Source organism: Diuraphis noxia, unplaced genomic scaffold, assembly GCF_037042655.1.
Source record: "Diuraphis noxia isolate RWA-SAM2 unplaced genomic scaffold, SU_Dnox_SAM2 contig0002, whole genome shotgun sequence".
Classification (NCBI taxonomy): Eukaryota; Metazoa; Arthropoda; class Insecta; order Hemiptera; family Aphididae; genus Diuraphis; species Diuraphis noxia.
In genome coordinates, this window is record NW_028301712.1 from 64,063,536 (window position 1) to 64,135,409 (window position 71,874).

Here is a 71,874-nt window from a genome sequence, read left to right on the forward strand (position 1 = left end):
AATTTTAATAGGGTGTTTTACACACTCAAATAAATTGAAAAAAATGAACTGATGAAATATTATACAGCAGATGATAACTGCAGTTGTTGAAGTTTTAGTGATGTGATAACAAAACATTTTTTTTATAAAAAAAGTGCATGCGTGATAGATTATATTTTAAGAACTATATGTGTACACATCTATGGGGGCTAAATTCATATTTTTTTGGAGGGGGGTAGACCCTTAAAATGTCACTAATGATTATAATATGCTGGTACCTATATAAATAAACATATAATTTTATTTTAAAGAATTTTTTTGTTATACGTATGCGAAATGGCCAGGTTCAACTGGAGTATTAATATCCCCTAAATTGCTTAGGCGACTGGTAAAACGACTGTCTTTTCTGAACATTTTTGGATAAGATTTGCATACTGGAGATTTGGCTTTGACCATATCAACATCCCTCACATGTATTGACTTGACTACATCAGTGTACAACGGATATTTTTGTTGAAGCTAAAAACATAATGCTCTATATTACAAAATTATCATATTAAATATTATTATACAATACGGACATTATTGCTATAGCCTATAGGTATGCAATTATAAATAATATATACAAATATACATTTGTTATATAAAATAAAATATAGGTGAATCAAGATTGAAATCTCTATCAATGCTTTCCATGAATTGTGATTTAACAAGCAGTGTTTCATTTTAAAGAAGTCATAGCAAAATTTCAAAATAAATTTTTAAACATCGAGATGATCAGAAATTCATATTAAAATAATGTTATTGTATAATTATTCAATTTATATGCAATTGAAGAAATAACCAACCGGCGTCATATGATAGTAGGTATATACGGCATATAAATATATAATACCTATACCTTAAGTTATGAAAAAAATACGTTTTAAAGGAAAGGGTATTCATTTTTATAGGTTTGATATGGACAATTCAACTTTTTTTTAAACAAAATTGAATGTATACATTCAATTTCTATACTACATTTGCTGACGAATCTTCAAAATTTTCAACGATGGCAATTTTATTATTTTTAAATCTATTTTTGTGCTATCAACAAACATTATACATTATACACATTCAAAATAGGAATTAACAAATTATTTTTATTAAATTTAAAAAAGCTTTGAAAAATTTGAGAAAAATTTGCATTTTTGAAAGAGAATTACGTAGAACTTTAAATAACTTTGTACTCACTACAAAAAATAGTAGTCTATTAAAAAGTAAAAAATGCAAAGAGTGCAGGGGTTGAACATCCAAAACCTTCCATATGTTTGCCTGCACTGTATAGGTTTATAACTTAATTAACTTGTGTATTAATAAGTTTAGCTGGTATATTTTTATCGACGGATTTCTCAAAATACATACTTCTTCGTCAATTTCGAAGCCCAGTTCTTTAACTTCAAATCCTGGAAGGACGAAGGACTCTGCGTACGTACTACAGGCATTGGCCTCGTTGGCGCGCCGCTGTTTTTCTTCGATCTGTTCCAACGCCTTCTTGGTCATCTGTTGCCACATGAACTCCTCCAACATGCGTCTCTTGCGCTCTTCAATACAAATATATGTTTTATGCACGAGAAAAAGTATATTTAAATGACAAATTCCTCCAGCCCACTTTCCCCTCCTACATCACCACACGTAAAATCCAATCGTTTTTATGACTTTGTCCCTGTCATGCAATATTAAGACTCACCTCTTTCGGTCTCGATGAGATTTCCATCCCGCTCCTTCTTTGCTTCAACAACCGCGTCGTAATGTTCCCGGGTAACTGAAGGCTTTTTGTATTCATTTTCTCCGCCGGGTGACGTAAATATCCATCGTTGACTATGCATTTTCTTTCTCAAACTATTTGTTTTGTTTGGTCACTTTTATTCCACGGTGCAATAATTTATCATGTATCGGTCAACCACAGCTATTATAATACTTATTATGTTACGAAAGTTTATTTTCTATCAGACCACCATCTTGAGTATATCAGCCAGCATATAATAAAAAGATATATAACATTTATCTCTCAAGAAAAATAAATTATATTCTATACGGTGTATATTTGAAATGCATATAACATTTTGCAGAATTTAAAGTATTTTGAAAATGGACTAGTGACGTGGCCCGTGTACATAAATATGGAGTAGGTAAATATAGGTATAATATATAAAAATATATAAATAATACAGGTAGGTATACCTACAGATTTCTAATATTAAGTGATTATTTAACACCGTTTAATTGTTAGATTTGTTCAAAGTTAATGACGCACAAAGATGTTTTGAGTGCAATGTAATTAAAAAAGTTACCCACTCACCCAACCATTTTTTTTAAATAAAAATTGCTCCAAAATAATATTTTCGTCATTCGCCATACACTGCCACGGTATAATAGTGAAGATATCTTCTCTACATCGTAATTCGTAATGGTAACAACATTTTAGCCTCCCTCCCCCCTCTTGCCCAGACTATTTTCATCAGTCCAGGCGCATTTTTCTAATTTTTTACGTACCTAACTGAAAATTTAAATTAAAGTTTAAGCTCCATAAAGAATTAAATGAAAAATAAAACTATACGTTCGTTCAGGTTCGTAGTTCGTTTCACGTGAGCATCAGTACCTACTACACTACAACAATAAGTCAATAAATAACTATTAACTATTCAGAAATCTGCAGTAGCGGATTTTCAAAATTTTCTGGGGGGGGGGGGAGGTCCTAAAAAATAATTTGTATTTCAAATGTATTATTTTAATTTTAATAAAAACAAATATTATAAATGTATATATCAGTGTCTGGGGGGTCCAGACCCCATGGCCCCCCTCGTAAATCCGCCACTGGAAATCAGGAAATCTGTAAGAGCGTAAGAACACGATGTAGAACGTATCTTATGTATTCGTAATCCTATTATCTATTATCTGGTTGTAAGTGATAAGCGCTAAATAGATAATGGTTATCGGAATCAACCGGTTCCGTCCATGGCACGATTTGAGATAGTATCAGTACTATCAATAATTAATAATTAATAATATGTACTCAGTCCCATTATGACTACCGAATACCGATACTCGATAGTCGAGTAGTCGAGTTGCTGGTAGACATTACTACATTAGACGTCTGATCGAACTCAAGAGGATACATTTTTAAATTATTCTATGATCAAGTAGACCTGAAACTCAAAACGACAGTTGCAGCTTCCAAAGGAAAGTATACAACTTTTGAGAAAAAAAAAATGGAAACAAAAATGTACCTATCTACGAGACACAAGTTACATTCAAATTTGGAATTGGTAAGCTAAAGGTTTTGCTGTTAGAAAATACTTCGATATGTTCCTGTACTTGAGCAAAAAGGTGAGTTCTATTTGTGAAAATGAATTTTATTATGATGATAATATGATTTCCGTGTTAAGATCGCCATACCAAACAACACAAAAATCAACTGTCTGGAATGGAATTCTAGTCAAGATTGCATAGCTGTGGGCGGAGACGACGGACTTTTGAAAGTATTGAAAATTGATTCTGGCACTCCAGCGGATGGAAAGCTCAGAGGACTGGCAGGCCAAGCCAACCTATCAATAAACAAAACTCTTGAGGGTCACTCTGGTAATGTGTTGACTATTGTGTGGAATGAAAAACACAACAAACTGACTTCAAGTGACGAAAATGGGCTAATTATAGTTTGGACATTGTATAAGGTAATAAATAATAGCAATATATGGTACATGTATCCTTAATTATATATTTATAGTTATAAGTTATAATAATTAATACTAATAAAATTTGTGTTTTGACCAACCCCTAGGGAACATGGCAAGAAGAAATGATTAATAATCGTAACAAATCAGTCGTTAAAGGTATGGCATGGGATGGAGATGGTGAAAAAATTTGTATTGTCTATGAAGATGGTAAATCTACTAACATGTATTTCTCAAATTAGCCATTCAATTTGTATAGTTAATAATTAATAATATATTTATATATTTTGTACAATTTCTTTTTAGGAGCTGTTATTGTTGGTTCTGTTGAAGGTAGTCGCATTTGGGGCAAAGAATTGAAAAAACTCATGTTGACAGGTGTCCAGTGGTCTCCAAATTCAAAATTTCTTCTATTTACCATAAAAACCGGTGAAGTTCATTTGTTTGACAGTGATGGAAACTTCATAGTATGTAAATTGTTTCACTGATTGGCTAAAATGATACAATTACTGGTTTTGTTTTAGTCCAAATTAGGCATGGTGTGTCTACCTGTATCTCTTAATAATGTGCCAATTACTGCCTGTCATTGGCTTAACAAAAATATAAATGACTGCCCACAATTGGCTATTGCATACAAAACAGGACATGTACAACTGATGAGAGACCAATATGATATGAGTAATTTTTTAAAAACAATTATTTATTTTCTCATTACTTATTAATGTATTGTATAATAGATCCAGTAGTTTTTGAATGCGATATGTCGATTGTGGCTATTAAGTGGAATCATAATGGCAGTGTTCTGGCTCTAGTTGGAACATTAATAGTTGACAGAGATATTAAAGAATCCAATGTCCTTCAACTTTATTCACCTTTTGGAGAAGTGAGTTTTTTATTTCATAATAGCGGTGACATTATCTATAATATTATATTTTTTTTCCAGCATTTGAGAACCCTTAGAATTCCTGGTTACATGGTGTCGTCTTGTTGTTGGGAAAGCACATCTTTGCGTATCACCTTAGCCATTGACAGTTTTGTTTACTTTGCCAATGTGCGATATGATTACCCTTGGTGTTATTTTGCTGGCACAATTGTCTATGCATACAGAAATCATGAAGAAGCTGTAACAGAGATTACATTTTGGAATATAAAAAAAAACGAAGTAGGACATTTTTCAAACATGTGATAGAAAATAACATTATTTAATACAACACAAACTATTTTCCTCATAAATTTTAGTTTTACCACACAAAATTTGATTCATTGCGATGCATGGACGCTTACAGAGATCATTGTGTTCTTGCTGTAAGAAATAATAATGATGAATCCAAACCTTATACCCTCATCATTTGCAATAATATAAACACTACAGTCGATAGTAAGATTTTAATTTTTATGAAACTTAATGTTTGAAAAAAAACCTATTCAATCTTGTGTTTTTTTTTTAGCCAAACACATAAATTTTGAACCAATATGGATTGCAATGAATGGAACCCTTGTAATTGTTTCTTCACATACAAGCTTCATGACTTGGCAATATTCTGTTCCTAAATCACATTCTGCATCCATAACCAATGGTAAGTTATTAACATAGGTGTGTCTACGAGAGAGACAGTGTGGGCACCAGCCTCCCCAGTGACTTGATTCTTGGCGTATAATTTACCGTGGTTGAAATACAGATTTCTATATAGTTAGTAGTGCTATATAATTTCCATACAAAAATATAAAGTCACAAAGATAGATTACAAAATACAGATCGTTGTAGTAAGTAAAAAATTAAAATTTTATAAATTGCCTCCAATGGAGGCCTGGACACGCCTATGGTTATTAATACGTCTTTTACTCCTCGTATATAAGTAGCATATAAATATATTGTACTGCTTAGTACATAATGTAAAACTTGTTAATTTATTATGTGGTTACAGTCAAGCGCAAAAGAGTGAAAATGTTTCACATAGATGATACTCCTTCTGGAGTTGATGAATTAACTCAAGAATCTAGAGAATTCAAAAGCTCGTCGTTTCAGAAAGTAAATCATCTGTAAAGATGTTGAAATCAAATATGAAATGTTTAAAATATGTTATTTAGGAGACCAAGGATCGCATAACATGTATAACCGCAAGTGATCAATATTTGTTGATTGGTAGAGAGAGTTGTGCTTTGCAAAAATACTCATTACCACAAGTGGCTTTGGTGGAAAGGAAAATGTTGTCCTCTAAACCTTATAAATTGGCATTAAATTCAAATTCTAAGTAAATAAATTTTTTTTAACTTATTATTTTAGTACTCTTAAAATATAAATATATATTTTTTTTTATCCAGAAGATTGGCTGTCATCGATTCAACTGGAGTTTTAACACTTGTTGATATCTCAGAAGATAATGTTGTGAAGGGATCTACTAATTCAGAAGCTTCAAATTCATTCCAAAGGCGAGATGTGTGGATTATGAAGTGGGCCTCAGACGATCCTGAGCTCTTAGCAATAATGGAGAAAACTAGAATGTATGTCATTAGAGGATTTAACCCTGAAGAACCTATTAGTACTTCAGCCTATATTGCTTCTTTTGAAGTAAGTTTATTCACTTTGACAAATAGTGATGGACTAGTCTAAGCTCTTAGAAACATATGGAATATTTAAACTTATTTGTATAAGAGGATGTTATACCTGCATTTTGCATGTGTTGTCTCCGTCTTACATGTGCATAATATAGCAAATTTTAAGTTCAACAGAACACGTTTAGCTCTGTTAGTTTAAAAATCATAGTGAATTGACCTCTTATAAAATTTAAAGGTAAAATATTATCTAGGCAACCTCATGATTTTATAATTTTATTTCAATTTTTCAGCAAGTTATATGTATTGCATAATTATAAATTGTTAGTACATCTTAATATACTTATAACTTGCTTCAAAATTAAAATATATATTAAAAATTCCAAGAGGTCATCTAAATATTAATCTTACCTTTAAATTTTATAAGAGGTCAATTCAATCTAATTTTTAAGATAACAAAGCTAAACATGATCTGCCGAGCATACAATTTATTATGTTACACACTTGTGAGATGGAGACAACACAGCATGTATAGTGTCCTCATAATAAATAGTTATTAGTTTTGATTTTGATTTCTTAATAATGACAAGAATAAATATGTGATTTAATAAATATAATTGTAATTACATCAAATCTAAGAATTAATTTTATGTCATATCTAAACTGTAAAATCAGTTTTCTATTTTAGAAAAACTCTCCTGTATAAAGTGTCGAAACTAATGGAAACAGATAACTTTATTATAATTTATTATATGATATATATTTTTAAAGAATTTAGAAATCCAAGCATTTCTATTAGATGAAATTATTCAGTCTCCAGAAAACCCTTCTCTCGATTATGTTATAACGTTAGAAACAAAATCATTGCGTGACACAAGACAACTTTTAGATAAAGTCAGCATTGAAGAAGCAATTGCATTTATTAATGATAACCCACATCCAAGGCTATCGTAAGTACTTGTAAATATTACTTAATTATTTCACATTCACTCATCACAATCAAAAAATAATACCATCTTTTTATCTACTTTTTGAGTTAAAAGAAATATTAAATTAAATTTATGTTAATATGTTACAACTAATTTATCATTATATGTGTTAATATCAATTAAATGTTAACTAAACTCTGGTTTTATTCTAAGTTCTAAAGCCAAAATGAATACAAAATATATTTTGAAATTTAAACTTAGCTAAGATATTTTTAAGGATTTGATACATGGAGCCTGCAAAATAATTCCATGATTTTTATTTATAATTTTAATTAATTTAAACTATTTTGTTTAGGAGACTATTAGCTGAAGCGTCATTGCAAGCTTTAGACCTTTCAACTAGTGAAACTGCATTTGTACAATGTAAAGACTATCATGGTATCAAATTAGTAAAACAATTAGCTAACATAAATGATATCCTTTTAAAACAAGCTGAAGTAGCTGTATATTTTGGAGATTATGTGAAAGCTGAACAACTATATATTGAATCTGATCGGAAGTATGAATTTTATAATTTTTGGTATCAAATCTTAGACCATTATTTCTAAGCTAATTTTTAATAACTGGTCATCGATTATATTCCTCCTGTATAGAGATTTGGCTGTGATTCTACATCAGAAACTAGGCAATTGGTTTAAGGTTGTTGAACTGTTGAAATCAAGTTCTTCACTTCTCGGCATTTCCGGCCTCACAATGAATTTAGCGTGGCAAGGAATTGGCGATCATTTCTTAGACAATCAGCAATGGTCTGTACTGAATAAACAAAAATACCGGCACAATATTGTAGTAATATAGTTGCTTACTAAAGTGATCAATATTATTTTACTCATAGGGATTTGGCTGTTGAATACTATAAAAAAGCCGATAACCCAGAAAAGCTGGTAGAATGTTATATAATACTCAAGGATTATGAGTCGTTAGCATCCCTTGCTAAAAGTCTGCCAGGAAACCATCCATTATTGGAAACAATTTCTGTGTTTTTTGTCAATAGTGGGATGGCTGAAGATGAGTCTATAGATCAAAATGTAAAGTTGATTATTCAATATTAATGATTTTGTGATAATGATAACAATTTAATTGTTTTAGTTTTCAAAACTGACATTGACAAGTATTGAATTTGATACGAGTAAACTAAGTGAAATAATGAAATGTATGAATGATACCAATCGTGATCAGTGGTTAGACAATGTCAAAGACATGTTGAAAATAATTTCAAAGTGCATAAATGAAGAACGATACACTGAAGCCGCCCAATTAATATTTGCTGTAATGATATGACTAAATATAGCTTTCTACCAGCGGAATGCTCGATATTATCATACATATTTTTAAATTTATTTTTAATTTTAGACTGTTTGTCAAGAAATAAAATCTGATATACAGCCAAATATTATTAAACAATTGGCTACTGCTGGTGCGCTATTAATCGAAGAGTACAAAGAAAAGAACATTCAATCCACCCTGTTGGATGGTAATTAGTTCATTTCCATTTAACTATTACCATGTTTTTAATCTATGATTTTTAATCAATATTTAGTCGAAGAAATTACAATGGAAAATTTTGGTATTATGCCGTTTAAATCTCGTGTTGAAATTATAGAAAACAGTTGGCGTATAGTAGAATCCTTACATTTTTTAATACTTGCTCAACAACAACTATATAACGGTAAATAATACTTAAATCAATTAGTTAGTAACATTGGTGTATTTATACAATTAAATTAATAAATAATAAGTAATATTCTGAAAAATGTGCACAATATTTATACTTTGACTACTTTATGCTTTTAGGAGACTTCCATTTGGCCCTTCAAACATCGTTGACACTTCGTTACTATGAAGATATTTTGAACGTAGAACAAGTATATTCAATTATAGCATTAGCAGCAATAGTCAACAGCTCGTTTAATATTGCATCTAGAGCTTTCATGAAATTAGAGACTATAGATACAGTAAGTAGTAATTTTTGTGTTTACAAGTCCCATCAAATGTGTTTTGATTGTTCAATTTTGTTTTTTAGAAGAAAAATTATCATCAATTGTCATTGGTCATATTTAGCAAGTATGCTCCCAAAGACTCAACTCCATTATTCATTCAGTGTTACAGTTGTTTGGACAAATTTCCAGCTTGGTAATTTCTTTTCACATTTCAATATACCCAATATAATATGCACACTTAAGTAGTTTTACATCTACAAGGATCTTTTTTGTATGATAATAGGTCGTTGAAATGTCCAAAATGTAAAATCAAACCAGTAGCCAGTATTGTTACGGGTCAGCCACTGACGGAAATAAAATCTCTTTGGTGTTGCAGACAATGCAAACGGAACGCAACAATCATAGATATGGGACCATTAAATTATTGTCCGTTGTGTAGGAAAGAAGTTATTCTTTCTTTTTGAATTATTTCATATTTTGTTAGGATTGCACATTACACTTTCAAGTCAAAATGTATTCATAAATTATTGTTTTGCTGTTGAAACTAATTCCGTCCATTTTACACTTTCGCATGCACTGAGATAAGACTGATCAATATAAACTAGTAATTTAGATATTAGGTATATATTTATTTAATAAGTAATGATATATTCAGACAAGTTTATAAGATTAGTGTATAATATATTTTGTATTAAAACTAAAGATTGAATACAAATACATTATTCTTTTAAATAATTTTTGTGTTTATTTGTATAATTTTCTAATCAAATAATAATAATCAAGAATTATTTTGAGTATTTACTATAATTATATCATTGGATTTATATCAAACAAAGTTATGTAGACAGTAATTAAAAAAGACAATATATTATCTAATACCTAATTAATTTTGTATGTTACAAAATTGTGGCAAATACTATACAATAATATATATATATATATATAATTAATAGTGGCATATTACATGTTTTAAAAATTATTTTAAAAAAATTTCATAGATTATAGATATAGTAATTAACTTAATTACAAAAATGTAATTTAAAACAGTAAAAAATAATAATAACTATAACAACTAACAAGTTAACCTCAAAAGCATTACTTAAAAAAAAAAATGAAAACATTTAAATGACAATGTCTCATTATTATTGAACTGATTCAACAGTTAAATTCTAAACCATAGGTGCATAAACGATAATAAATAATAGCATCTTATCAATTTCTTAACTATTCATTTGATTTTTTCACTAGGTATTATGATTTATCGATTTTAATTAATAATTATCATTTATATTGGATAAAATAATCAGTGGAAAAACCATTTTTTAATTTTTTTTTTTTTTTTTTGTATAGAACTACATGAATATTAAGTATTTTAATTGTTAAAATAATATATTTTTTTAATAATTTAATGAGCAACTTTGAATGAAAAAAATTATTTGTTATTTTATCTATTTATTAAATTGTATTTGATATTGTTATCAGTTGAAACTTTTTAATGAATATGTATATGAAATGATCATATATACATTTAATATTTAAAACATAAACTAACCTAAGTTTTATAGGACGAATAATTTTTCTAAGCCTAAACTGTTTCTACCTAAGAAACAAGTATAATTTAAATAAATAAGGTAGAATATAAAAAGGTAATGTCTGCTTCAACAAAGTGTTCCTCCAAAGTCTGCTGTTGATGCTTCTGTCTCTTCATTCTCAATATTGGTAACTTGCCCTTTCTATAAGTTTAACAATAATTGTGAATATATTAATATAATATAAATAAATTAAATTTTGTAACAATAATAATCATAGCATACAGGTTCCACTGTCCATTTTTCAGCCAAACTTTTTGCTAGTATTGCAAACTCAATGTCCATGTGCTTAATAAAAGGACTGTTTAACATTTTCTGAATTTGAGCACTGTCATGATCAGAATATGCGTTTACAATATTGTCAAGCATATAAATCTAATGACACACAAAAGTTAATGTTGAACTTTGTCACAACTATATTATTTCAATATACCTCTGCTTGTTCACAATATTGCATTCCATATTCATGCAACACTTTTTTAGCAGCTACATAATCATCTTTAGCCAATTGAAGTAAAAATAATTCAACAGTTACTCTGCCCATGTTGGACGTTGGACCTCCTTCCGAAACAAGATCAAATTGACGTTTTATTTCATTTTCAGCTTCTTCATACCTAAAAAAAAACAGTATCTTGAGTACTGTAAATCAATAATAATAATGGAATAAGAATACTACCTTTTTAATTTTACCAACAGTCGTGCTACTTTGTGTGTGTATTCCATTGCTTGTCCAGTTGAATCTTCAATCTAAAAATATTAATATCTTCAAAAACAAGTTTTTGCTACATTCTTACAGCTTAATCAAGTGTTGTGACGTGGACAAAAATGAAAGATATTTTCAACATACCCCAGAAATGTTTGAAGCTTCTTTTAAGAGCTTGATGGCTGATTCTGGATCTGATTGTTGTAACATGTCTGCAGCTTTGTTCAACAATAATGAAGCGCTACCAGAGGATCCATGTTGTTGGTAATAGTGACTAGCTTTCATAGCCAATTTAAACACGTCGCTTGTATCACCTATCTCCTTACACATAATAATCGCCTGATCCATACACCTTAACAAAAATATTAACAGTCTTGAATAACACCAACAAAAAGGAGAGGATAACTTACTTAGCAGCATGAAAAAGTCTAGTACATATAATATTAAGATAAATTTAAAAAAAAAATTTCCAATCTTTTAGTATGCGTTATACCTCAAGTCCTTAAAACACACTACATTCACATTTATATAAAACTTATATATTGTAGAATTATTCTATTAAATACCTAAATTAGAAATACCTACATCTAGATATGATTACAATGAAATATAAATACCATTAACAATATTAGTGCTTACATAATCGGAGCTATCTATTTTTTATAAATTCACCAATTGACTAAATATGATCAAAATTATTTAAAAGCCATTTAAATATTCTCATACTATCATCCCTATTATTTTCTAATATAAAATAGGTATACCACATGTGTATTAAAAAGTTGTATAAGATATTAATGATCAAGGGCGGACTGGCCAGGTGTGCTAGTGTGCCGTAGCACCTCGTAGTGTAGTATTTTGTTTGTATACACATATCATACAAAATAAGTTATAAAAATTTGGTTTTAAAATTTTTTTAAATTTAGATTGCCTTTCTAAAAAATATACTTGGCATCATGTCTGATATATCATTAGGCACAAAATAAAATACAGGCAGTTAGTAATATTCTTTGAAAATAAAATAACTATTGACTGCCTTGACAAGGTAAAGCACATGTGCTACATACAGCCATAATCCTCTGTAGGTTGCAGTACAGATCATATGACAAGATTTTTATAAGTTTCAATATCACAGTTTTAATATAAGTAATAATATCAAAGGATACGATCCATTTTGTAAATAATTTTCTGATGCTTTCATAAGACACTCTTTGCTTTCCTTATATGATTTTCCAACTCTAAAGCAAATAGCTGAAAAAAAAATATTTAACAAAATAAGTTAACTTGATTTTTTTTCAAGAACGAGTTTTAAGTAAGCAACTTAAGATATTTATCTTATTTACAGATCTTAAAACAGAAGAAAATTCAAAAAATAATTTGTTATGTAAGAACAAATTTGGTAAAGTATAATTTGAAAAATTATTATAAATTTTCATTTAAATTAGGTTTGATGGTTTAAAAATCATAAAAAAATGAATTAACAATTTATAGAAATCTAGCGATGATGGAAAAATTGAGCAACAAGAATATCCAATTATTGCAAGCTAAAATAACTTTAAGTGGAAACACTGAAATCATATTTATTTTTTCAAATAGTACTTAAGAATATTGGATAAATTGTTTATTTAAATTAGGCCAGGTACTTGTGTTAAATTATCAATTTATAGACACATAATTACTGCCTCTTGGATGATCATTATTAACTTAATAAATTGTTGATGCTAATTTCTAAACACTACATGTTTTTTTTTGAAATCCCTTCAAATACTCGTACAACATGATTATCTACCAACAGCACGATCACGTATGTAAATCACGAATAAAGTTACCTGCTTTTGAGTATTCGTCGGCTGCACTGTCGTAATCAGGAACCCATTTCAACAACGATGTCTTCAGACTAGAAACGAAATAATATATTAGGTATCAATCAATAAAGAAATTAAGAATAATTTTAAAGCAAAATAATAAAGAAAACATTTCAATTACTATTTCGCAGCTTTGTCCATACACTCCCTTCCCTCTTGGATCTTGTCTTTGGACATGATCCACTTTACCTCAAATCGCAATAAACCGTAAAAATCCTTGCTTAACCGCGCCTGTAACTTGCGCGAGCAGAAACAATTTTAATAAAATATGATATGATTATTTCAATTTATTAAGAACTTTCAGAAATTTCAGTAGGTACTATTCAATATTTACAAACGTCGTCGATTGACATAGTCGAATCAGTGATAAGAACTACCAACCATTATCACAAACTATGGTGATATCATTAACAATGATAAGTTTTTTAAATTTTTTCTACGGACCAAGATATCGTGATTTTCTCATCTAGAAAAACGAGATTTTAAACATTTAAACATTTTTATAACTAGATTTGTATTATAATTTATAAATATAAGTAAATAATAACAAAAATAAGGTTAACAGAGTTTTAAATAACCGAATTTATTGCCTTACAATTAAATTAAGTTATGTGTCTTTGGTTTAACAGGTGAAAATGAATGTTACACCTAAAAACGGTAGAACTTTAATCATGATTTATATGTATAGAAAAAAATTTGATCATTTAAAACTCTGTTGATCCTAATTTTGTTATTATTTCATGTATAATGCATACATTGTCCTAGTTTATACCTATACAGTTTTAGAAAAAAAGTTAACTTTGCCGCATTTTACATAGATACATCCAAAACTACAACCTAATATTGTGAACATTCAACATTGTGATTCAGCAATTTTTAGGATAAATTTCTATTGCCTACTATAACTAATTATGGCCCGGATTTTTTTTTCGCGCTTTCGTGTGAAGACGTACATTCCATATTTGTAGGAACCTAAAAACTTATTGAAAATATTAAAATAAATATTTGTATTTTGGAATTTAATTTTCCTTCCCATTCTACACGTCATAATGTCTGCAGAATTATTATTTATTACTACTGAAATTAAGTTAAATATTTTATTTTACAGTTTTTATTTTGAATTGTTATTAAAGATTTTAAAATTTTAAATTAGATACATAATTAACATAATAATTATTAATTAAAAATAATTAATAAGCCAATATTTATCCCCATACACAAAATATAAAAATCTATTAAGCATTTGAAATATATTTTATGCATTCTTGTCTCATTTCGTATCTGATTGCTACATTATAAAATAAATCCTATTCTGTGGTACTGACTTTACCAGCACTAGGAGACTAGACGAATAGGCAACTGCACATGTGTGTTTGAATGGCGTCGTTCAAACGGCGCTACTTAAGTCGCCGCGATTGATAAACTGACGCGACCAGTCAACTGGCGACTAGACATGTCGGTCTCCTCGCTACTTTGGTTGGTCGAGTTGCTTGGTAATTTTTATTTCATGTATAATAAAATATTATAACATGGATCAAAATTTTAATATAAAATTTGTGCAACAAATAGAAAAGTATCCCGAGCTATATAATTATACCTTAAAAAGCTACTCCAAAAGAAATATAAGGGAAAAAGCTTGGAGTGAAGTAGCCACAGAAGTTAAACTCACAGGTAAGGCCGAGAATATTCGAGTATTATCACAGTAGTAATAATAATTGGTTCTAAGTACAATAAGTACATGGCTATAAAGAATTTATTATTTATAATTATTAATTAATTATAATTTTGTTTATATATTTTTAATGAACTGTACTGTCGGGCGACACTATAGTTTAAAAAACTAGAAACAAAAATTTAGTATACTGTGTGTGAAGATGACCGGCAACTGTAGTTGTCTAGTCACCCAGTCTCCTAGTACCTAGGCGATTGCAGTTTCTTTTGAGTATCCCCGTGTGAGGAGGGCCTACAAGTAACAATAGATCAAGAGTAATTTTAAAGAGGTTTTAATAATTGTAATATTATAGCATTATTTTACTCCAGAATACCATATACCATACATCCATATATAACTAAATCATTCAAGAATCATTCATCATTTTTCTTTGATTTTCTTCTAATAGTGACATAAAAGTTTGAATTTATTTTTTGTTATAAACATTGAGTTGAACCTTAGATCACATATATATATATATATGATCTAAGAGTTGAACATAGTTAATTATTCTAATATCATTAATAGGCCAGGCAAAGAAGAAAAAATGGCGGAAAAAAATCCCAACCAAGATTTTTTTTTTTGTAAGTTTTAATAATATATGCCCTATAACATACTAAAAGTCCCCATTGATCGGACTGGAGCTTTTTTTTTATAAGCTCATGAAAGTTTAAAAATATGAGCTTTTTTGAATATCTCAAAAAATATTACAAATATCAAAAAAAGTTTCAAATAAAAGTTATTTATTAGACAATTTACAAAAAAAAAGTTTACTTATATTTTTTCATTTCAACAAATATTTGGCAAGATATATTTTTTTTGATATTTGTAATATTTTTTGAGATATTTAAAAAAGCTCATATTTTTAAACTTTCATGAGCTTATAAAAATAAAAGCTCCAGTCCGATCAATGGGGACTTTGAGTATGTTATAGGGCATATTTTATTAAAACTTTAAAAAAAAAAAATCTTGGTTGGGATTTTTTTCCGCTATTTTCAAAAATGTTGTCTCTATTGCCTGGCCTATAATATTATTTTGATGTTACTCTGTTGTAGTTAATTATGGATTCGCAAGACTCTTATCGCATGAGGTACTATTTCAACAATTTTCCATGAGAATAGTCCGTAATTGTATATTCTTCTGATATAATTAGTATATTATATTATGAACACATAAAATATAGATAAAAAGTTTAAAAAAGATATATGCTAATTAATCAAACATAAACATCATGATTATACTTACAATTGGAAATAAATATTAACATTTTACCGATTTGTTATGTTTGTAAAATGTAATTTTAATACCAGACAAATCAATAATATTGTAAATTTGTAACTCAAAAGCATTGTATTGTAATTTGTAATACAATTTATATGTTATATTATTTCATTATGCCCAATACAGCTTTTTAAAAATTAATGCATATAAAAAATAATAATGTTAATAGATAGTATGCTTTATTAAAAAATATATTATTGTAAGTAATAACAAAATAATATTTAAGTTACAACTTGCAAAAGTTTAAGCTCAAATATTACAGATTCAGTATTTATATGAATGCAATGTAATAACTAGGGTGCGGATTTGTATGTAATAAAAATTCAAAAATATGTACATATATATGTATTTAATTTTAACAAAATATGTAATTAAAAATACAATATATGTAAAAAAAAATTTTTATTCTTGACTAAAATATAATAATATTATAAAATGAATATATTAAATCGCCAAATTTTCATCGTCAACAAAACAATTGACAATCATATATTTTCTTAGATTGTCAAAAGTAAATCGACGTCGATTAGGACGCAATATGTTTTTATAGCGGCTAAAGGATCTTTCCACATTAACGGAAGTTATAGGAGCAAATTTAAAAGCTCCTAATTCAGCAACACTAAATTGAAAAGAAGTTTGCATATTGCTGCCGTTATGAATGTTTGCAATAGCTTCAATAGTCTTTAAACCTGGGTTTTTATTAAGTACTTGTTCAACTTTTTTTTAAATTTTTATTCCAACCTCCCCAGGGGCTTCTTTCAATTTGTTGACGGTGTTAGAGACAATACCCAGGCTATCATTCAGAGACAAGTTTTGAGCTTCGAGTTTAGTAATAGAATTGGCAAGGAATGTAGTATTGGAGGATATGTACATTAAATTAGATTTTAATGAGGTACTTTTAATTAAATTTTTCGCATTTTCTACTGAAACAGCATCTATTTCAAGTTTGGAAATCACATCATCAATGACACTAAAATTTTCGCAATAATATGCAGCAGCTTGTAACCAAGTAATACCAACAACTCATAATATAAAACGGCGATACATTACTAATTCTGTAAATAGCTCAATATTTAACAAAAATATGTAATATCAGTAAAATATGTAAAAATATGTAATTTAGATTAAATATGTAAAAATATGTAATATCAACCATAACTTAAAATAATCAGATAGACCTGTAACATATTTCTGTAAAGGAATCATTCGAATACTATCATTCATGACAAATATGTAAATACATACAAATCAGCACCCTAGTAATAACAAATACAAAACTGAACATATTAAAATATATACTACTTATTCCTACGGGGGAAATAAAATGCTTGTTATGCACTTAGATGTACAACAGCATATTTGCCATTAACTTGCCAATAATTAGTAGAAATAAGATAGTTATTTTCTTTATCATTTTTATCTATCTTAGTTTCATAGTCAGAGTTCAGGCCACATACACAGTCACATTTTAATGTACGTAAAGCCACTACAGCTGTAGGTTGAAAATTACACAAGGCAGCCTTGAATGTAGTTGATAGTTCCCAATTAATATCTCCAATTAGTTTTCGGTAATTTAAATCGCCTATACAAATCAAAATAAACAATAAACATTCACATTAAAAGATTTTATCCCACTTAAAGAACAAAAAAAAATTAAATATTAATTAAATTGTTTCTTATCAATAGCTTTGTGGTTTAAGTCAGTGTTTGGAAAGAACATCGTTCATGAACGCATGTTTACACATTCACGTCCATAGTTAGTGAACGATACGCGAACGTCGGTCATTTTTTAAAAATAGAACGTGAACGATGTTTATATTTTTAATGAATTTGAACGATTTTGAAGACGCTCAATTTATTTACTATTTAATAAATATAATATGATAATTTAATATGTATATAATTTAGATACTTTAGAAAATGTATATGCTCTAAAGTCTAAATTGTTTTTATTTTTGGGTTGAGACCTATATGTTTATGGGTTTTTATACAAACTGCTGGTAAACTACTTACAAACAAAAAATTATATGAACGCGTTCATTTTTTCAAAGAACGTGAACGCGTTCGTTTGAAAAAACACGAACATGAACGTGAACGAGTTCCTTTTTTAAGGGCTGAATGTGAATGTGAACGAATTCATTTTTTTAGTGAACGTTTTGAACACTGGTTTAAGTATAGTACTTCTATAACACATTAATACCTTTAAATATTAATAATTGAGAACAAGCTAATTTTTTGTATAACTCTGAATCTTCGGTGGCCATAGCTGAATAACAATGAGGTAAAGTCCAAAACTCCTCACACTCAATCACAAATTTACCTACAGCATACAATTAAAAACAAACATTAATATTTAAGCAGTTATTTTTTTTCAAAAAATCTAAAATTAAATGTTATAGTATTTACCAGTCATGTAATAATTGGTCCATCTATTTCCAATTTTTTGAAGGGCATTCGATGTGCATTCATTTTTTAAACGATTTAAGATATGTTCAAAATCTGGTTTTGTCACATCTGAGACATACCATGGGATAGATTTGCCGTGAAAGACAACTACTTCAGCAAATCCATAAGTAATAAAAAAGTCCGCCAAACACATATCCGTAAAAAGTTCATAACTTGAATTGTCCAAAATAATATCTGAAATAATTTCATTAATTTAAATTGATGATATCATATAATACAATAGTACAAATACAGAAAAAAAACAATAGACTAATCAGAATAAAATTTATTTTAATTAAACAAAAACATAGCTTCAACAATATTTTATAAAATATCATTATTTACCTATTGTCTTATGATTTTTATAATTTGAAACATTTAAAGTGTTCCAAATTTCATTTGAATGATCAGTCAAAATATACTGATCCAAGGACACAATAGCTTTTAACGGATCCTCAGTAATGTTTTTTGACTTTCCAATGTTAAGAGACAAATCAAATCTATTTCCCCACAAACAAATCTGTAAAAAAAGGTAATTAGTTAATGAATATGCTGACCTACTATTTAAATGTAAGAAATCATTAAAATATTTTTGGTAACATTTTTTTTTTTTTGTCATTACATTAAATATAAAAATTAAATCATATTAACACACTTTTAACATTTGTATAAAAAGTATTTTCAAACTTGTACTGTCTAATTCTTCCTTGGAAAATTGGAAAATTAAAAATTCTGCTATAGCTATCATAGTTGTCTCAGATTCATCAAAAGCTTTGTACTTAAGTGTTTTAAAAGGATCATAATTTTGTAACGTTTTCCTGTTTAGGCAAGCACATTAAACATAATTTATTTTAATGAATGTATGTGTGTTTATTCATTTTTTTAACTTACATTTTTTCACAAATCTCTTTTATTCTGATGTACAAATAATTCTCAGTAAAAAGCCATTCTGTATCAAACCATGTTACAACAGAATCTGAATTAAACTTCTTTACTAGTATTTGATTCCACATCAATGCCAATGTAGAATTACTATCAATTTTTCGTAGAGGATGGTTGTTCAGTATTTCAAATAATAATAGTTCCAATTTGTCAACAACACTGTTTATTTCTTCTTTGTTTGACTTAAAAAAAAAATTGTAAGCATACATAATGAATCAGTACCTTTAATAGTTTTAGTATTACTTCATACAGTTTTAGTTAAACAATACCTAACTAAGAAACAATAAAGAAATTAAGTTCTTACTGAATTTAACTGATTGGCTTTTAATAAACCAATTATTTCAGAAAACATGGTTGGCATTCTATGCATTAGAGAATGATAACCAAAACTTCTGTAAAATTAAATACAAGTTTAAACATAAATCATAGATCTGCAATCATCAATCATAATATGATATATACCGGGTGATTCTTTTATCATTGAACACTCATTTTTTCAAAAAGTATCAATGTTTTTGAAAATATTTTTTTACAGAGTTTCATGTTGTTAAAAAAACAACATTTTTATTAAAAAATTATGTTTTTAAATATTTTTTATCCTAATAATTTTTTAAGTTTTTTACTTTTTTGAATGACAAGATAGAGTTTTAATATCATATTCCAAAGCAGAATATTTTTCTAATTATTTTGATACGTAAAAATCGTATTTTGGACGAGTAGTTTATGAGTTATAAGTATTTAAAGTTTAGACAAGCGGAGTAGTGGACAAACATTTTGCGGGGTAACCCCGTACCACTCAACTCCGCCAATCTAAACTTTAAATACTTATAACTCATAAACTACTCTTCCAAAATTCGATTTTTACGTGTCAAAATAATTAGAAAAATATTCTGCTTTGGAATATGATATTAAAACTCTATGTTATCATTCAAAAAAGTAAAAAACTTAAAAAATGATAAGGATAAAAAATATAATTTTTTAATAAAACCGTTGGTTTTTTAACAACTTGAAACTATGTAAAAAAATATTTTGAAAAAAGTAAATACTTTTTTAAATAATGAGTGTTCAATGATAAAAGAATCACCCTGTATATAGTCTAAGAGGATGTGATACTCGCATGTGTTGTCTTCATCTTAGAAGTGTGTTAGTTAGTACTAGATAATAATCTTACATTCTTACCCTTAAATTTTATTAGAGGTCAATTGACTCCAAATTCTAAACTTATGAAGCTAAACATGATCTGATGAGCATAAAATTTGTTATATTACGAATTTGTAAGATGATGACAATGCATGTGGGTATCACGTCCTCTTAACTCATATCATTTAAAACTGTATAATATTATTGATTGATTTCAATTGAAATTTACAATACACATTAATAATAAAATATTTACAGGAAATATATTTTTTAAAAACATAATTGTTTGTAAATTATGCATTATACAGTTAATTTTAGTTTTATAATATTAAATACAATAAATCTTACTTTTTGTATTTTCCTCTTAATGATTCATTTTTTGGTGTATCCTGATCCAAAAATTGATTAGTATTACAAGCCATTGAGTATTTATTGAGGTACAGTTTTTATGTTATTGAATGCCTATCTATATTACAGATATAAATAAGTTACCTACCCCAATAATTCAAAATGTTAATAATTGAGAATATTGAAATGTTATAAATCTTTTACTATCTTTGAAACACACTGAAGAAATGTGAAAGCTGTTCCCAAGACCAGCGTTGTTGATTAAGACGGAAAAAATGTTTTTTACTATATTAATATATTATGTTTTAAATTAGGTACCATTTACTATGATAAAGTTTTATAAGGCATAATTAATAATTAGATAATAAAGTCTTTCAAAATTTAATAGTTGATACACCTTTTCACCTTGATCTTTTAATTACCATTAGTTATTTGTTTATTAGTTTATTACTATCATTTGTTTTGTACAATAATTATCTACATCACAATTCACAATAGATTCTAAGTATGAACTAAGATACAGTATATACCCTATATCTTAGTTCATGATTCTAAGTATAGTATTAACTGTTAACATGGAAGGAGCATGCCGCCATACCGGGCCGTTTAGGTGGACCATGACGCAGGACCGGGTGCGGTAATAGATTGTTCTGTGGTAATAGCTATCACCTTAGCAGTGTTGTCATTTCTCATAACATAAAATATGTTTATTTATTTATATTATTAAGATATTAATGTTGTAACATAATTATTAGGGTTCGGGATTATGTGTTTGCAAATTTCAAATTTCAAATTTGCAAAACATTTGTCCGGAAAGCAAATAGAATAAATCTGATTCATTATAAATTTGTTTTGGGGTGTCTGGATTTGAGAAAAAGTTTCAAAAAGTTTTTTGCATATATTTAAGCATACCTACCTATTTCCAATTTTTTTCCTAGAAATACATATTTTTTTAAATTTATACTGCATATTTTATCTTTTTTTTTAAGTTTGAATTTTTTTAAATTATTTACATAATAAATTCAATTTGTATATGTATAAAAAATTATTAATACAATTATGAAATTCAATTTTCTGTATAAGCTCTTAGAAATAATCATACGTCTCTAAAGTTTGTCCTTGTAAAGTTAAATTTGTTCATAAATTTTTATTGTGACTATATGCTGCTGCTATTACTACTACTTTTTGCTATTTAAATCGCTAGGCAATTTTACTGCAACTGAAAATTGTCTTTTTATATTCCTTAATAAGTCATCAAAACAACGTAACCCTTACAAAATTTGAAGTCACAGAAAAAAAAATGTTCAGCACAGTGAACATCAAGAATCTTAATATTATTAAACACAGTAAATACCAATTAATGTTCGCACAAATAAAATGTTCATCATTTACGCGTAGTGCGTACATTCTACATAACATTATTATAAGTAATTTATAATATATAATATATTATAATAAATAATGGTATATATACGATCATTTTACCATAACTTTAGGCCAAGTCCCATAGCTCAATATTTTATTTTTTATTAGACATTTTTATTCATTATTCATAATAGTTGCGTTAAATAATTTCGTAATTTGGCGCTTAAAGTAAAAGTCATGTATGTTTGTTGTGTCCGAGTAACCTCATAACATCTATATTCTCCTTGGATTGAAACATATTGCGCATGCGTGTAGCGACCCGTCGGCAATTTTTATATTCGCCATTGAATGACGATTATCTATCTTTTTAAAACCACGTTGGAAACATTGTGTTCACCCCCGACTCTATTTCGTATAGAAAAGTCTTTCGAATTGTTTGGGATCGTTTAATTTACTTACTCAACCGTCATGGCTGTTGGCAAGAACAAGGGGCTGTCTAAGGGTGGCAAGAAAGGCTTGAAGAAGAAAATGTGAGTTGTATACTGTTTTTCGATAAACGTAACCATACGTGTAAAAATTATTATGTTCTGTAGCGTTTGATTCTGATCGTTTTATAATGAATTGTGTTTCTTATTTTCAGCGTCGACCCGTTCACTCGTAAAGATTGGTACAATGTCCGTGCCCCATGTATGTTTACAAACCGTGATGTCGGTAAAACACTCGTCAATCGTACTCAGGGAACAAGTAAGTGTTATGATAATTCTTGTGTTAACTCTGTTGACTTAAATTAAACTGACTTTGTATTCTATACTTTTGTATAAAAACGTCAAGGTCTGAGTACTTTATTTGTTCTGCGTATTTAAAGTCGCGGAGAAAGTAAAACTTGACTTATCAATATTACTTATTGTATGAAAACAACTCCAACAAAAAATGTTAACTTATAACTTAATACATTTTAGTATGGTGAGACCTCATTATTGCAGAGTAACTCAGTACCAAAGAATATTTCCATTATAATGATACTTCCAACTTTTTAGGTTGTTATAAGAGGTATTCTTTTGAACTGTACTAATGATATTATATTATAACTGTTTAAATTAGTTAAAAAAATTGTATAGGTACTTTAATGTATCTATGTAATAGGCTGAGGTTAAATATTATTTAACCTAACCTAATTAGATAACATTTTGTGTCGCCAATCATTATTCTGGAAATCTGTTATTTTATTTTATTTAAAATATTTTACCTTAAACTTGTAGTTTAAACCTATTCGATGACAAGAAATATAATAATTGGTTATATACTCGATTCATGGTTATTTTTCTTTTAAACATTTTTAACTGTTGGACAGACAATTATATAATCAATATATAATATATATATTTAAGTACCCTTGATGTTGAATATGGGACCGTATTTAGGGGGGAGCTACAGGGTAAAGGTACTGTTGCCCTGGGCACCTAATTTTTTTTATAATTTAATTTTGTATTTTGTATAATGATTAATGAGGCGTATTTTTTTTGTAGCCCCTTGGTGTCAAATTCCTAAATACGGCCCTAGTTGAATCTATAACTTCTAAATCAATGATTTACTGATTAATTTATGCCGTATATTATTATTATTATTAATTAGCATAAGTCTAACATTTTCATGTGGTTTATTCCAATTCTAACAATTATGTTTCGAAGCAATTGAGTTGAACTAAAAATTCTTTAACATTATTTTGGCTTGCATAGTAGCTAGATCAGCATTTTCCAAATTCTTATTTGGGCTGGCCCGGTAATTAATATTTTTACCCTCAAGACCCACCATAGCTATCAATTATCAAGAAAAAAATATAGACATCGCTATATCAGTAATTCATTTGTAGATAATGGATTAGTGCCTTAACAATCAATGACGCTTGTCACATTCATTTGTTACTATTATATATTTATAGGCTAATGTCATACTATTCAGGTTTTTCATGAAGCCTAGTTGATAATCTCAATAATTATTATTTATGTTGTAAATAATAGTTATTCGTATTAATGAATTTATTTTTACTTAAAAGTTCAAATTATTAATTAATATTAATCAAATGATAAATAACAAATTCAATATGAGCATTTCAATAAATTCTGCGACCAGGTATTAAATTTTCATGGCCTGGTAGTGGGTCGTGACCCACTATTTGGAAAAAGATGAATTAGATGTATTGAAAAATATATTGTCTCATTGATTCATTTTACCTCCAAGCGTTACCTAAACAATAATAATAACTTGTGAAATTTTTCAAAAATACGCTTCATAAGTTCTAATAAATTAATGATAAAATGATAAGGATAACAAATACATCAATTTGTTACTTAAACCCTGTTTAAATAATCCAGCGTTTCTTAAACTGTGTTCCACGGAACCTTGGGGTTCCGCGTAGATCACTTCAGGGTTCCGCGAAGCTTAAGTAATTTTTTTTTAATGTTCAAGAAAATTACTTTAAAATATCCATTATGGAAAATAATACTTGATACTTGATTCTATTAAATGATAATGTATAAGCCATATGGAATAATCTATCAGCTAACTCTATATATTCAATAATCTATACTTCTACTTAATACATTATAATTTATTTGCAAATAATCCTCAAAAAAAAAAAAAAAACTAAAAAGCTAAAAATAAGTAGGGGTTCCACGATAAAAGTGGACATCAAAAAGGGTTCCACAAATAAAAAAGTTTAAGAAACGCTGAAATAATCTAATGTAATGAGTGATTTTAATATCAAATAATTTGGTATTATTGTTTATTGTTAAATATACTCATTAATTAATCGTATTCAAAATTCTTTAGAAATTGCATCTGAAGGTCTGAAACACCGTGTCTTTGAAGTTTCGCTCGCCGATTTGCAAGAAGACGATGGAGCTGAAAGGAGTTTCCGTAAATTCAAATTGATTGCTGAAGATGTTAAGGGCAGAAATGTTCTGACCAATTTCCATGGAATGGACCTTACCACTGATAAATTGCGTTCAATGGTAAAGAAATGGCAAACCCTGATTGAAGCTAATGTTGATGTAAAGACCACTGATGGATACCTACTACGTGTATTTTGTATTGGATTTACATCAAAAGATCAATCATCCACGAGAAAAACATGTTATGCTCAACATACTCAGGTAATAACTTTTTTATTTTTAACTAATTAATTTAATAACTATGCAAAAAAAAATGTTTATAGTAAAATATATTTGCAGGAACACATTCAATTAAAAATTCTGTATATTTTATGGTTTATATATTTTACTATTGGATGTATATTTATTTTAGGTAAGAGCTATAAGAAAAAAGATGGTTGAAACTATTACCGAAGAAATTGTGAAATCTGACTTAAAAGAAGTAGTAAATAAGCTTCGACCTGACTCAATCGCTAAGGAAATTGAGAAGAAATGCCAGAGCATCTATCCATTACATGATGTTTTTATTCGCAAAGTACATTCCTCATTTAACCCATTCATAAATATTTTCATGTTATAACTGTTTATAATTTATTCAGGTTAAAGTTTTGAAGAAACCACGTATGGATATTGGTAAACTGATGGAATTCCATAGCGACGAAGGTGTAACTACTGTAGTTGATGAAGAAACGGGTGTCCAAGTAGATAGGCCTGAAGGTTATGAGCCACCAGTCCAAGAATCTGTTTAAACCATGGATTTTTATAAATAAACAATTGAGTTCTATTTAATGTTTTTTGCATTTTGTAGAACTAAACATTTTTTTACCTAATATTCATGACAGTCCTTAAAAACAATTCTAAACTGTTAGGAGTTTTATTTTTTAATTGTGTCTTACTCGTTGAACAAAAACTAAAATATTTTTGTATGAGGAACTACTCATCAAAATAACAACAACTCTTGAGAGATTGTATAGCCAACAACATTTTCTGTTCATAATAGTTATATATATTTGTTCAGTTCGTACTAAATTGGTGGAAGTAATTTTTTTTTTTAATGTCTTTATTGGTTTTTACCCTATCTACGTAACAAATACTAGCTGGTGATCGACAAAATTAGCAACCATTTCCTATCAGTGGTCCTCTTACATCATGATAGTATTATAAACTTTAAAGCCTATCTTTTGGAAAAATTTAAGCCTGTCAATTTTAATGATATAAAATATGCACATGAAATATGGATTAAGCAGTAGAAAATAAATTTTATCAAGTAAAGCAAAACTAAAATATTTTCTTATCTTTAATGAATTTAATTTAAAAAAATTTTGAGTTGTTTAAATCTTTGAGACTCCGCGTAACACTTCTGACGCTAATTTTAGACAAAATGTTTAAGTTGAACTCAGAGATATGCTCAGATTCATAACCAATATTTCAACTAAATTAAGTAGGTGCCTTTTAAATAATAGTCATTGATCAAAGATATATATAACGTAAGAATATTAAATACCTACTACCGTTCCTAAATGAAATTAAGTTAATTGAAAATATGGTTAAGGAAATGTGATCAAGAATTTAAAAAATTATTTGCATTAGAAATATTATTTAGGTATAGATAATACCAAAAGTGTGATCAAAGGGGAATGGGTTGTGTAGCTAGAAGTATTAGTGTCTATCATAGGCGTGCGTAGACTTTGACCTCAGTGGGGCCCTTAACATTTTTTCAAAAATTCTTGTACTAACGAATACTAATATAATAAAATATTTAATTGTTGATTTTATAAAGTATTTATTTAATTCCATAGGTATACAAATAAAATATAAAGGTATTAAAATACACAATAATAATAATACATATTTATATTAAAAATAAATAATAATATAATAATTTATAACTAAAACAGCACAGTAATACCTATAAAAAAATCAGCATAACTTTAAACTTACACAATTTATATATAAGAAAACCGAAAATATCTTTAATCGTGATGATAACTGATTAATTAATAACTTTATCACAATATTTATTTATACTCTTGTCTATTAGATTAAAACTGGCTCCACTATTTTCATGTAAAATGTAAAAATGTTCGCTGTCTAGTATAATATAGATATCAATGCATTTATTTTAAAAAAAGCCTGAGGCACCCCCCCCCCCCCCCCCCCAGTAACCTAACCATGTGGCATGTAGGTATCATGAAATGAACCGTTGACCGTTGTCATAAGTTATGACTCATAACTATTGAGTAGCTATATTACTGGTGGCTGGTAGGTTCTACAATTTGTTATTGTTGATTTATTTTTAAATATTATAGGTAGCTACTAGCTGATAAATGCATTTGCTAATTACTAAATTTCCTTAATTTCTCTTTAGAAGCGGAGGCGGTGGGGTAAGCTGGTAAAATATGAATCCGTTGAGGATAATTTTATTCTGCAGTAATGTGTAACGGTAAATGGAGGTATTGTCGAACAAACAATATGTTATGTAGGTAATAATATGTGAAGGGCTTAAAAATAACGCTAGTTCAAACGAAATTACAATAATTGGGTATTTGCCATATTAAAACAACTATAATAGATTTAATAAAAACTAAATGTAAACAATTTCGAAGAAAAAAAAATAAAAGATAAGCAAATTCTTTTATATCAACATTTTAATATAAATAATTTTTTTACACAATTACTGAATTACACGAGACACATATATAATCAAAACTATTATAGCCCGTTTAGGTATATTATTATTATACTATACCAATTTAAATCATTTGTTTTATATATACTAAGCATTAATTACTATCTCATAATTAAAAATGTATAAAATATCATTCAGTGCTTGGAAGGAACGCGTTCAAAGGAACTTTTTCCAATGATTTTGTTCAATTTTCAAGAACTTGATTCGAACGCACGTAGTTTCTTTTTCGTATGAAGGGACATGACGGAATATCGTTCATTTTTTTCGAAGAACATGAAGCATCTCATTTGTTACTTTTTTTGATTATAAATTCTTATTAAGTGTAGGATTTTTAAATAATTTTTATGGCAAAAGTGGCTAAATTATATAGCCATGTTCGATAATATTGTTAATGTTTACGCAAATGTCGAATCAGTCACGATTGTCTTATCTTGTTTGAAATGAAAATAATAATATTTTAAAAACAAACCAACTATTAAAAAAGGTACCTAATTAAACAATTGTTACTGTAGTACAAACAATTTATCACAATACAACAAATTATTGAGGAACGAAAAATGCTCTTTATTTAGGAGAACAGAGAAACGAACTATATAGTTTCTCTTCTGAGCCAGGGACGAGAAATAATTTCGTTCCTTTTTAAGAAAATTAACGTGGATGTAATCTAATACCTTTTTTAAAGGAATTTTCGTACGGTACCTACAGCATTTAAATATACGTATAATTTACGAATCTCGGAATAAAAATCCGCGGGAAAAAAATCCCCCCAAAAAATAATACCTAGATTACATTATTACTTACATAAAAGTTATTTATATAAATAATATAAGCTAATCTATATCTATTTATCTATCTATATGACTATATATATATAATGACTTGTCTTGGGTGATTCATCCATCGCCTATAGCCGGAACCACTGAAGCTATGAATAAAAATTTGAACAGTAAGTAGTTTTATTCCATTGGGTAGAAATCCATAAAAAAAAGATTTTTCAAAATTAAATCTCTAAAGGGAAAAAAATGAAAAATTCTCCTAGACGGAACCGCTAAAGCTATATGAGTACCTATGACATTTAGTCATTAAGTTCATTTTATAATTCAAAAACCTCCTAAGACAGGATTTTTCAAAATTTGACCCCTATACAGGATTAAAGGATTTAATATAATATAAAGGAAAAAATGGTTCGTTTAATTGGTTTAATCTATGGAACTATTTAACTAATTTTTACCATCAGAAAGCTACACAATTCCATGAATCTTGATAAGTTGTCCTTAATTTTTTATTGCAAGTTTGAGATTTTTATAGAAATACTAATAACATTAAACATATTTTTGTGTATTATTATATACTATGTTAAAAATCTTTTTTTTTTTTTTTTTTATTAGGAAAGAGCCCTCGGCAGCATAGGCCATTGGGCTTACAAAACACGAATAGCTTAAATTAAATATTTACAGTAAGAAACGTACAAGAGAGAACTTAATTCTAGATTTTGGATTGAAGGTTTGCTGTTGTGATGAATTGGATGATGTCTGTTATGGCCTTGGGATGATTTTGAAGTATTTCGGAGAGTGATTCAGAAAAGTTGAGGCTTGATCGGATGTTGTGGTATGTGCGGCATTCGGTGAGTAAGTGTTTAATGGTAATTTGGACGCCGCATGATGCGCATGTTGGAGGATTAAAAATCTTTTATAGTGATAAGGATAGGGTAAATCCACGAGACTTTTTTAAGGGAAATTTGAATCATGACTATAGCTGGGTATGAACAATAATGATTTAACCAAAAATGTTGAATCATATAGTGTGTAATGTGTATATAAAATACCGTATTTTTAACGGGCAACGAAGTGCACAAGGTTCATCTAGTATATAAAATAATACAATTTGTCAATTTATTTATATAAATAATTTTTACAAATAGGTATAATATACTTACATATTACATATAACATATATTATTATATTTATATACCCTGAAAAAAAGTATTACGTTTTCTATAACATGTTGACGATAAAATAGTATAATATGTATAAGATATAATAATTTAAAACGTTAAATATAAATTTAAATATTTAACTTCAATTCAATAACTAACTGTGAGTATAGAGGTATTATTAATCATTATTATTACTGACCAATTAGTCTTATATCATATTGACTTGATCATTCGAAACATTTTTTTAATTTTACTATGAATTTATTTAAAATTATTTATAATGTTATAATGGTAATATATTCATTTTGAATGATAAGTATAACAATATAAAAGGCGGGTAAGTCGTGGATGTCGCTCTGCTGTACAGTAGGTTACAAGTGGGTAACTGTAATGGATGGAATTAAATTTGAATCCAATGATATTACATCATTGTATACGAAAAACTATTCTGAACGGAGACGGTTTATCTGCCTACGATATAATATTATAGATTATTGAAAATTTTCAAATATAAGACTTAAAAAGAAAATTTTTATGAATTTCTAGCATAAAAAAATTTACGAATTTTCGTGATTTTTACGTATGTTGTCAAAATTCAAACTTTGAATGCTTATAAAAAAAGTTGTGACTACGCATTTCTTTTATTTTTCAATTGCTATTGTAAAAATATGATAGGAGCCATGTATTAAATTTACAAATCTTATAATTAAAAAGAAAAACTTTAATGAATTTTTATCTAAGATAATTTGAACATTGCTGTAATTTTTACGTATTTAGTCAAAATTTGAACTTTAAATGCTTATAAAAAAAAAATCGTGCCTACATATTTTTAATATTTTTTAACTGCTATTGTTACAAGTTGTTAGAAGCCTTTTATTTAATTTTCAAGCTCTTCTACCAAACAAATAATTTTTTATCGATATTTATAGAAAAAAAAACTTAAAAAGTTGAAAAATTAAAATGTCAGTAAACAGCTCAAAACAAATCTAAATATTTTGAAAATGTTATCAAATATATAAAATTCCTTATTTAAACATTCAGTCAAAATTTCAAGTACCTATCTGCGGTCATTTGTTTTAGAGTTACACCTAAATAAGGAAATCGCTAAAAGTGAAAATCCAATGTTGTAAAAATTTAAATTTCAAATGCTCATAAAAATTTAATTTGAATTTCCGTTGGACTTTTTATTTATGATAAAGGTTGAAAAACTTGTAAGGAATCTTGTATTAAATGTTCAAATCTTAGATATAAAAGGAAAATTTTTTATGAATTTCTAGCTTAAAATTTGTGAATTTTCGTGATTTTTACGTATTTTGTCAAAATTCAAACTTTGAATGCTTATAAAAAAAGATTGTGAATATGAATTTATTTTATTTTTCAACTGCTATTGTGACAATATGTTAAGATTCTTGTATTAAATTTTCAAGCTTTTCTGCCTAACAAATAAATTTTTATCAATATTATATTTAAAAAACTAATAATGATCGAAAATTTCAAATGCCTATGATTAGTTCAACTTAAGTCGAACATTTTTGAAAATTGTATGGTGGATAGAATATACTTATATAAACATTCGGTAAAAATTTCATGTATCTATGGTCATTTGTTTTAAAATTACATCAAAAACCAAAATAGATTTTGTCGAAAAATGAGTGTGCGTAAAATTTCCCGTTTTTCCTTTAATTTTTAGTTTGTTTTTCTCGATTATTTAGAAAAGTATTAAGAATTTTTCACTTTTTACTCCCCAAAGTACCAACTAGATTCACTTTCTAATCAAACGAGGTACTGAAGTCAAAAATCTAAGCACTTTTACTGCCCCAAAACGTGATGACAGACACACAAAAAAAAAAACACACATCATGGTAAAATCAATACATTCATCTCTCCGCTCAGAATCTAAAAAAATATACCTATCTATAATTCAATATTAAAATTATTTTCATGTGGTTATAATTTTATGAATAACATTGTAGTATAGAGATTTTTTCCTGGTGATTTTTATTCTAAAGACTATCAATGCTCGCCAGAAATTAAAGTGCCACAAAAACTACATTATAAATTATAATATAAAATAGTCAATTATAAAATCAATTGTGCCTTATTAATTGTTATAGTAGGTACTATTTATATATTATTTATTATTTATATCCTTCATTTTCCGGTATCCCTTAAAAATTTAAAATTATATCTCAATAGACATCATTATATTATACTCTAAGAAAATGGCCAATAGTTTAATTCTGGAAGAAGAAGAAAATAAATTGGGCGCAACAATTTAAAATTTTAAAATAATATACAGTTTCGTAAATGCGAGGACTATGAAATGGGGAGGGGCAGTTAAGTATAAATTAAAACCAAATTTTTTAGAGTTGTTGTATATTATGAATAATACATTTATTAGGGGTGATATGTTAATGGGAGGGACTAAACACCGCCACACATAATATTATATTATTATTTTCTTAAAGTATAAAATAAAATAACGTCATAATTATTATGGGTGTAAACACTGTAAACACGGCAATGCTTCGAAACGTCGTTAGGCGGAATGCGTGAGAGCCCGACCGCCGCAGCCTTCGGAGGAGAAACGCCAGAAACGGTCTGAATTCCAAGCAACCGAGCGAGAGCGTCGCGTCTGGAAATCGTTAAAAAAGAAACGATAGCAATAAAACCGCAATAGCGTTCATTATTGTTTTTTCTGGAGAATTCTAGACGTATACGTTTTAATATCATTATCATATCTTTATTATATTAATATATTCTTTATCCCTGTGTACGCCAATAACCGCGACTGATACGAAAGTTTTATAATTTAATATTATTGTAATATTTGTAATTGATTAGCGAAATAGCGATATTCTCGTGGCCGTCATTAACTCATTAGTATTAATGTTAATAGTAGTTTTAATCATCATAAGTAAATAATTAGTCAATTAGTGTATAAAGGGTTTACGGTTGACACCCGTCTCGCACCGCGGTTTAACGGATACGAAGACGATCCATATAGTTGTAACTTGTAATACGTTTAGATCGCGTAAATAATCGTATGTTATATACCTATTACCTATCTAAGTATACATTTACTTTACATTATAAAACACACATTCATAGGTCGATGTAGAAAGATTACGACGAGCCTGATGAGGCGGTGGTACTATACACGTATACACAGTCACTGTATAGTATGGTGACGGTGGCCGGTGGGTGGCGGAGGCTATGCGTTATACACCATATTATAGTCATATACACAATATGTGTATATAACTATAATAATAATAATAATAATAATAATATTAGGTACATTATTCAAAACCAGCAAGGTTTAATAACCCTCCAAGAGAGACGCCATGTTTTTCGTCAGTGTTGCCACTACGATAGACGACGCATTACCGGGCGTTTCCACCTTCGCTGCAATGCTGATCTCTCGCGTTATTATATTTGGGTTGGCGTCATAGCTGCAGGTATATGCTATATATTATACAACTTACTGTCCATGGTCTATATGGGCAACGAACTATCGTTTTTATTCCAAGTTTTTCCTTTTTTTTTTTTGAATTCTTAATATCTTGTCATTTTGAAACGAGTAATTTTATTTCAATCTCGATGTCGGACGACTACGACGAGAAATCCGATTCCTAAGTTACTAAATTGGAAGGCAATAAAGATTTCGGCTTCGCGGGTAATGGTAAGCACAAGTGAGTCTGAAATCCGAATCTATAATATTATGTTGAGGTGGACAATACGTAGAAGAGAAAAAAAAAATAAAACGAATTCAAATACCGCCCATGGAGGAGAAAAACGTGTCATTTTCTAAATCCCATATTTTATAATACGACGATGCGTTTGTTCACTAGCAAAATTTTATATTTTTACTTAATATTCAATTTTCCAGTAATTTAACAAATACTTAATACACTGGCTGCTCGTAATTATCCGTTACGTTAAGTTTTTTAATTTTTTGTATGTTGCACAGTTCAAATTGCTGATTTTGCGCCTATTCGCTGTAGCATGCATTAGTATTTTTCAAAGGAAGTATGGCTAACGATAATTTGGAAGATTTGAAAAACGGCAAACGTCCAGCACCGTCTGCAAATGCTGAAATAATGGACATCGACGATCTCATACAAGAAAACGGTAAGCATCCTTTGACAGATGTCCGAAAACATTTAAATAGCCAGGTGAATATTTTTAAATGAATCGATGAAAAGCATATTAAAAATTTCGAACTAGTTTAACAATTTTTTAAGATTTTCTACGATCTGTAAAACTCAATACATGTGTTGATCTCATACAAGTGTCTACGCATTTATACTATTAACATACAAGTATAACATAAATATTGACGTACACATCAATTTCTGAATATGTGCACTTTGTTTCCTATCAAGGTTTTTTCTTAAAAGGTCAAGATCCATGTCATATTTAAGTTCTGTATCATGGTTTTATAGTTTTACATTTTTTTTTTTTAATACTCTATTTGAAAGTGTATTTTTAATTTTTATTATTTTTTAGCTGAAAAAATCAGAGTGGGACGTGATTATCAGGCTGTCATTCCAAAGCTATTAGTACTTCCAAGTAAGTTTTGTCACGAGTCTTATCTATAAGAATTTACTATTTAATGGTTTTATTACTTGCAGAAAATAGACGCGAACGACTGAACAAAAAAGCACTATTAGTTTGGTCTCCAACCGATGATATTTCCGAAATTAAATGTATTAATCCTCATATATTTATCTTTTTAATTTTAATTTTTAGAAAACATTAATTATTATTTTTTTTTTTATATATATATAGTAAATGAATACATATTATTATCAAAAGAAAAATATGGTTACAACAGTGAACAGGCATTGGGAATGCTATACTGGCATCACCACGACATGGAAAAGGCTCTTAGTGACCTATCAAATTTTGCACCTCTACCAGATGACTGGACGACCGATGATAAAGTTACTTTTGAATCAGCCTTTAATAGCATTGGAAAGAATTTTTTACGCATTAAACAAATGGTAATTGAATTATGATTAAAATGTAATACTTAAGTTTCTCACATTTTACTTAATTGTTTTTTTAGATGCCTGATAAACCAATAGCATCATTAGTAAAATATTACTATCTTTGGAAAAATAAAAGAAAGAAGAGCAGTGTTATAGACCGACAAGCTAAAAAATTAGCAAATGTCCGTGCAAATGAGAATCAAAACGGAAGTAGAGAAGGCTCCAGTTCAGCTGAGTCTGAGCCCGATGAAAAGGTAAAGAAAGAAATAATTTTTAATCTACTAAGACCATACCATACTATGCAATTGTAAACATGTATTTGTAGGATGAGACACTTTACTAAAAAAATTACCTTATCATGTTACTATTGAACTGAATACAACATAAAATTAAAATAAGTAAGTGATTCATTGTAGTATACATATTTTATTGGTATAGGGTAAACAATTATTATATATATATAAAAAAAAAAAATATCCAGTCATATGAAATATATGCTATTTTGATATTTCATTGTTATTTTTAACCTATGATAATCTGACATTTGATAAAATTAAAGTTAAAAAAAAAATTGTTTAACGGGACATTGCATTAAGTCCTTGTCACCAAATTTTACTTGATTCTCGCACAGCCCTTAATATGTTAAGATAGTGTGTATAGTATAACATTGGCATTTAGGCATGGTGTACAAAATAACAATTTGCTATAATAATTTTATTTCTCATAATTTATAACATGAAAATATTATAGTTTTGTAAATATATAAAAAGGAAGCATGTTTAATGAGGTATATGGAAAACACTTAAATTCTGGAAAATAACTGTGGTAGTGTTAGCATAACTTAATGTTGTTAACCCAAACATGTTTTACTTTTTCATCTGCAGGCTTAGTTAATTTGTAGGTTAGCTGGAGTTAAGATGATTCTATACCTGTATGTGTGGTTCCATCTTACAGATATACAACATAGTAAAAACTGTTTTGTGCTGAGTAGAACCACTTAGGCTGTACTCCAAGCTAACCATTCAAATTTAAATACTATAAAGTGGAGAATAGTTACAGCGCAAAATAGTTTTATTTTTTCAATATCACAAAGAAGAAGAAGTTGTTTTAGTTTAAAATCATGATTTTTTTTTGAACAATAAGAAGTTTTTTCGTATTTGTGATATCAAACAAATAAAATGTTGCACGATAAAAGTTCTCTTATAATGTACAAATTTAAATTGGATTACAGCCAAAGTTGTTCTTTATCACGTTAAACAGTTTTTGGTATGTTGAATGTTTGTAAGATGGAGAAAACACATGATTATGGGTGTGGCGTCCTCTTATAGCATACATGTTGCAAAGATGTGGTGGATGGGTGTCAATTATTGGACATATTATGTCAGTAGTAAACTTAATAGTGTTAAGTTTTATTAATTGATAAATATTAAAAAACATTTATAGAAGAATAATTACCTTGATGTTATGGCACATCGATGATGTGTGACCATCCTTAGTCTTTCCGATCAACGAACTCCAGTTATGTATTTTATTCATAGTATGTTTTTTATAGCAAAATAACTTTTATTATCAAATTAAAAGGGTAATATTTTTCATAAACTCACAATACTTTCAATACTCACTTTTTTAAAGTAAAATTTATAATATTCAATAAATAAATTATTAACTGATCGAGTATACAAAATTACAAAATATTAATGCTTATAGTTGCAAATTTAAAGTGTTCATACAATAATTACTTTACTGACTCTTGTGTTATAATATTCACTTTTAATCTTACAAAAAGTTATTTTACTCTTATTTTAACCTAGATCTCACAGTCATAATATTAGAAGTATTTTTTTTAAAATTAAGTGAAGAGTAAATTTCATTCTAGCGTCCACTTTTATTAAATATTAATTATTGACAAAATATTTTTTTCTTATTTTAAGTACTTATATTTTTTTAGAAGGACCCCGGAGAAGGAAGTTCAAAACAGTCTTGTTCAATTTGTGGAGTTATTGTTACAATGCTTCATCCCACCCAAAAAGGATCAATGTGTGGCACATGCCATACACATTTCCGGTATGAATTGAAACATAAAGATTTATAAATTATGATAAATGTAAATAGCATAATAAATAAATTTAATTTGTTTTGCATGATCAGGAGAACCAATGGTGGTATTAGACCAACACTAGGTCCACCACGTCCAAATAATCGCCATTTGAATGTTGCTCGTAATAAGCGTTTACCACCACGAGGCATGTATGTTAATCATGATGATCTTCAATCTATTGCATCTGGATCTAATGGTCAAGGAGAGACTGTTTTATCGGCAATGGACGATGAGGTTGTATCATTAAAATGCAAAGTATGTGTTGCATTTCTTAATTTTTATATATTTTTTTTTTTCGAATTGTGAATTTTAATGACTCAGATACAGTCCAACAAACAAGAAATTGGGCATGTGCATAAGAAGCTTAAACTAGATGTTACTGAATATAGAAATGTTGAACCTACTACAAGTCGTATTATTTCCCGTTGGAGCAATGATGAAGTTATGCTTGCTATTCAAGGTATAAATAAGGAAACTTGACAATTTTACCACTGTATTCTTATCAACGCTTAAAGATAGGTCTTAAATTCTAAATGTTAACTTGATAATAATGTTTCATTTTTAGGTTTATGGGACAAATATTTTTATTTATTATTTACTTAATTTATTTTCTACTCTAGATACTATGTTAGTTATCTCTAGTGTCTATAAGCATGTTTCCCTCCATTTCAAATCTTCTCAATTATTCCTTTATCATAAGAACTATAGGCCAATCTTAGTTCTTAAGAGTTTAGATCTTATTAGATACTAGTAAACAATATTTTCATAGACATAATTTGGATGGGAGACTTGGAGAGGTCTAGCACTTTCCTATTTCTTCTAACCTTCTATTTTAATTGAAGTATTAAATCCTTCTTTAGTTAAGTATCTTATTTACATAATTCACAAAATGTTTGAATTTTATATTTTCCAAAGTTTAAATTACGATTTATTATTTGTGTCTTTTCTATGAATATTGAATCCACCTTCAAAACTTGTGATGTGAGCTTCGTAAAATGTTACCAGTAAGGTGATTTAAAAAAAAAAATAACGACTTACATCTATTTTACTGTTTAAATAGTTGAGTGACCACTCTATTTGTATTATTTTCAAGATCAAGATATTAGGATTATAACACAAATCAGGATTTTTATAAAATTATGATGACCGATATATGTTATGAATTATTGTGATACTTTATTTCGATAACCATTTCGTCACTGCAATTGAAATTATTTTAATTTTATATTTTACCATAATTAATAATAATTTATACTTATTAAAGGGATTAAATCAGTGTTTCCCTACCTTTTTCTGTCACGGCACACTTGTCACTGATTGATATATGTATGTAGAAGTTAATACGGTATTTGTAACTTTTAATGGGCTGCGAGCGATTAACAAACATTAACAAATGTTTTGTATGAATACTACAAATCTTTTATTATATTAAAACAACTTAAATCTACTCTACAGTCAACGCACATCACGGTTCATACATCAGTACATCACACACTAGGACTGACAATAATAATAATAATAATCCCACATGTATACATGTTTTTTTTATACTAGACTTTCATCATATTAATTATTAATACCAAAGTAGTTGTATTTCAGTATAATATTACTAGCAAACAGTTTAAAATGGTAGGATGGAAAAAAAAAATAATATTATAATTATCCTAAATATTTAATTTACTGAAATGTAAAAACAAGATAATCACAATTTTTATAAAAAACCTAATCTTAGTGAGAAATTTGGGACTGTTTTCTCTTTATTATTAGCTTCCTTTGTGGTCGAATGGTTGATGAGTACACCCTCATGTCGTCTTCCAAGTTCTTCAGTTATGATCGATTTTTAGTTTTGATGGTATTCATTGAAGAGAATGCTGCTTCAAAAATATAGGATGTAGAAAAAGGCAGTATCGCATTCATAGCTTTTCTTGAAATCTTGGGATACTTATTTTATAGATTTATCCAAAAAGATGAGACATCTACATTTATTTTGATTTTTTTTAACTTTGACTCTCTGGCAGTATCTTCAACTAATTTAGAGTACTATAACCTAACCACAGTCATTTTTATATCAATCAATTCACTTTCTGCTGGGTGTGCTCATTATCCATATCAGAACACAAATAATTAAATAATCTTGATTTCAAAGGTTTACTTTTAATGAAGTTTACCATTTTGACAACACTTTGCAATACTTCATTGAGCTCGGGCACCAAAGATTTAGCAATGAGAGCTTCTCTGTATATTATGAAGCAGTGAGTGAAAATAGTATCTGGGTTTCCTTTCTTAACTAATGCCAAAAAACCAGTTAAATGACCAATTAATAATCATTGAAGGGCACCCATCTGTACAAACACTAACAAAACTTCCGTGATATATTAGCAGTGGTAAAATAATTGTTAATCAAATTAAAAATGTCTTGTCGCCTTGTAGTTTCAGGAAGGTCTTTACAAAATAAAAATTGTTCTATCAAGTCATTATCGCATATAAATCTTACGAATGTCACAACCTGAGGTTTTCCGGTTACATCTGTAGACTCATCTAATTGAAGGGCAAACAATTCAGCTGCATTAATTTTTTCATTCACATGGAATTCAAAATCTTTAGACATGTCTTCAATACGCCTTTGGACAGTGTTATTAGACAACGGAATTTTTCTAACTTCTTTTTCAAAATCTTCACCAAACAAAATTTTAACGATTTCACAGCATGCTGGTAAAATGGTTGACTCGGCTGTTGTGTGAGATTTCATTTTTTTTTATATCAGTTCCACGACAGCATAGCTAGCTTCCTGTACCTTATCTGATTTAGTTGACTGTTTTATAAACTTTGAAGCCTGGCTGTTTTGATCTGAGGCTAACCTTTTGAAAAAGTCTAGAGGCTTTTCAGACCCAAAACCATGTTTTGTAAGCAGGTGCCTTTTCAGCTTACTTGGTACCATACTTTCATTAAATAATTTTTCACCACACATAAAGCATTGAGGTATAGGTATTTTTCCACCACTCGACATGAAACCAAATGATAAATAGCTTTCGCGATATTGTCAAATAATATTTTTTGATCATACGTTAGCATTTTAATGCGTATAGCCCCTCTGAGTCAAATTCTTGAATTGCTTCTATTTGAATCATTAGGTAATCTCTATTTATCCTTCAGTTAATTTTATCTTAGTTGCCAAACAATTTTTATATTTCTCCTGGTCGTTTAAAGCTGTTCATGGCTTTTACAAACCTAATTACTCTCTTGATTTTATTTGAGGTATTTAAATACAAATCTTTGGTTGATTAAGCTTTTAATCAAGCTGATCACAACATTCTCCTATAAATACTTTATACTTAATATATCTAGTTTATCCAAAACACTTAAACTAACATATGGTATTCTGCAAAGCGATTTATTACACTATTCATTAATGTAATAATGTTATCAAACAATTTTACCAAATTGCAACCTCCTTTCCATAACAGTGGCTCAAAAATGTTCAAATTTTTATTCTACAATTAGAGCTCGGTTGTATTGTAATCAAATTTAATATCGTGCTAAAACATGATCAATTAAATAACGCAGGCGCGGATTCAGAGGGGGGCTATGGGTGCTCACTGCTCGGGCACCCCCTGTTATCTAGCCACCAACAAAATAAATATATATTATAAATTATATAATTTGTTATTTTTCAAAATAAAATCAATAATAATAATAATTTCGGTGCTTTTCGTTATCGCCGTCACTACGACAATAATAACTGTTATTGTTAATTGTTTTCGACGTATACTCGTGTGTATAACGACACGCGTCGACGGCGGGAAGCGCCAATAACAATTATTATGAAAGAAAAGTTAGCATTAATAAATCATATAGAAAATGGTAATATTTAAAAAAATAGTAAGGTGTAACAATTTTGAGCACCCCCTGTTAAATTTTTCTGGATCTGCGTCTGCAAATAACGTGCATAAATGCCAGTCTATGTCATTATTTTGATCACGCTCATCACTCATTTAACCATTTGATCAGTGGTTCTAATATAGTTCTTGTTAAAAATGCAGGTGTTCAGGTATTTTCTAACCTCTGACTTTTATTATTACCATTCAAATATTTTACTTATTGCTTTTTAGGCATTTTAAATTTTATGGTTTCTTGAATTAGTGTCTTCAGAAGCTTTATTTTAAGTTATAATGTTTATGTTATTTCCATCAAATGATTCATTTTAGAGAGAGAATATTTCATTTATTTTGTATCAGTTAGGTTTGAAAAACTTGGCCTATAGTTCAATGAATAGATGGATTGATTCTAATTTGAAAGTCTTTTAAAAACTTATCAATGATTCAACCAATGTCATTTTTTCACCCATATTAACTTAGGTATGAGTTTTTCAGTGTTGTACTTGCTTCATTGTTCCTTATATTGTTCTAGATGTACCACAATTTAAGGCACCCGCTTGAATATTTAATTTAATTTTATACTTTTATTGATTATTGTGTATTTTATATTTTTATTTGTTTAAAAATATATTATTCTGCATGGTTATTGATTGGTTATCAAGGTTAGAGAATTCAGGGAAATGATTTTTGTTATTATATATTGAATGTGAATACAAAATTAGTAATTATGAATTACACACAATTATTGATTATTATTTGTTATTATTTGTGTTAAATAAAATTTGAATTTAATTTTTATATAGTTTTTCAATACTGTAGTTCTCTAGTTTTTTGATATTACATCTTAATAATTAATAACAAATATTGCAGTAATAGTATGTTTTCACACATAATCATTCTATTTCTCTGTCTAGACTACTAGTAATTGCTTTAGGGTGCTGTAAGTAAAACATGACATTACAACAAATCAAATTTAAATGGTGAAAAATTAGTATTAGTATTATTTAATATATTTAAAAATAATGATTTATTAGCCAATGATAATGAAATTATGTTTGCTTAAATTAAACAATGTCAACTAGTTTTAAGAATTAAAAATTTTAATTTTTTTTTTGTATATAATAATTATAATATGAACAGTTTTTTTAATGATTATATTAATTCATATTTTTTAGGAATGCGCAAATATGGAAAGGATTTCAAAGCCATTGCTGAAACAATGGGAACAAAGACTCAAACCCATTTGAAATCATTTTATTCTCATTATCGTAAGCGTTATAAACTTGATACAATACTTAAAAAGTATGACGCTGAGCAAAATACAATGATAATTGAACTTAGTGATGATGAAGATGAACCGGTTAGTTTTAATATTATTATTTTTATTTTAGTTAATGAATGATTTGAATTTTACTCTTTCTCCTTGATACAACTATACAAGTCAATATTGTAATCATAAAACAAATAAGTGTTGATATTTGTTTACAGTTAATTTTAGCTACCTACAATCTGAATATATATATTTTTTTTGTTGTATAAACCTTACAATTAAATCTGGGATTAAATTAATAGCCTAATGCTGTCCAATAATATTAATATTGCTTACTTTTTATTAATTGATATTAATATTTAATAGTATTAGTTGAGTTTGTAGCTCAAGCTGATTTCTGTTTGGCTCATAGGGTGGAGTAGCTTGTCCTTTCCAGTTGTTGGTTTACTTAGTTTTGAGAATTGACCTTGGTCTATATCAGTGTATCTCTATATCTAGGTTCAGTCTCACTAAGGTTGCCAGATGGCTAGCTTTTGTGCACAGCTGTGGGAATGGGTGTGGCTAACACATGTTGAATGCTGTGCTCTTGGGAGAATTATTTTATTATTCCAATAACCACCTAACTTACGTTTTTTTAAATGAATGCAAAAAACCAATTTTTCTGGTTTTAGCTGGTAGTCTGAAACTAGAGCTGATTACGAAAGTCTACAAAAACCATTTTAATCCAAAATGTGTGTTCTGACCAAAGCGAAAATCAATCAACACTTGAGGTTACACTTAAGAGGACGTTTCACCCGCATGTGTTGTCTCCGTCTTACAAGTGCGTAACATTGCAAAAACTGTTTTGCGCGGGAAAGAACCGAGAAAGATACAGTTATAACTAAGAAACGAAATTTTCACCACATAAAAAGGAGATTTTTTTCTGTGCAATATCGTTTTTATTTTTTCGATATCACTTATACAAAAAAAATTCTTATTGTTTTATAATACATTAATTTTGCGTTTTTTAAGCACGAATAACTTTTTTTGTAGTTCTGATATCGAAAAAATAAAAACGATATTGCACAGACAAAATTCTCCTTTTTATGTGATGAAAATTTCGTTTCTTAGTTATAACTGTATCATTCTCGGTTCTTTCCCGCGCAAAACAGTTTTTGCAATGTTACGCACTTGTAAGACGGAGACAACACATGCGGGTGAAACGTCCTCTTAATGAAACAGAATGTTGAGAGAGAAACAATTTTTATTAATATTTAATACTAACTAAAAGTGAGCCTCTCAAAATGTGAATTATTGCCAATGGACACAGCATATTAATACATAAATACATAGGACCAGAGTTATATTTACAGCAATTGTTAAGAATATGGTTAGTATAGTATTATATAATAGCTAGGGTTTATGACAATCTTTAAATTTGACAATTAACTATTCAAATAAAATCGAGAGGGACTTATTTCATTATGAATATAGATGGTAATTTATCATGTACAGTGAATGTTTCAAAACTGATAGATATAATTTGATAAGCTCCTCCTTAGCGGGTTTGTGTGATCGGAAGAATGACTTTTGTAACCTTGAGGCTATACCCTGAGCTCCAAACTAGCGTCTAAACACTTCCCAATTTGCGATGCCATACTGCTATGGAATGTGTGGCTCATACATCTTTTCCTTTTCTTCATTAATTGCATTATCCTGTTGTGGTCTTTTATTTCCCTATGGATAGTCAGGTCCAGAATGAGGCTGCAGTTTTTACTTCTTTCTATTACGATGATGTCTGCACGACGATTTTGTACATTATTATCTATCATCGATAAACAGTGGACTTCTTCAAACACTTCAAATAGTTTCTTTTGGAGAAAAAAAATAACCTGCTTATACTAATGCTAATCCTATCAACATTTAAAAATAATTTTTCAAATTATTATTTTTGTTTTTAACATTTTTTTTTTTTTCACAGGTCATTAGAAAAGATGAGCCTTCGTCCACAATAACAAGACAGAGTACACCATCAGCATTGGCTTCCGGAACTCGGCTTATTAGTAACCTTACATTGAACTCTAAAGCACATCAAACGGCTGCTGCTGCAAAGTGATACTCATTTGATCATGACGTATTGGCTTCTATTATTTCTCACTGCCTTTTATTTTTCATATTATTTACCCTACTTATCCAATAAATTATATCAAGTACATTACAACCATTATATTATATTCTTTTAAATTAAAAATTAACGGATTTATTTTATAACCAAATTTTACCTTGTAATTGGAATTTTTTGTAAGTATTTAAAAAAAATGTCGATAGTCTACAAAAAATATTTTGTTAGATTTTATTTTTTCATAAACTTTTTTAAACTAATAAATACGATTTTGTGTTAAATTTGTATATTAAAAATTAGTATTTTTAATATCTAAGAATAAGTAAAATTGTACAGTTTAATTGTAAATATTGAAACAATTAAAGTAATTAATATTGTTGATGTATAATTTTAGTTTTTCTGAGTAGGTAAATACACAGTAAAATAATAATCTAAAAAAAAAAAGAAAAATAATTGTTATGAGAAATGAACAAAATATATAATTAATCTAATATTAATAGTATAAATTGATAAGTATCGTATTAAAATATATTCTTGTATTATTACAAAACCATAAAAAATTAATTATAATTACCTATTGTTGAAAACTGGTCATTTCAATTTCCATTGCATTGTGATTACTAATGACAGATGGCGTATTGATTAACGATTATAAAGTTATTTTTACTTTGTAAGCAATATTAAGGTTGCCATAAACTGCAGCGGTAGCGGTGGCGGTTATGACTAAATGAAGCGGGACACAATTTTACCGCCACTGCTGCAGTGTGTGGCGACCTTTAGTTGGCCGTTGTAATAATATAATTAAATTATTAATTGTTACACAGGTAGCATAAATTAATACCTTATAGGTAATGCTCGTACTTTGTACCATATTTTCTATAGAAAAAAACATAACATAATATATTCGATATATATTATTTTGGTTTAATTTTATCTTAGATAAATTTAATTTCTTTAGTACCTTCATGATTTGGTGGACTTTGTAAAGATTTAGAGGGTTTAAATTGTCTCATGCCACGCCACTCCTTGTTTGGGCCAATAATTCTGTCTTGTTATAGTATCAAGTATTTGGTGTTAGTAAATGTATTTCAAAAATTCAAAACAATGATTTAAAGTCAAATGCCACACTTTTTAAAGACATTTTACAGTTAATTTAAATGAAACTTTAAACTTAAACATAAAAATGTCCTATGAACTTTGTATTTCTAATATTGTGTAATACGTCTAATCAATGGCAGTACATACAAATATCAAATACTTATGTTGATATTATAAACTACTCCATTGTTAACACTTGTATTTGATTGGGCGATCCGCAAAAGGATTTAGATGAGGTTATTTAAATATTGAACTTTTGATTAAATAAATTAATAAATTATATATTTTATTTTCATAGAATTCTAGATTATCAACTATCATAGAAAAAATAGAGGCAGCGTCGCTTTAACCTTGATCTTAGTTCAAAAGACGTTAAGTGTTGACAAAATTATAGTTAGTTTGCGTAGTCCGACTTACAGTGAAAAAATATTTAAACGGCAGAAAAATGTTTATAGATCATACGGAATACCTGAGGAAAAAAAAAATTTTATTTTTGAAAGGTAATTTAAAACATGAAAATGACATGTATGGATTTCAATATTTTATCAAATCATAATTTTAGTTACAAATTTAACTTGAAATGTTTCTTTCGGTCTATTGAAATTTTTTCTGCTGAACTAAGAACTAGAGAACGCGTTAATTAGTAACTTATTTTATCAAAACAATAAATATAGGTATGTTGTAGTTATTCGAGTTAGGTATTAAAATATGCATCTTGGTACGGAAGTATAGTATTCGTCGGTAATCAAAGCAGTGCGGCATCCGCATTAAACCCACTGTCCACGGTTAAAGACAGTTAAAAATTTATATATTATATTATGGATATTAAAAAAAGTGATTGGACCTAACCTAACCTAACCAATGCGAAATTTTTAGATTCATAATTTTTTATCTGGAAAAGCTAAGGAAATATTGGGGGAGAAGGGCTAAACACCTACATTGCGCCTATGATTGCAGGCACGTAGCTAGGATTAAATAATTAGGGTGGCACAGTTATGGCCAATATTTTTATTGAGTGGCCAACAGTTTTACTTCCCCCCACATTAGACACTTATAGAATTATGTTTATGTATAGGTATATTGTTTATAATATAATAAAATTGTAATTTCTGAATATAATAGTGTAATTAGTTACAAAAAGAACTAAATTTGATAAACAAATAAATTAGATAAATATAAATGTATTATATTAGTAATAAATACCATTATTAGTTATTAAATTAATACACTGTACATGGATCACAATTCGCGACAACCACAACCACACAAGTCTTCAAACGTCAACTGAATAATAGTTGTATTGCTAGGTAAAGAAGAAAATAGTACAGAATTAGAGACACAATATTATTGTTACTTTTCAACATTACTTGTTTAAATTATAAGTGAATAATAATTAATAATATTGTGCGGGTCACATACTCATTCGCTGATCGCTGTTGTAATAAAATACTATATAATATCACATATATACTATGTTATTATTTGTTATAGTTAATTAGACCTCGGCGATTAAATATATATTTATAGATTATAAGGTACCCACTAACAAGTCATGCCGCGACGAATACGACGGGTATGGATGAACGATTTCTATTCTGAATTCTGATATCCTGGTAATCTGACCACTATGGTCACACTATGTTCGGAAAGACAATTATGTAAAAATAACAAATATGATAATAGAAATTTTAAAATATATTTAATTTTTTAACCAAATTATTTGAGCCTTGGGTATTTGAATCATAATAAAAATAATGTTTTTCAATGTAATGGGGTGGCCATCAGGGTGGCCTGTAAACATTTTGGGTGGCAGGGCCACCTCAGGCCACCCCTTAGCTACGTGCCTGTATGATTGAACACAACTCACGTATCGTACTAGTCGTAACTTTTATAAAATATTCGTTTACGATTTCGACTATTTAGTTTATAAATTTATAATATATTAAAAATTAAAATGTAGTAGTACACTCGTAACCGATCGAGTCTAAGACATTAAATTTTAGAAGTAGCAGCTGTAGGCTTGTAGCAGTCAACACTCAACAGAGGGGTCGCTGGTCAGGGGATAAATGATAAACGGTCTGCTACTCTGCTGGTGCTTTATATCATGGTAATCGGTCAAAATATCTACGGACAAAATATTCAAATTTTACGTAAATTAGTATACTACACTTTACTTTCTAATAAAATTAACTCCTAAATATATAAATTACGTTACTAGTATAATAATATCACAAAATATACTGCACAAACATTAGTCAAATAGCCAAATAATATAAAATAAAATGTAAAACAATTTGTTTTTATGAATATATAGGAATAATTTGCTAAAAAATGACTACCTACACTATTTTCTAAAAATTTAAAAATTATATATATATATATTAAATTAAATAATATATTAATTATATTTATATAATTATTATATAATATTAGGTATATTTTTATAATTAAATAATTTGATATTTGAGTTAATTTTATTCGAAAGTAATGTGTAATCTATTAATTTACGTAAAAACGGATAAATTTGGATATTTTGGCCGTTGGATATTTTGTCCTTGGATATTTTGTCCTAGATTCGTATAATCCTCAATGTCAATGGCTTAATCCATTTTGGCTACCACTGTTCCTGTGTTAAATAAATCGCATGCCATTCACAAGTTTACAGCCCCTGCCACTGGTGTCAACTTTATTACTTATAACCTCATGTTCCTAGCCCTTAGGGACAGCATAAGTCAAGATGTTATTAATGAAATTAATATTTTTTTATTTTAAAACTGATGTTAAGATATACGTATTTTCTACACATCGTGGTTACTCATTATAATTTTAGTATTAGACATCAATTATAAAATAAAAATATTAATTTTAAAATACAAAAAATTAAAATAATGTAAGTAAAGAACATCTTGGCTCTAGCTGACACTAAATTATAATAAATAACCACGATGTAGAGAAAATACATATTTTATACATATATCTTTATATATCTTGTTTACATCGTTTGAATCATGACAAAATAGATCTATTTTGTCATGGTTTGAATAATAATAATCGTTTCTTTTAGTACTTATGGGCTATGGCGCTGATGCCTGATGGTATTGTCACTATTGTCACCTGTCAGTTTGTCACAGAATAGGTATATATTATGAAATATATTTATAAAAATATATTTCATATATTCTGTGGTATTGTTCTATGCTGATAGTAGCCACTGATACGAGCATAGACCTATGGAAACGAGAAGGAGGTTACCAGAAGGATCACGTATTCAAGTCAGCTGCTTACGTTTAACTGTTGTCAGACGAGAATGCGAGACCAAACAATTGATAACACAGAGTCACAGAATTTATGAGACTGAGGTCGTACATTTCGTCGGTTTTTCGTTTTGCTTTTAATTTGGTCCAGTTACTTTACTGCTAATTGCAGAGCTAGGTTGTAAGTATAATTCAGTGTCTGTTTATTTGCATTCTTACATCTGTTGGTTTCACGGAAAAAAATGAAGATGATTGGTGAGTAATAATAATAATAAATTATTATGTCAATTTGTGTATGGTGTGATATGGTGCAATTTAATTTAGTTTTCTGGTGGTATGACTTCTTATCCCTAGTTATAACTACATATATATTTTGTTTTTCAATATTTTTTAATAAGTAGAATACTAAAAGATGTATTGTACCTAAGTCAAACTATTTTTTTATTTTAAATAATTATTCTACGGAGAATTGTAGTCACAGGTTACACTGCAAATTAATTAACTATATTTAATAATATTACTATTTAAAACTAACATTATAGATGCTATTTGATTAATAACTTAGGCCGTCCAAGTCAAATCTTCTCTGCCTCCAAGAACATCAATTGTCTATTGAAGAATCCTGCTGTCACCCAAATTTGTCTCAGAAATGAATCTACCAAAATTCAACCAGCATCTCAAGATACAAATGTAGAAGGTTTGTTATACTTTTTGTATTATTATTGTGCCATTTTTTCTTAAAATAAAATTTAATTTTTTTCTTCAATTTTTTACAGAAAAACCATATCGTCCATATTCACCATTTCAAAAGACAAACAATATGGCTGAATATGCTGTTGCTCGTTTAGACGATGTCTTGAATTGGGGCCGTAAGGTATTTAAATAATAAACAATTTTTTTTGTCATATTTTGATCCGTTTTGATCTTAATATTCATAAAACAATTTGTTTTCAGCACTCTCTCTGGCCTTTGACTTTTGGATTGGCATGTTGTGCTGTTGAAATGATGCACATAGCTGCTCCTCGATACGATATGGATCGATATGGCGTTGTATTTCGTGCATCGCCTCGTCAGGCTGATCTTATTATAGTCGCGGGAACACTGACAAACAAAATGGCTCCAGCATTGAGAAGAGTTTATGATCAAGTAAGTAAGACTATTTTTCATTATTTCATTGATTAAATATTTTTAAATGTTTTTAGATGCCTGATCCAAAATGGGTTATTTCAATGGGAAGCTGTGCAAATGGTGGTGGTTACTATCATTATTCATATTCAGTTGTGAGAGGATGTGATAGGGTCATTCCAGTTGATATTTATGTACCAGGTAAAGTATTCTTGTTGTGTTATCATATCTAAATATTTAATGCAATTCATAAACCGACTTAATGTATACTTAAGCCTATGATGAAATATAGTTCATATTTTTTTATCCAAATATTTATAGCAGTTGTTAAATATACATTAAGAGTAGATATAAAAATTAAGTTTCGTTAAGTACAATATTTTCATGTTTTATATTGTACTAGAAAGTTAATCATTCCCTCACAGAGCATTTGTATAAATATCATAGAATTCTTGATTTGTAAATTTCTGAACAAATCATAACCTTTTTTTTTTATTATCATAATAATCTGCGCAACACGATTGGTATTTTGTTGAAAATGTATCAAATCAAAACAAGTATTAATGTCCACTTTGTTGATTTTAATCTCTATTCCTAAATATGCATATTATGTTAATGATATTTTTAATGTTTAAATGTCCTTTAGGTTGTCCACCAACTGCAGAAGCATTGATGTATGGTATCCTTCAGTTGCAGAAAAAAATTAAAAGAATGTCACTTGCTCAGAGTTGGTATAGAAAGTAATTTGTTGTTTTTGATCATCTATAAAACATTAATGGTTTTGTGTATTACATATTTTATCTTTTGTAAAAATAACATTACCTATGAAATGCCTAATTGTGTTATACAATATAGATAATAGTTTAGTATTTCTAAATATATCACAGATTTGAATTGTACATCTTTGTATTGCTGTGATTTCCTTTAATTGTTATAAAAACATAAATACAGTGCCGGCCCAAGATACGGGCGAACCGGGCGGATGCCCAGGGCGCTTTTAATATATGAATATTTTATAAATTTTAGCATAATATTTATTCAAATTGACAATAATATAGCTGAATGACAAAATTATCTATGACAGAATATTCTGATATATATTTTTTTTTTATAGATTATACTCCACGTTCCAGTTTTTATTATTATAATATTACAAATAATTAAAAAATAATATACATTGCGATATATTATAATCATTAACTTTGGAAAACTAAAAAGTATGTGTTACAGCCGATACGTCTATAAATTGTATCCAAATAAGTTTTGCAATCCTTTACTTATCCATAAATATAAGAATTTTAAACAAAATATGTAGGTAAGTATAAAAAGTATTAAATGTATTATGGAGCATTTGATTAAGGGCACTTTTCAAAAAATTGCCCGTGCCGTCAAAATACCTTGGCCCTGCCCTGCATAAATAGTATGATTTTATTAAAATTATATTCTCCTCAAGGTCTATTGACTGTTTCAATGTGCCATATACTTCTTAATAACCTGGGGTATAAAATAGCAATATATATTTTTATTTACATTAAAATTTAGATTCTGAGCAAAGCTATAAATATATTTATTTTACAATGATGTATTATGATGTGTATAATATTTGAATATATATAGCGAAAAAATGCTTTAATCATAAACTTTGAATGCTTTGAGGGAGATTTTTGGTGATAGACTTCAAGAAGGGCCAGAAAATCAAAACTTAAAGTGAACATTCATAGCAATAATTTGGTAGACTTGCTAAAACAGTTTTCAATGAAATAAAAGTTGTCCATTTGTTATAATTTAAAAATATATGACTGTTAAGACTTGAAATTAATCATACCAAATAATATTTATATTATAATCAGTTACTTATAATAATAATAATAACTTCATTTCAGAAATATTAGATACAATTTTAAATATAATATTTTTTTCTTAACCCAACCTGTAAGTAAACTTGTTTTAGATTTGGGTGAGTCTTAGTAACAATAGAATAATAATAACAGAATCAGAAATACGATAAATAACAGGCTGCTAAATATTATGAACTAACATATTATGTACATTTTAAATTTAATAAGAGTTTGAAACAAATCAATACTAATATTTTTACTACCCAACAAATGTATACCAATATTTAAAAGTGACATCATACCAATTACCAACAAGTTTCTTAAATATAGGTTAGGTTACATTACATATCAATATATATGTAAATATTATAATATAATATCATCATCATATTTATAAAAATGGATTTCTGTCTGTTTGTCCTTTATGTATTCCTAAACGGCTGGAACAATTGCAACGAAATTTGGTACAGAGATATATTAGACCTATGGGCAGAAGATAAGCTAAGTTAAAAAAGTGATAGGCTCAATCTCGGTAGGTGCTCAAACAGACATTGTGAGATTTACGATGGAAATTTTTCTTTATTGATGGCTGCTATTAGTGCGAAAGAAATCATTAGAAATTAGATAATTTCATTAGAAATCATTAAATGTTATTTATAATTTGTTTCCATGGCACATGTGTCTACGGCATAATTTTTTTTTTTTTTTTTTTTTTTTTTTTTAGCTTTTACAGTCCGTTTAGGACCTTCGCTGCCTCAACCACATCTTTCCACCTATCTCTGTCTTCACTATCTTCAATCCTTATTAATTCTTCTGATACTTCCGTGAGATCCGTTTTCACTCTGTCCTCCCATCTTTGTCTTGGTCGGCCCCTAGGTCTTTTACCGTTTAATCTTCCAACGAAAATATTTTTTGCAATACCGTCCGATCTCCAAATATGACCCGCCCATTCTAACCTTTTGCTTTTTAGATACGAACTTATAATGGGTTTATTGAACATTTGGTATATTTCTTGGTTAGTTCTTCTTCTATATTCTCCATTCTCAATTACAGGGCCATATATTCGACGTAGTACTTTTCTTTCAAATATGTTTAACTTCTCCTCATCTCCCAGCCATACGTCAAGGCCGGTCGTAAAAAGCTGGAATATAAATATTCCTTTGACTTCCTGGACAAAAGTTTCGACTTAAACAATTTCGCAAGTGCATAATATCCCTTGTTTCCTGATGCAATTCTCAATTTGATTTCGTTGTGCTTATTATTACGGTTGTTTATATTAGTTCCTAGATACTTGAAATCTGTTACTTGTTGGAAAACATATCCATCCACTAGCATATCATCCAGAGCCCTCTCTTCTCTTGATACTACTAGGTATTTGGTCTTTTCTTGATTGACTTTTAATCCTATAGGTTCTGCTGCTTTGATTAGGTCTGCAGTTCTCATTTCCACATCAATTCGAGAACTACCAATTATTACGATATCATCTGCGTATGCTAAAATAGTGTTCTGTTCCAGAATTTCCATATTTTGTCTAGCAGGGAGAGATCTAATTACTTTTTCTAAAGCCATATTGAAAAGTATTGGAGAAAGCGCATCTCCCTGTCTTAGGCCAGCCCTGACTTCAAAACTTTCTGACAGTGTATTTGCAAATTTTACTCTACATTTTGTTTCGGTATTGCACTCTTTTATCAGCTGGATTAGTTTGGTTGGTATACCAAATTCCTCCAGTGCTTCCCATAGTTTTCTTCTTATAATACTGTCGTACGCCTGTTTGAAGTCCACGAAGCAAAGATGCACTTCTCTACCATACTCATAGTACCTTTCTAACAATTGTCTGATACTAAAAATGGGATATGTTGTAGATTTCCCTCTCATAAAGCCGCTTTGGTAGTCTCCAATTATGTCGTTAGTATAGACTTCAAGCCTTCGCAGGATTGCTATCGACAGAACTTTATAGCAGGTGTCTAAAAGTGAGATTCCTCTATAGTTTGATGTTTCCATCGGATCTCCTTTTTTGTATATCGGGCAAATGATCGCTGTTTTCCAGTCGTTCGGGACTTTTCCACTTACCCATATTTCCTTGATCAATAGCCAAATCTTTGATATTAATTTTGGGTTAGCTGCTTTAATTAATTCCGCATTGATATTGTCCTCCCCCGGTGCCTTATTGTTTTTTAGAGATTTAATTATCTGTGTTATTTCTTCATATTCTGGTTCTGGTAATTCTGGCTGTACCGAGTAGTTAGTGGTATGTTCTTGATATTCCTCTGAGTGTACAACCTCGTTAGTAGTACTCAGTAATTCTTTGAAATGTTTCCGGAATTTTTCAACTATATTTGATTCCTCAGTAATCAAACAGCCATGAGCATCTCTAACTATGTTGGTTTTGGCTTTAAAACCCTCCTTGATAGATCTGCATTTTCCGAAAAATAGCCGTGGGTTCCTTCTGTGTTCTTCTATGTTTCTTATTTTTTGTTTTTCATACTCTCTCTTTACGTTTCTTATTTTCTTACTTGCAATTTTTCTGAGATCCTGATATCTTTCCACAATTTCCGGCGTTGGGTCCTGGATCATTTCCTGTCTAGCTTTACTTCGCTTTTCTGTAACGTCTCTACATTCGTCATCAAACCATGGTTTCTCTCTGGTTTGTGTTTTTTTCTTAAACAAATAGGCCGCTTTATTAACAGCTTCCTTGATGATATTCCACCCTTTTTCACTATTAGGTTCCGTATCCAGTTTATTTGATTCCAGGATATTGTTAAGATTATTATGGTAGGCAGTTATTTCTTCCTGGTTTTTTATTTTGTCCATATCTAATCGAGTATTTTTCTTTATTCCTTTTTGGTTCATATTCCATTGTCTTGACAATTTCACTTTTAATGAACTAATAACCAGGTAATGGTCAGTGTCGCCATCCGCTCCTCTGTAGCTTCTTACGGAATTTATACTAGATTTAAATCTTTTTTCAATCACTACATGATCTATCTGGCTTTTGTATTGGCCACCTGGGGCAATCCAGGTGTGTTTATATATATCTTTTCGTTGGAACTGCGTACTGCTTATTACCAACCCTTTATCTGTGCAAAGACTAATTAACCTCATACCATTATCGTTGCTTTCTTGGTGCAAACTTTCTTTGCCCACAATTGGTTTGAAGATACTCTCCCGCCATACTTGAGCATTAAAATCTCCTACTACTATTTTTATGCTTTCTCTAGGGATATTGTCAAGTACTCTATCAAGGTCATCGTAAAAAAGATCCTTTAGTTCACAATCTGCTGTTTCCGTTGGGGCATAACAATTGACGATCACTGTGTCAAATGTTTTCCCAGTTAATACTATGTAGCATATTCGGTCATTGATCGGTTCGAATTTCTTTACTAATCTCGACACGGATGACTTAATTACAAAACCAACCCCATTCTCGTGTTTTCCATTGTTCTTTCCGCTAAAGAAAACTGTCGTATTTTCGGATTTGATATTGCCCGATCCTGGCCATCTAATCTCCTGCAATCCTACTATATCAACATTGTATCGGTTAATTTCCTTTAATACGCATTGTAAAGAACCTGGTTTATACAGAGTTCTGATATTCCATGTTCCAAATCTTAAAATTCCAGCATTTCCGGTCCGGTTTCCAAGTCTGTTATCCAAATTATCAAACGATTTCCGAGGCTTAGTGGTTTTTGGTTTCTTAACAATATTTTTTTTACAAGGAATGGTCGTTGGCCCTTCGCTTAACCCCCAACCTGGAGGACCAGACTACCCCAACCAATTAAGGTCAGAGTAGGGCTACTGCAGAGCACTGAACATAAGTGCCCTGGGCGATGGGGACGCCACTTTCCCGACGCCGAATGTCTACGGCATAATTACAAGTTTTTATTGATATTTTGTATATTCTGAAGTAAACATTGTACAAAATAATCATGTAAATATCTACAATAAATAACACCATTCTAAACAAAATTCCAGACGACACAATATCGTACCAGCCATCGGTACGTAATGAATCAAGACAAAGTTTTCAATTATTATCGGACTGAATTTTTAAATTCACTTGATTCATCAGACATGCCACCGCACGTTCCAACATTGAAATTTGGCGTGCTTCTATTCTTCTACGAAACATACTACTAAACTACCAGGATTTCAGTAAAAAAGTTGATGAACAACATTATCCAAGTTAAAATTTTAAATAGAAAGCTTAAAGGCGAAGATGTACTGTTGCCATGCATCCCAATGATTCCAACAGATATGCCTTTTGAATTCAAACGTTTCCAGTGCGACTTGCCTTTGCAATGATCACAAGGACAAGGACAATCGCTGCAAGAGTGTGGACGGAATTTGGAAAATCCATGCTTCTCACATGGAAAGCTGTATGAGGCATACTCATGCGTCTGGAAATCTTCTGATTTATTTGTGTACGCACCAAAAGGATGAACAAAAAATATTGTGTATCCAAATGGATTTTGGATACAATTGGATAGGTACTTGAATATTGTCAGACTTGTTTCGATAAAACGAATAAAATTACATAATAATAAACTAAACTGATTATCAGTGTAAGATTATTACTTAGAGTATTCTGACCAGTATCAATCTATAGGTATAAAAAAAAATACTGCTAGCATGATCACAGATAACGAATTCAACACACAGTTTGAGACATTTAAGAGGTAGGCTTTTTAACGGGCTACGAAGTGCACGGGTTCAGCTATTATAGTATCTTATAAGTGTTTAGTATTTTTATTTATAAATAAAATATTATTGACTGTGATATTTTTCTTATAGCTGTTCTTATTGACTATTCGACATAATAAAATGTTACTTTAAAAAAAAGTTACTTCTACTATAATTAAGTTACTTTTTTTAACTCAAAAGTAATGTAACTTGACTCCCCCATAAAAAGTAACTTAAAAGCAATTTAGTTACAATTTTGAAAAGGAATTAGTAGGTAATGTAATTTAATTACCAAAAAAAAAATAACCTTCCCCAACACTGTGTATGGATATGATTTAGAATTTTAGAGTGTAAATAACATGATTCAGTGTTTTAGACTTTTAGAGTGATGCTGATAGTGTTGACAATAAATGATTTTGCAGGTTGGTATATTGTACTAGGTACACACGAATACACGATATAAACCATTGGTTTAATTACATGGACATACGATATAATTTAATGATGTGTATTATTGTATAGCTCACTAGATACTAGAATGGGTCATATTACGTTATTATTTATAAATTATAACTAATAACATATGATTTTTCGTTGCCATATCGTTTTTTATAAAAAATTCTTATCTTAGTGCTCATATCTTGTGTGGAAATATAAGTATGTCGATTTTAAATTCTAAAATTCAAGGTAATATAATTAGAGTTTGTATGTACAGCGCATTCCCTTAATTCTTATTCTGTAAATTAATATTTGCGTGAAACCAGTTTTATGATTATTTTTGCATTATATAAGCATTTAAGCATGTAAAGGTACCTATATTATTTTTTAAAACTATATTGTTTTTTGATATGAACATATCTTTTGGCTGGGGACTATCTGAAATTCGTAAGACGTTTCATTTGTTACACTTGATTAATATGAAATGATGGCATATTGACATCACCATTTGTTACCTATTACATACTTAATTACGACGCATAAATAATAAATCTAAAATTAAAAAACTAATTTTTGAAAATTCAAATTTTCAATATCTAATAATGATGTAATATTCTTAACGAAAGGTTTAAGTATTTGATTTGATCTAGGTATTTACATTTTATCTAAGTCTATAACCTATTGAATATTTATAAATAGGTAAATGTGTAACCGTGGTGGACACACTGAATTGTATATTACATGCAGACCATACAGTTCAGTGGTAGAACGTAGGTATAAAGTATTACGACTGTTATTAATCCAATATAATAATTATTATGATATGCAAATGCAACATTTGCAGTAGTCGGGAGTAACGCGCTAAGTGTAGCGACAAAAAAAAAAAAAAAAAAAATAGCAACGTTACAACGTACGTAATACGCTATTTGTAGCGATTAACGTAGCGTCGCGTGCTACGCAATACACCTAAACTTGCAAAATACCTACTTAAGGGCGCTAGAAATTTTCGGTTCGCGTATCGAAAATACCATTATTAGGTCGCTTTCTTCAACCAATTTGGTGATAATCAAAATTGTGAGATAATTATGATATTAATTTAATCACATTATAATATAATGAGAAGTATATTAGTGAATTTTTCGGTTTAAATACACGATTACCGTGTAAACTTGAACCTTGTCCGCTTACCAAATGTTTAATAAGTACAAACAATAAACTAACAATTTTCCATCAGAACATTAATTAATTAACAATAGCGGCATAGCGCACTACATTTTAAGAAAAAGTCACGACACCGATGATGAGCTACATTTTTGGGAGGAGTAGCTGTATAGCATTAGGGCACTACAAAAAATCAGTAGCGTCCTGACCACTAAACATAGGTATAAGCACCTATTATAGTATCAATAGTATCTACGTTAACAATATCACTAATACCTTCATATTAACATTTTTTTAGAAAATATTATCTCTGCTATTTTTAATAATTATTTAAATATTTAGAAGTAGGTACTTATACTCAGTATTCTGATCCTTTTTAAGATTCTGAACGAAGTGATGAATGTATTGATTTTACAATGGTGATTGTTTTTTTTTTTTGTTTGTTTGTTTGTTTTTGTGTCTATGTACAGCATAACTAGTCGAAATAATGCTACAATTTCAAACTTTGGGGGTGGTTTCCGATGTAAAAGTGAATATCCTTGGTGCATTATGGTCAAAAGTAAACATTTTCCAACAGTTTTAAAAAAAATCGAGAAAACTCAGAAAAACAAAAAAAAATGACAGAAAAACGGGAATTTTTACACAAAACCAGTTTTCGACCAAATCGATTTTTTTTTATATATTTAGAATTTAGATAATTATCTTCTATACCGTGGTATCGTCGTTGATATCACAAAAAATACTATAGTCCCCCCCCCCCCCCAACAAAATCATCACGCTACGCCAATTGATATATATGTAAGTGTAATATACATATATGTAATGATAGAACAACAATACTGGTTCTGATTTCTGAATTCTATTTTGGTTTATTACTTCGATTATGGTTTTATTAATTTTAATTTTAATCAGTTTGAAATATATTTAAATAATGCGTTCCAATAATAAATGGCAGATAAAAATTGTCAAAGCAATTCACAGACCACAATGGAAAATGACCATTGGCGAAGGTATGAATCGTTTTTTTTTGGGGGGTGAGGGGAAATATTTAAAACCTCACTTTAAATAATCATTGATAACGTCCTAATGACGTTAATAAGTTGCGAGTAATATCGTGCTGAATATCCAAATGATTAAACTGTTGAACATTTATTATAATATAATCAAAACTTCTTCTTCTTCTTTTCCTTCGTCTTCTCTTCCAATTATTTGGGGTCGGCCACCTTGGTCCTCAATTTCCAATTAATAATATAATCAAAACTAAATATGCAAAAGAGTAAAAAATCCTCTTAGGGGGGAGGTAATGCCACTGTGGGCCACTCAACATAAATATGCCACTGAAAATGACTTTGGCGCATTCAAAATATCAGTTCTAGTTTTGAAATATTTAAATTAGCGTTCTGTTTTAAATATTTTTGGCCTTGTATTTTACCTGGTAAACCTGGGAGGGTTCCTGCAGTCATTATTTAATGTGTGGGGACCTTATTTTTTTTTATAGTAATTGGCGAATTATAGTAAATTTTCGAATATTGCAAGGTCGAAGCTGAACTGTTGAACCTACACCTATAGGTACCATTTACCGGATTTACCGGATTCACATAATTTGAATTTTGAATTGAAATATAAGATTGTTTTAAATTTTTATTTTTTCACTGATTACAACAGTTATAATGGTAGATATAAAATATATGTACAAGCATTTTATACATTACACTCAACAATTCAAAGCGCAACTGTACAAGAATAGGTATTTCGGTAAATTGTTTTTTTCAGGGACTTTTTTACCGGAACTTTTTGTTCCGATTACCATTGCACGAATAGAGACGAATTACCTACGTATTACGTAGTAGCATCATAGTTGATAGGTGCAATTTCTATAAAAAAAACTAAGGAAGCTTAAGTTATGTATTTTATCATTTTTTTTATTTGAAAGACATTTTTGATACATGAACACAAATATTATTTGAGGGTGCTAATTTTAAAATGGTTTCTGTAGTTCAATTGGTAGTTGTGACTGTTGTGAGCTGTGACTAACTATAATATGTGACTAACTATATAAAAAAAATATATACATATATAGAAGGGAACTCCAACACAATATATTATCATTATGATCGTCGTTATCAGTTTATCACCGGACGGCGGACCGCCGTATTATCACCATTAAGCGAACGCTGACAATTCATGTTGAGTAACATTGGAATAAATTTGTGGACTACGAGGTCTCAGGTATGACGACTAAATGTATTCACGAAATCGTAGTGTTCGTACTTAACACTTTAACAGTAATTCATTAAACATATTTTAATAAATAATATTAATTAATAGTAATTAAAACAGAACGTACCAATCACATTCACAAGAATAGTAATATCCCCAAGATCGACTTGATTACTTTTATTATACGCTTACGGTTTACACGACGTCGTGCGCGCTATCATTTTTAATCCCTCAAATGATCATTGTAAGTTGGTGAATAATTTATTTATCATTATTATATTATTGTTACAAGAAAAAATGATAAAAACAATATTATAATAGTTGGCGCACAGCTGCAGCTGATGAAGTGATGACTACCAGTGCCATTACGAATTTTCAAGTTGAACCTGTTCATCGTTTGATCGTATTCGTGTATTCGTGTTTCCATATTATGGATCGTCAAACTGATTGATCACAAACTTTATTATAATTTTTCCGATTTCCCGAGATTGATGTGCTGCCACCCGGCCAAATCACTCGTTCGATCACACCCATAGGTATACCTACCATAATAACATCGCCGATCGTCGTCGAGTTCGGCCACACGTCCGTCGATAAGGGTGAGTACGTACACTTTTTTACCACACATTTTTATAAAAATGTCCGTTGGCCCACCTTTCACAACAAGAGTTCTGAGTACGTGACCACTTCACTTGCCAAGTTACCTGAAGTATCAGTTTGCGTGTTATGGTCTTTAAATATGTGATTGTCCATAACAACAAGTTCTATGTCTTTGCCTGCGTTCCTGTTTTGTTATAATTCTGTTTTGTAGCTTCGAGTGGCATACAGTTGAAACATAGGGCAATCTGAATTCTGTCTCCTTAGAATTTATTGGTTTTTATTCTCTACCAGGCGACGATGCAGTGTAACATTCGTCAACATTTCCTGCTGATGTTTTGTCCACTGCCAAGTTAAAGGAACTACTTTCATCATGCCCAACAACGGTCACGATCATGAAGAACTGGTGGTTTTGCCACCAAACGCCTTGGATATGAGGACAACAGGAGTGAATAACAACAACAATAATAATAACAATAATAACAACAACCAGGCATTCAATGTACGAGACCGCTTGTTCTATGCTTTGTTCTATAAGGCCACCCTGGGGTATGCGAGGATTTTCCCAAGATCTCTAAGGAGGCTTATAGAATTTGTATTTTTATTAAAGGTAAACTTTTGCTCATTACCGAATGTCGATGCTGACAATTTGGAATTTAATATTTGTGTTTTTTGATTTTAGGCTGTTTTGTCATTTTTTGTACTTGTTTATGTTCACATGAATTTCTCACGAATGCCGGCCAATTGTTTAGACCATGTTAAAGATGTATGGCCTAGAGATGGTATACTCCGAGTGGAGATAATTCGAAGTTACCAACGTAGTCATGCAGAACAATTAGGGACTTTAAATGAATTGTTCACAGTTGAAAAATCATATGAACGTGAATATAAATTAAAACGTCTGGATGCAAGTGATGAAAATGCATCATTGTTCAACCGCTTCACTAAAACTAATAACCCCGAGTAAGTACCAAATAATTATTAAATTAATTGTTCTAAACAAGCAATTCATTTTAATACCTTTTGAAAGTTGGTCTTCTAACAATGTGACTACTACCTAATTGAAAAAAAAAATATATACTGATATTAAAATTCCTAGAAAAGACAAAGACCTAGAAATGTCTACCTAAGTATTAATTATTAATTAACTAAATATTTGTTTTCAAAATTTACATTTTTCAAACTATTGAGTATATTATGTTTCTAAGGTTTTCTTAAACTTTTGAAGTTATTTTTTTTGTTGATATTTTTTGATAATTTTAATGAAGACAACAGACTTCATTTATATTTTCTATATATTTAATAACATTTTTAGGATTGGTATAAATAAACTAAATATTTGAAATATCTTATTGAACATAATTAATCATTTAAGTAAAGACATTTTTTATATGTTTAAAACCAATCTTTAAGTGGACTTGATACCTGCATACGTTGTATCCGTCGTACAATTGTGTAACATGGCAAATTGTATGCTCATAAAATCACATTATTTAGCTTCATTAGTTAAGAATTTAGAGTGAATTGACTACTTATAGAACTTAAAAGTAAGATTATTATCTAGTCAATCTCATAGAATTTTTATCATATATTAATTTAAAAGCGAGTTATGAGTATTTTAAAATAATTGTAAATTGTTTGTACCTACATCTTAAGATATTTATAATTCGAGTTAAAATAAAAATATAATAAAAATAGATTGTTGTTTAGTATTGACTAGATAATAATGTTACCTTTAAATTTTATAATAAATCAATTCACTCTAAATTTTTAACTAACTGAGCTAAATGTGATTTGATAAGTGTAAAAATTGCTATGTTATGCATATGTTGTAAGACGTAGACTACACATACTGGCATGACAATTTCTGAATCTTGAATGCAAAAGTTATATAGACAGTAATACAGTATACTTTTCATAAGTAAACTCTTTTATTTCGTATTGTATAAGGATTAAACTATAAGAATATGGGGCGGTACTTTCAAAACTCATCACTAAATATCAAAATTAAGTACTCTTTTAATAATATATATCTTAAAAAAGCTATTTCTCACTTCAATATATGTAATATAGAAACTGTTTCATGTTAATAATCTTGAATTACTACCTAGAATTCAAATATTATTATATAAATATACTTATAAATACTAATGCATAATTTTAAAACTAGACTATAAGAAAAAAGCAATGTAAATCCCTTTATATGTAACAAATTATTTGGTACGATGTTTCCTTTAAATATTGTTACTGATTTGTTGCATAGTAAAAATATTGATACTGATTCTTTTCCTACATTTATTAAATATAACCTGCAAGCACTGTCTCCATCTTACAAATGTGTAATGAGGCAAATTGTAAATTCTGAATAATCTATTTAATTCTGTTGGAGCATATTGACCTATTCCCAAATTTAGAATATTATCTTGTGAACTTCATAGGTTTTTTTTTTTTTACTTTAATTAAAAAAAAAAATATGAGGTTCTCTATATAATATTTTTAAATTTTATAATAGGTCAATTTGCTCTTATATCAAACATACATGAGTTAAATAAATTATTCAGAATGTACAGTTTGCTGTTATGCATTTGTAAGACTAAGATAATTCTTGAGAGAATGCACGCACAGGTGTAATGCTCTTTTAAAAGGATGTCGCATCCACATGTGTTGTTTCCGTCTTACACTTATACGACATACCAAATTTCTGTTCTCTAGTTTCAATAGGGTGCTCTCAGTATTGATGTCAAAGTGAATTGACCTATTCTAAAACTTTTAGGTAAGAACATTATCTATATTCTCTCAATCTGTTTTATAAGATATTTTTTTTTAAAGTGAGTTATGAGCATTTAATATTTTGAAACTAGTGGATGAAAATTTGGTATGTGGTACGTGTGTAAAATGGCGACAACACATGTGGGTGAGAACTGAGAGGTCTTCTTAAAAGGGCGTAATACCTGCATGCACTCTCTAAAGGATTATCTCTGTCTTATAAATGCATAACAGCAAATTTTACATCCTCTTGAGAAATATATTACAAAACTTATTAATAGCTATTTAATTAGGTAAGATAAAATGTATGAACACATTGTTTTAATTTTAATTTTTTTTTTTTTTTGAAACGAAAACTACAATAAAACTTTATAATATGTATAACCTGCTTTATAATTATACTTTATATCGTTATAATATTATTATAATCCACCAAATTGAAATAAGTTTACTTAGAGTTTTGGTTAGAACGTATTTTGTTAATAAAATACCTAATGTATTTAAATATTTCTGAAATAAAGTTCTATTATTATTATTTTTATCTCTATAATTTTGGTTTTTTAACATGTGCTGGTATAGGGTTCTTTTAGTTACTTTTTTATAATACGGTTACAACCATCATAGCTAATTTCAAAATGTTGCAACACATCTTGGTAAATCTCAACTATTAAACTTTTGAACTTGAATTTGTAACTTATTTTATTACTGAACAATTTGTCCATTAATGTTAGAAAATCTTATAATAAATTTAATATCTTATAATACAATTTTATTTTTAATTAATTAAAAATATGTTGGATAAAACCTATAGATAATTTGTTTTAAAAAAGTTTGGGTAACTTTTATTATTTTTGTATTATAATATTTCAGTTAAGAAATTATATAAATTACATAATATTTTATGCATGTATTTGATTTATTTATTTCTTATTAAATGTCTTTCAACAAAATGGAAATACATAAAAAAAATTACAATTAAGTAATAAGTATTTTTTGTTTTATCTTACATAAATATTAATAAATTTAATATAAATTAATAGATTTAAGTATTAAGCAGAACGCAGAAGAAGAAAAAATGTAGATTGGACTTAAATTAATATATTTTAAATATTGGATAATATAATTATGTGATAATTACATATTAGATTATAATACATATGTAATATTTACACTAGTATTTGTTTATTAATAATATCAAGTATAATTTTTAGTGTATTTAAAATTACTTTATAACCAATTATTTTTTTTCAGGAACAAAGGAGAGGTTGATATTGAACCATCTACAGAAGAGTTAGTTGAAAATAAATTTCAAGAGACATCTCAAAACAGCCAAAAACCTAGCTTATTCAACTATTTATCATTTACAAATTACATAAACTTTGAAGGTAAAATGTATTCCAAGTAAACATAAAATAAGAACTACACAATATAAATATTTGTTGGTACTAAGCAGGGGTGTCTCTAGACCTTAGCTATGGATGGGGGGGGGGGTTAGAAATAATAAAAAAAAATTTATTTATACTGTAAAGCACAAATGATCATAAAACGATTGAGCATACAATATTTTAAATATAAATATACAATATAAATAAAAACAATATTATATAAATTATAGTAATATTTTATTACATTCTCTAAAAATTCTATAAGTAAATATAATAATATCTAAAATATAAATTAAGCAATAGTGATTTTACTTCAGTAAAAATATCATCTGAAAAGTTACAAATGTTTTTTTATTCTGTATGAGTATAATATTTCATATTATTTTTTTGATTAAATTATATTAATTTTATATAAAATTGGTATTAAGGAATTAACAATAAAGTTAATTTAGTTGAGACTCAATATGATTTTAAATTAAAATTAAATTATAAATAATATTTCTAGCCTCCTAGGTATTTATCAAATACTTCTAATTTCTCTAAAAATCAAATTCATATAAATTAAAACTATTTTTATTTGAAAATAATTATTATTCAAATCAGTTAATGTATGTATTTAAAAATATATAAACACAATAAGCGCTGGCAAATAAAATTGCATTTATAGATAATATGGATTTTATACTGTAACTTATTGAAATGTTTGTTTTTTTTTATAATTTATGATTTAATACAGTGGCTCCCCAGTAAGATGAAGCCTAGGATGAAAACTTAAATTGATTTTGGGACTTTTTTTTGTAAATAAGTACTTACTTTTCTCTTTTAATAAATACTGATTGTGATTGCAAATGTATTGATTATCTTTTATGCGATAATCAAATTTCAATGCCTAGTACTAAATTTCTGGAATTTCAAACAATTACTAATCTAATAATTTCATTAAAATAAAAAATAACATAATAATATATATATATATATATATATATATATATATATATTTTGTTGACAGAGTAGAGCAACAATTTTAAATATGTAAATATTAACAAAAATATAAATAATAATAATAATAATATGACAAATGGTAACTAATATAGCTGGGATAAATTTGAAGCTATAGACTATAAATTAATGTCCAGATTTTGTATCCAATCAATTACATCCTCTTTAGTTGTATGGATATCATTTAAAGTGCCTTTGAAAGAACGGTTCGGGCATTCAGTTGCTATATGAAAGATAGTTTGCTTATCATTCCCACTGTCATATGAAAGAGTAGTATGTAATTTCCATTTAAACATCATGTGATTACACGTTCCATGGCCGGTCCTAATGCGATTTAAGGTTGCCCAAATTTGTCTAGGCAGATCGAAGCCTGGTTGTTTGGAAGTTGGATTGGTAACAATGTTTTGTCCATCAGGGTTCTCCACCAACCAATCCTCAAGCCATTTGGTATTTCCCCGGGTATTTTTCTGTAACAGCATCTCTGCGGTTTTCCAGGATTGTTTGCGTGACTTAAGTCGCAGTCTATCCACATTTAATCTTACATCCGCGTGTATTGGGAGGCTCTTTTTATTATTGATTTTAGTCCATTCCCGGATAAGAGCTTGTTCTCTTCAAATCTTAAGAGGAGTTATATTGCTCAGTACTGGAAGCCATTTTAAAGGGTTAGATTTTAATGTTCCCCCTATGATTCTCATTGCTGAGTTGAGCTGTGTATCAAGTTTATTGGTATGTGCACTATTTATGCATACTGGGGTGCAGTATTCCGCAGCTGAATATACTAGCGTTCTGTTTGGTACCACACCCAAGTACTTTGGGTAAGAGTTGCTTTTCACTAACTGCTCTCCAAACTGTACCCGTATCTCTTGGTTTGCTCTTCTGTTATTCAAATGGAAGAGGGTGACTTCCGTTAGTAACATAATAATAAAAAATCCCCACTAACGCCTTAACATCAAAATGTGGACACCAGGGGTCTCTGGACCACCAATTGGGAACTGCTGCTCTAACAAAGTTTAAAACAGTTTTAATAATTTGTTTAAATTTATTTTAGTTTTTCATTTTAGTTTATTAGATAAAATATGAAGTAGTTTTTTAATTTATTATAAAGTTTGACTTACTGAAATTAATTATTTTACATGTTAAATTAAACAAATTAAATATAGCTTTGCTTTATATATTATAATTATATAATTTGAAATTTTAATAATTTATCCATTAGAATTTTGATTCTCTATTGCTTTGAGCAGTTCAATATAATATATTGTAGGTAGAGCCCAACTTAGGGGGGGGGGGGGCTAGGGGGCTGTAGCCCTGGGCCTTTGTTGATATTTAATTATTAAAGTGGCATTTTGAAATAATTGTATGATATTACTGGTTACGTAGTTTCGTTAGTCACGTAGGTATCGTAATGGAATTTATGACTATTCTCTAATCGATAAAATAAGCTATTAAGTTTTAAGATAAAGTTGGTCAAAAGCACTTTATATCGTTATGATTACAATTTATGCAACGACACTTCTTTATTTATATTTATATTTTTATTTTCATTGTTTTATTTTTATTAATTGTCATTAAATAATTAAGGTACGTTTTCCTTGCAGCGTTCGGACCTTGCGGCTAGTCGATGCTAGACGCGGGGTTTGAACGCCGCATCAAAACGGTTTTACAAACAGCGTCTAAACGTCATGACTGTTCCAAATTTTTTACAAATATTCAATCAAAAATAACCAAAACCAAATTTCTTGTCAGGTTTTTTTCTAAATTGTTAAAAAACTTTTACAAATTGAAATCAGGAATTAAGAAAGCGTCACCAATCAGCCAATCTTTATAGGACTATAGGTCGATTGCAATAAAAATTAATGTAGTATACACAATACATTATATTGTATAAACTTCATGTTCTAGTATAAAAAAATGCAAATAAATAAATATATGTCGATCATCAGTTTTAAAATTAAGAACATAGCTCACTTATTTGAAAAGGTTGACAACCCTTAATCTAAAGCAACATATTACTTATAGCCTTATTATGGTATAATTGATTTATAATCTTAAATAAATTGAATATTACAAATCTATATAGCATAAAGACTACATTTATAATTTAAGTTGATTATTTAAAATTTAGATACTAATTAATTTTGGGGCCCCATTAAAAAATTTGACCAGAGTCCCAAAATTCCTAAATTGGGCTCTGATTGTAGGTATTTTTCTAATTATTATTCTTTTCTAAATTTTAATTCATAAAATTCATAAATCATATTTCAATTAAAATCCAAATAAGTTAAATTAAACTTTAATATGTAGAAAACTGTTTTTTATTTTAACATTGTAAAATCTAATAATGATAATCATTATAATTCAAGCGTGAACACTAATTAATTTTTTTAATAATTAGATTTTTTTTTTTAATGTTAATTTTTCTGCTCGTCATAGTTGTCTTGATTTTCTATGTAGTTTAATATCTTATTGTATTCCATCTATTTTTGTTAAATTATTTGATACAAATATTTTAATTTGTTTTCTTTTTAAATCAAGCCATGTATGTTTAAATATTCGCCCATTTCATATTTTACAATTTAATTCTTTGGGTCTGTTTTAATAGATAATAGTGACAACTTATATTATAAATAATCTTTATTAGTAAATAAATATAGGTACTATAGAAATTAGATTTTTAGGGTATTACCACTGGGTATCCTCCATAATCACACGATTCAAGTTACTTACTTATTTTTCACTTATCAAACCTACTCATTGTACAAAGATTGTGTATAGATTGTAGGTTTATTTCAATAAAAAAAAAGATTTAAAAAAAATTGAATTAGAAAAATTAAGATTATTATTAAGATTTATCACACTTTAGACTTCCAGTAACAGTGCATATTCATGAGTTTTATTAATTAATATTTTCTTAAAATGAAATAAGTTAGATCATTAGTAGTAAGTTTAAAACTTGTAGTTTTAATGGTCAATGTTAAAATAAAATAATAATAAATTTAAAACCTTTTACAAAACTTACCAGTAAATATAGATATAATCTAGTTTTTACAATTTAAAAAGAAATTAAATATTTAATCTTGTGATATTTTATTTAGAAATTCAATATAATTATATCTTAATTTAGTGGTTCCAAACTTTCTATAGCACAACCGACAACTCATATTAGAAAACATTTAAATTTGACAATTGCCAAATGATATTGTACTTAAGAGGACGCCACACCCACATGTGTTGTCTCCCCCGTACAAGTGCGTAGCATATCAAATTTTACGCTCAGCAGATCACGATTATCTCCGTTAATTTAAAATTTAAAGTGAATTGACTTATTATAAAAATTAAAGGCAAGATTATTACCGAGGGCATCTCATAGGCTTTTTATTATATTTTAATTTTAAACCGAGTTATGAGTATTTTTAGATATAAAAATAATTTACAATTTTAAAATAACCATAACTCGGTTTAAAATTAAAATAAAATAAAAAGCTTATGAGATGCCCTCGGTAATAATCTTACCTTTAATTTTTATAATAGGTCAATTCACTCTAAATTTTAAATTAACGGTGCTAAACGTGATCTGCTAAGCGTAAAATTTGCTATGCTACGCATTTGTACGACGGAGACAACACATGCGGGTGTGGCGTCCTCTTAATATCTAATAATAACAATTATATTTTATAAAAAATATATAATTGTTTTCAATTTCGTCTTTTTTGACCACATTATTAAACATTAATTTTATTTTGCAATCATCATCATAAAAAATAATTAATTTATGGATATTAACAAAAAGTATACTGAAAAATGTTGTAGTGCATATACATACAAAATATATTATTTTTCAATCATCTAAACATTTTTTAAACTTTTTTATTCGTGGAACCCTTTCTTATGTCCAATTTTATTGTGAAACCCCTACTTTTTAATTTTTTTTTTAGCTTAATAGCTTTTTTTATTTAGTTTTTCAACAATAAGTTATTACAGCTCAATTATCTTCTAATATTATGTCATTATTTAATGTTAAATATTATTTATCATTGTTATTTAATATACAAACTTTTTCTACACTCGCTGCTACTAATTTTTAGTTAGACTTTTAAAAGTAATTTTCTTAAAAATTAAAAAAAAAAAAACTGAATTTTAGCATAACCCTGAAGTGATCTCCTTGGAATACCAAGGTTCACACATTTTAAGAAATGCTGATCTAATGTATAGTTAATATTAAATGTAATATTAAAAATAAAATAAAAATATTTTCATAATTTTATGTGACTTATCAAAAGTTAAATAGTGACTCTGAGTTTAGGAACCTCTTTATTTAATATTTTTTCCAACAACAGATATTTTTAGAACTTATATCAATATCTGTTTATATAGTGTTAATTTTTTAAATTTTATTTGGTATATACAATCTGTTCTTTTAGAAACAATAAAAATATTTGATAACAGAAAATAGATACATGATTATTTGATGGAAGAAGCCACCCTCTGGTACAATGGCCTTACTTAAGATTTCATTTTTTTGTATACTAATACTTTAGATTAAACAGTGAGAATAACTTGATATCATTTCTTTTGAGTCCCTGGTATGAGAAGGAAGCTTTGAATGGAATCTTTTGTTAAAATTTGCTGCTTCTTCATGAACTGTTTTGATTTTTAGATCGGTATATAAAATAAGGTTTGAATTTTATTAGTGTTGGATTTTTTGGCATTGCCCCAAAGCTGAAGACCATAAGTCTATATCAGCTTGAATATAGATTTATAAATTAAAAGTTTAGTATTTAATGGATGTGTTTGTTGTTAGAAGTAAGGATGCGGAGTCGAGCATTTAAGGTGAGTCTTTTAATTTTAATGTGATGTGACCACGTGAGTCATTGGTCAATTGTTAGATCTATGTATTTAGCTGTTTGAGAGGAGGGGATTTGATTATTGTCTAGAGACATCATAGGACTAGGAGGAAGACGAAGAGTGAACGTTGTATGTGTTTTAAGTAGAGTTTTGAGATGAAATTATTCTTAAATTCATATTCATTTTAAGTACAGTAAATTAATTTTTCAAATAGTTTCAGAAATTATAAAATGGTTTTATTATAATTGAATAATTGGCAGTCCCCTTAAAATATATTTCTAAGTGCTAAAAATAATTTTATCCAAACCAAAAAATCAAGGGCTATTCACAATTGGTAATCTATCATATATTTACATAGTGACAAATATTTTTTATGTACATTTATTTTTTCTTTTCTGTTTTTTTTTTTGTGTAGATGAAAAAAAAGAAATTTTTAGCACTACTACTAAGGCAAATCGTCATACCACTAGTAAATCAAATTTTTCAGTAGATGAAGACTCAGCACAATTTCGTTCTACCAAGGTACTTGTTCTATTATATTTGAATTTCTTTTTATAAACATAAAAATATAATAATCTTTTTCAGTATCCAAACAGTTCTATTAGAGGTGTATTGGGAATCGATACTAGTTCATTATTCCAGTCGACAAGTACTACATCACCTCCGATTGATGAAAATGATGGTATATATATTTTACAAGTTGTAAAATGGGCTTGAATGAGATTTGTCAATGATAATGCTTACATTTTTTTATTTTTTAGTAATATTTTACGAGAATTACATTGTTGAATATTCATTGGAGTACGGATTCTTGCGTTTGTCGCCCAATGCTAGAAATCGATTAGGTATTCCTGTTATGCTAGTAGCCTTAGAGCCTACTCGGAACAAGTGTTTTGGCGATTCTATTGGCCAGTTTTTCTTGGAGTATTTCCTTGGCTACGATGATTTACTGATGTCTTCCGTTAAATCACTAGCTGAAAATGAACAAAACAAAGGATTTCTGAGGTAAAG

At 28.6% G+C, this 71,874-nt stretch overlaps 8 protein-coding genes and 1 long non-coding RNA gene across 13 annotated transcripts in view; 6 read left to right on the forward strand and 3 right to left on the reverse strand.

The window, feature by feature from the left end:
* Positions 1–300: 300 nt before the first annotated feature.
* LOC107171072 (uncharacterized) lies at positions 301–1,855 on the reverse strand. Its single transcript, XM_015521303.2, has 3 exons — positions 1,709–1,855; positions 1,384–1,562; positions 301–498 (listed from the first exon to the last, which is right to left on the reverse strand). The coding sequence occupies exons 1-3, from the start codon at positions 1,845–1,847 to the stop codon at positions 301–303; spliced, it is 516 nt and encodes a 171-aa protein (XP_015376789.1). The 5' UTR covers positions 1,848–1,855.
* A 1,152-nt stretch (positions 1,856–3,007) lies between these two features.
* On the forward strand, positions 3,008–9,906 carry Oseg4 (intraflagellar transport protein Oseg4). Its single transcript, XM_015521180.2, has 22 exons — positions 3,008–3,348; positions 3,408–3,692; positions 3,800–3,902; positions 3,999–4,159; positions 4,217–4,370; positions 4,430–4,575; positions 4,636–4,854; positions 4,932–5,070; positions 5,141–5,269; positions 5,618–5,721; positions 5,781–5,944; positions 6,015–6,261; positions 7,017–7,195; positions 7,530–7,733; positions 7,828–7,980; positions 8,067–8,259; positions 8,321–8,500; positions 8,585–8,705; positions 8,772–8,900; positions 9,026–9,186; positions 9,255–9,364; positions 9,455–9,906. The coding sequence occupies exons 1-22, from the start codon at positions 3,325–3,327 to the stop codon at positions 9,633–9,635; spliced, it is 3,486 nt and encodes a 1,161-aa protein (XP_015376666.2). The 5' UTR covers positions 3,008–3,324; the 3' UTR covers positions 9,636–9,906.
* Positions 9,907–10,004: 98 nt separating this feature from the next.
* On the reverse strand, positions 10,005–13,689 carry gammaSnap1 (gamma Soluble NSF attachment protein 1). The gene is made up of 9 exons (XM_015521289.2): positions 13,450–13,689; positions 13,293–13,360; positions 12,630–12,714; positions 11,874–11,891; positions 11,608–11,815; positions 11,437–11,507; positions 11,194–11,374; positions 10,986–11,135; positions 10,005–10,904 (listed from the first exon to the last, which is right to left on the reverse strand). Exons 1-9 carry the CDS (start codon positions 13,503–13,505, stop codon positions 10,830–10,832), a joined length of 912 nt encoding a protein of 303 aa, XP_015376775.1. The 5' UTR covers positions 13,506–13,689; the 3' UTR covers positions 10,005–10,829.
* Positions 13,690–13,997: 308 nt separating this feature from the next.
* On the forward strand, positions 13,998–16,432 carry LOC149058775 (uncharacterized). Its single transcript, XR_016190149.1, has 3 exons — positions 13,998–14,821; positions 14,898–14,999; positions 16,095–16,432. It is a non-coding gene; the product is annotated as an uncharacterized LOC149058775 (long non-coding RNA).
* Positions 16,433–16,480: 48 nt separating this feature from the next.
* Positions 16,481–21,776, reverse strand: LOC107171033 (damage-control phosphatase 1-like). Of its 2 annotated transcripts, XM_089218792.1 has the most exons (9): positions 21,593–21,776; positions 21,196–21,313; positions 20,012–20,099; positions 19,657–19,889; positions 19,421–19,583; positions 19,111–19,285; positions 18,727–18,960; positions 18,521–18,640; positions 16,481–17,902 (listed from the first exon to the last, which is right to left on the reverse strand). In XM_089218792.1, exons 2-9 carry the CDS (start codon positions 21,267–21,269, stop codon positions 17,652–17,654), a joined length of 1,338 nt encoding a protein of 445 aa, XP_089074918.1. In that variant the 5' UTR covers positions 21,270–21,313; positions 21,593–21,776; the 3' UTR covers positions 16,481–17,651. The 2 variants fall into 2 exon arrangements, with proteins under 2 accessions (XP_089074918.1, XP_089074917.1); XM_089218791.1 differs by lacking the exon at positions 21,593–21,776 and having other exon boundaries at positions 21,196–21,585.
* Positions 21,777–22,887: 1,111 nt separating this feature from the next.
* Positions 22,888–26,274, forward strand: RpS3A (ribosomal protein S3A). Its single transcript, XM_015521455.2, has 5 exons — positions 22,888–23,090; positions 23,201–23,304; positions 25,390–25,712; positions 25,864–26,025; positions 26,090–26,274. The coding sequence occupies exons 1-5, from the start codon at positions 23,029–23,031 to the stop codon at positions 26,237–26,239; spliced, it is 801 nt and encodes a 266-aa protein (XP_015376941.1). The 5' UTR covers positions 22,888–23,028; the 3' UTR covers positions 26,240–26,274.
* A 7,348-nt stretch (positions 26,275–33,622) lies between these two features.
* Positions 33,623–44,845, forward strand: LOC107171263 (REST corepressor 1-like). Of its 3 annotated transcripts, XM_089218836.1 has the most exons (11): positions 33,623–33,811; positions 34,090–34,250; positions 34,629–34,691; positions 34,754–34,828; positions 34,911–35,125; positions 35,191–35,367; positions 37,062–37,177; positions 37,262–37,466; positions 37,533–37,671; positions 42,262–42,446; positions 44,317–44,845. In XM_089218836.1, the coding sequence occupies exons 2-11, from the start codon at positions 34,151–34,153 to the stop codon at positions 44,449–44,451; spliced, it is 1,410 nt and encodes a 469-aa protein (XP_089074962.1). In that variant the 5' UTR covers positions 33,623–33,811; positions 34,090–34,150; the 3' UTR covers positions 44,452–44,845. The 3 variants fall into 3 exon arrangements, with proteins under 3 accessions (XP_089074962.1, XP_089074963.1, XP_089074964.1); XM_089218837.1 differs by lacking the exon at positions 33,623–33,811 and having other exon boundaries at positions 33,945–34,250; positions 37,065–37,177; XM_089218838.1 differs by lacking the exon at positions 33,623–33,811 and having other exon boundaries at positions 33,947–34,250; positions 37,262–37,445.
* Positions 44,846–48,875: 4,030 nt separating this feature from the next.
* On the forward strand, positions 48,876–50,833 carry LOC107171011 (uncharacterized). The gene is made up of 6 exons (XM_015521245.2): positions 48,876–49,064; positions 49,375–49,506; positions 49,586–49,683; positions 49,764–49,955; positions 50,012–50,135; positions 50,581–50,833. The coding sequence occupies exons 1-6, from the start codon at positions 49,052–49,054 to the stop codon at positions 50,676–50,678; spliced, it is 657 nt and encodes a 218-aa protein (XP_015376731.1). The 5' UTR covers positions 48,876–49,051; the 3' UTR covers positions 50,679–50,833.
* Positions 50,834–60,317: 9,484 nt separating this feature from the next.
* LOC107170917 (membralin-like) overlaps positions 60,318–71,874 on the forward strand; it is a 24,524-nt gene continuing 12,967 nt past the window's right edge. The window contains exons 1-8 of one of the 2 annotated variants that reach the window (XM_089219106.1): positions 60,318–60,515; positions 60,593–60,874; positions 61,163–61,478; positions 61,551–61,831; positions 64,886–65,019; positions 71,279–71,385; positions 71,449–71,545; positions 71,625–71,868. In XM_089219106.1, coding sequence (XP_089075232.1) covers positions 61,242–61,478; positions 61,551–61,831; positions 64,886–65,019; positions 71,279–71,385; positions 71,449–71,545; positions 71,625–71,868 — 1,100 coding nt within the window. In that variant the 5' untranslated portion in view covers positions 60,318–60,515; positions 60,593–60,874; positions 61,163–61,241. The remainder of the gene's footprint in view (positions 60,516–60,592; positions 60,875–61,162; positions 61,479–61,550; positions 61,832–64,885; positions 65,020–71,278; positions 71,386–71,448; positions 71,546–71,624; positions 71,869–71,874) is intronic. The other variant, XM_089219105.1, reaches the window with a different exon arrangement.

Coding starts and splice junctions, on each gene's coding strand:
- LOC107171263 (XM_089218836.1), top strand. CDS start 34,151: ATGGCTAACGATAATTTGGAAGATTTGAAAAACGGCAAACGTCCAGCA. Junction 34,692..34,753: donor AAAGCTATTAGTACTTCCAA/GTAAGTTTTGTC, acceptor TATTACTTGCAG/AAAATAGACGCGAACGACTG. Junction 42,447..44,316: donor GTGATGATGAAGATGAACCG/GTTAGTTTTAAT, acceptor TTTTTTTCACAG/GTCATTAGAAAAGATGAGCC.
- gammaSnap1 (XM_015521289.2), bottom strand. CDS start 13,505: ATGTCCAAAGACAAGATCCAAGAGGGAAGGGAGTGTATGGACAAAGCT. Junction 13,361..13,449: donor ATGGACAAAGCTGCGAAATA/GTAATTGAAATG, acceptor TTTCGTTTCTAG/TCTGAAGACATCGTTGTTGA. Junction 10,905..10,985: donor AAAAATGGACAGTGGAACCT/GTATGCTATGAT, acceptor TTAAACTTATAG/AAAGGGCAAGTTACCAATAT.
- LOC107171011 (XM_015521245.2), top strand. Junction 49,684..49,763: donor TCTTGAATTGGGGCCGTAAG/GTATTTAAATAA, acceptor ATTTGTTTTCAG/CACTCTCTCTGGCCTTTGAC. Junction 50,136..50,580: donor AGTTGATATTTATGTACCAG/GTAAAGTATTCT, acceptor AATGTCCTTTAG/GTTGTCCACCAACTGCAGAA.
- Oseg4 (XM_015521180.2), top strand. CDS start 3,325: ATGTTCCTGTACTTGAGCAAAAAG. Junction 3,693..3,799: donor TAGTTTGGACATTGTATAAG/GTAATAAATAAT, acceptor ACCAACCCCTAG/GGAACATGGCAAGAAGAAAT. Junction 4,160..4,216: donor ACAGTGATGGAAACTTCATA/GTATGTAAATTG, acceptor GTTTTGTTTTAG/TCCAAATTAGGCATGGTGTG.
- RpS3A (XM_015521455.2), top strand. CDS start 23,029: ATGGCTGTTGGCAAGAACAAGGGGCTGTCTAAGGGTGGCAAGAAAGGC. Junction 23,091..23,200: donor AAAGGCTTGAAGAAGAAAAT/GTGAGTTGTATA, acceptor TCTTATTTTCAG/CGTCGACCCGTTCACTCGTA. Junction 23,305..25,389: donor CAATCGTACTCAGGGAACAA/GTAAGTGTTATG, acceptor AAAATTCTTTAG/AAATTGCATCTGAAGGTCTG.
- LOC107171072 (XM_015521303.2), bottom strand. CDS start 1,847: ATGCATAGTCAACGATGGATATTTACGTCACCCGGCGGAGAAAATGAA. Junction 1,563..1,708: donor TCTCATCGAGACCGAAAGAG/GTGAGTCTTAAT, acceptor TTTGTATTGAAG/AGCGCAAGAGACGCATGTTG. Junction 499..1,383: donor GCTTCGAAATTGACGAAGAA/GTATGTATTTTG, acceptor TTATGTTTTTAG/CTTCAACAAAAATATCCGTT.
- LOC107171033 (XM_089218792.1), bottom strand. CDS start 21,269: ATGGCTTGTAATACTAATCAATTTTTGGATCAGGATACACCAAAAAAT. Junction 19,890..20,011: donor AAGCCAATCAGTTAAATTCA/GTAAGAACTTAA, acceptor TTTTTTTTTAAG/TCAAACAAAGAAGAAATAAA. Junction 19,286..19,420: donor TTTTTATACAAATGTTAAAA/GTGTGTTAATAT, acceptor CTTTTTTTACAG/ATTTGTTTGTGGGGAAATAG.